The sequence below is a fragment of the Erinaceus europaeus genome, chromosome 2, assembly GCF_950295315.1.
Source record: "Erinaceus europaeus chromosome 2, mEriEur2.1, whole genome shotgun sequence".
NCBI classification, from domain to species: Eukaryota; Metazoa; Chordata; class Mammalia; order Eulipotyphla; family Erinaceidae; genus Erinaceus; species Erinaceus europaeus.
The window spans coordinates 117,697,587-117,767,603 of record NC_080163.1 but is presented as its reverse complement, the minus strand read 5'-3'; the positions used below and the strand labels follow the sequence as shown (position 1 = coordinate 117,767,603).

Genomic DNA, 70,017 nt, shown 5'->3' with positions numbered 1-70,017 from the left:
CCATTGTGTTAATAAGTCCATAAGAGAGGGATAGAGGAGGTCAGGCAGTAGCGCAGTAGGTTAAGTGCACATGGCGCGAAGCGCAAGGACCAGCATAAGGATCCTGGTTCAAGCCCCCGGCTCCCCACTTGTAGGGGAGTCACTTCACAAGTGGTGAAACAGGTCTACAGGTGTCTATCTTTCTCTCCCCCTCTCTGTCTTCCCCTCCTCTCTCCATTTCTCTCTGTCTTATCTAACAACGATGACATCAATAACAACAACAATAAAAAACAACAAGAGCAACAAAAGGGAAAATAAATAAATATAAAAAAAATAAAAAGAGAGGGACAGAGAGCCCAAATTCTTGCCTACAAGACTGAGTCACATCTGCACTGTTAACTACACATCTTAACTACAAGACTGAGTCACATCTGCACTGTTAAGTGTTGCACGCACTGTCATAGAACTGGTCAAATGCACACTTGGTAAAAGTACTGAATTAGTTCCTTAGTTGTATGAGGCACATTATCAGAGCTCAAGACCCACACGAGGTTGGTGGCCTCCAGTGTGCACAGGGCAAAGAGAATATTTGATTATTACAGAAAATGTGCCATTCTGGATGACAGATCAAATAAGGATGTGACCCAATACATGAAACAATAGGTACTGTGAAGAGAAAAGGAATATGAATAACAGAAGTCAGGAGTGGGGTGGGAGGACTTGGAGTGGATAAAAATGTAACATTTAAGCAGATACTTGGAGGTCAAAAAGAAACAAAGCAGAAGCATGTTTGGAGGCAATGTTCCTGTGGGGAACTGTCTATGCAAAGGCCCTGTGATCTGATCTATGTGTTAAGTATCTTTTTAACGTTTTTTTTTTAAATGGAGAATCAAGTGTCCACAGCCAATCAATCTTTAGGCAACTTTTTTTTTTTTTTAAGATTTTTATTTTATTTATAAGAAAGATAGGAGGAGAGAGGAAGAACCAGACATTACTCTGGCACATGTTCTTCCGGGAATCGAACTCAGGACCTCATGCTTGAGAGAGTCCAAAGCCTTATCACTGCACCACCTGCCGGACCACTGTGTTAAGTATCTTTTTCCTCCCTTGGGGAATCATGATTATTGGTGTTACTCTATAAGAGAGAAAAATACACAACAAAAAAGATTTGAATATAAAAGGTAAAATGTTTTCTACAAAAAAAAATTGCATAGATATGAAAAGTAAATATATCCTGGCATTTCTACAGAAATAAGGGGCATGGGATTTGGGTGGTAGCACAGCGGGTTAAGCCCACATGGTGCAAAGCACAGGGACTGGCATAAGGATCCTGGTTCAAGACCCCAGCTCCCCACCTGCAGGGGAGTCACTTCAAAAGCCGTGAAGCAAGTCTGTAGATGTCTCTCTTTCTCTCCCCCTCTCTGTCTTCCCCTTCTCTCTCCATTTCTCTCTGTCCTGTCCAACAACAACATCAATAACGGCAACAATAATAACTGCAACAAGGGCAACAAAAGGGAATGAATAAATAAATATTAGAAAAAGAAAAGAAAGAAGGGGCAAGTATATGGACACAGATATATTGTATGTTATATCTTGGGGAGGAACAGAGAGCCTTTGTCTGAGAGAAGGCAAGTCTTGTGTGATCTTGGAGGTGATGGGGGCAGCTCCCAGACTGTAATGGAATGACTGAAAGCTGGGGAGAGGTAGGGGAGAGAGTCAGAGGTGGGAGAGATAAGGGGTCAAGTTCACAGCACCTGAGGGACTAGAATCATGGTAAGACAGGCATCAGAGTGACGCCATGATTTTCATTTTTTAAAAAATATTTTATTCATTATTTTTCTTTGTTTTTTAACATTTTATTTATTTATTTTTATCCAGAGCACTGCTCAGTTCTGGCTTATTGTGGTGCAGGGGACTGAATCTGGGACTTTGGGGCTTCAGGCATGAGAGTCTGTTTGCATAACCATTATGCTATCTGCCTCCACTCTGATATTATTATTATCTGTTGGGAAATTGTGAGGATGTGGTAGAGACTGGCAGGGCTTGACCTGAGGAGTGCATCTATCCTGTCAGTCTCTCTCTCTACCGAGAGGTTGAGCAAGGAGAGATAGGAGTAACCCCAAAGGTTTTCCCCGTCTTATCAGACTCCCTGCCTCACAAAGCACCCTGCATTCCTGATACTATGGCCATTAGATAAAAAGAAAGGGGGAGATGTCGGGAAATTGTGAGGATGTGGTTGAGCTTGGCAGGGCTTGACATGAGGGGACATCCATCTTCTCATTTTATCAGACTTATTATCTACATAATCATTGTTTTGCCTGAAAGATCCCCACCCATTCCATTCCTTTGATCTATCTTCTTTCTACCCTCAAGACCCTCCCTGCCTGCAGGGTATTATTAATCCTACCAGTTAAAACCCTCACAACAGTTGTTAAGGAAGTTCCTACCTTTCCAGCCACCTTTTGCTTTTCTTCGCCCCTTTCCTAGCCATTTCTGTTTCCAACTTGCCACTTCCAGGTCCGACCTTTAAAAGCCTTGGCTTTCTGATCAACAAAGAATTGAATTGTCTCTCCACCACGAGTCTGTTCCTGGGTCATCTCCCTCATATCGCTGAATGAGTAGCAGCCCAGTCTGGCTCCGGTCGAGTTCTCTCCAACCCAGAGAATACGCACCAGGAAGAGGCACCCCCACGCTAGCCTGACAATTATCATTATTTTTTTTTTTTTTCCTCCTCCAGGGTTATTGCTGGGCTCGGTGCCTGCACCATGAATCCACCCCTCCTGGAGGCCATTTTTTCCCCCCTTTTGTTGCCCTTGTTGTAGCTTCATTGTGGTTATTATTATTATTATTGCCCTTGTTGATGCAATTCGTTGTTGGATAGGACAGAGAGAAATGGAGAGAGGAGGGGAAGACAGAGAAGGGGAGAGAAAGATAGACACCTGCAGACCTGCTTCACCACCTGTGAAGCGACTCCCCTGCAGGTGGGGAGCCGGGATCCTTACGCTCGAACCGGGATCCTTACGCCGGTCCCTGCGCTTTGCGCCACATGCGCTTAACCCACTGCGCCACTGCCCGACCCCCATCATTATTATTTTTTGTCTCCAGGGTTATCACTGGGGTTCAGTGCCTGCACTACAAATCCACTGCTCCTGGAGGGCACTTTTCCCTTTTTGTTGTCCTTGTTGTTGTTATTGTTGCTATTGCTGTTGTTATTGTTGGATAGGACAGAGAGAAATCGAGAGAGGAGGGGAAGATGGGGGGGGAGAAAGATAGACACCTGCAGGCCTGCTTCACCACTTGTGAAGCGACCCCTCTGCAGGTGGGGAGCTGGGAGCTGGAACTGGGATCCTTACGTGTGTCCATGTGCTTCGCGCCATGTGTGCTTAACCGCTGCACTCCTGCCCAGCTCCCAATTTTATAATTTTAAAAATTTTATTTCATGAGAGAGAAAACAGAGCACCACTCATATGGTGCCAGGATCTAACCCAGGTTCCCACACATACGAGTTCCATGCTCTAATGCTGAGCCACCCCTCTATTTCTATTTTTATTTCATGTTTCTATTTATTTCATTTCATTTTATCTGTTTTATTATGAGAGAGAGATACCCATATCAGATAGAGAGGAGAGATTGGCTAACCAGAGCACCACTCCAGTACAATCTGATGCTCTACCTACCAGTTGAGCTATTTCCCCAGCCATACATCAGCAGGTAGAAAAACAAAGGCGTGGAGGAGATAGCATGGCAAAGAGACTCTCAAGTCTGAGGCTCCAAAATCCCATGTTCCCAGGGATTAGTCCCTCGTACCACCACAAGCCAGAGCTGAGGGTGGAAAACAGATGGGCAGACTGTGTATGTGTATGTATGTGTGTGTGGTTGGGGTGGTGGTTTTAGTTGAAGAGGAGAAACCATAATTACACTTGAGTAATTTGGGTTTGGAGAACTTCGGTGTCCACATAGGACTGACAGGCCTCTGGACTTTGAGGTCTGGGACTAGGGGGACAAGGTCTGCATGTGCCTTTAAGTCAAAGGAACAGCTGAGAGGATTCCTGAGGTTTTGGGACCTGCAGGAGTACCAGAGATGTTCCCAGGGTGATCTAGGGTGATTGGTGCAGGCCTTCTGTTGTTCCCAACTGTTGATTTCCCCTCCCCACCTCTGAGAGGCTGCCATTGGTCTCCTCCCACTGCAGGATGCTATTATCGCTGCCACAGCAAATGCTTGAACCTCGTTTCCAAGCCCTGCGTGCGCTCCAAGGTCAGCCACCAAGCCGAGTACGAGCTGAACATCTGCCCCGAGATGGGGCTGGACAGTCAGGACTACCGCTGTGCCGAGTGCCGGGCGCCCATCTCCTTACGTGAGTCCTCTGGGAAGAACAGGCTGTGGGGCTGCTCCTGTGCGGTTCACAACCACTATAGATAGGGCCCAGGAAGTCTCACAGTGATGTCTTTCTGGAGAGTTACTACTGTTAGCTCATAGAGTTCTATTTATGTTCCATATACTGGTGAGAGATGAAGGGCAGTGACCCCCCCCCCCCCCCCGTCCTCTTGAGGTCCTCTGACTGAGAAGAGGATGAGATGTGTGTGCATGTGTGATATGTGAATGTTTTTGTGTGTGTTAGTGGTGTGTATGAATTTGTATGTTGTGTAGATGGGATGCGGATATGGATGGAAAGGTATGCAGCATGTGGTGGATGTGGTATGCATGGTGTGTGTGTTGGGGGCCCCCATGGGAGCCCCAACTTTGTACCCCTTTGCAGGGGGCGTGCCTAGCGAGGCACGGCAATGTGACTACACAGGTCAGTACTACTGCAGCCACTGCCACTGGAACGACCTGGCCATCATCCCTGCCCGAGTTGTGCACAACTGGGACTTCGAGCCACGCAAGGTGGGGTGCAAGCTGGGAGTGGAGATGGAGGGCTTGGTTCTCCTGAGGCTTCTCTCCTGAGGACCTGCAGGCATGTCTTCACTGTGTCCCCAGGTATCCCGCTGTAGCATGCGCTACTTGGCACTGATGGTGTCTCGACCAGTGCTCAAACTCCGGGAGATCAACCCACTGCTGTTCAACTATGTGGAAGAGCTGGTGGAGATCAGGGTGAGGTTGGGGGCTAGGGTGGGGTGTATGCATGGGGGGTGCTGTGTGAGGCTGGGGGGTGGCAGGTGAGCTGTCCAGGAAGGCATGGAATCCATTTTATTTGGAGAAGACCGAGGCAAATCATGCTGAGTTACCAAGGCCACTTTGGCAAACGAAGGAAGAGGATTTACACTGGGAAGCCTGGATTCTATTCCAACATGGCCCCATGTTGATGCTCACTGCCCAGTATGATCCAGTATGGTGCCTGTGGGGCTGGGCTGGGATAGAGCAACTGAGGATGAATGAACCTCAGGGTCTTGCTCAGCCAGAAGCAGTGGTGTGAACTCAAGCTTGGCCAGAGCACTCAGATCTGAGCACCTCTAGTGACCTGGAGTGTAGGGTGAGACAGTATGGGGTGACTCCTTGGCCATGCACACCTACCTGTTGTAGCCTCTGCTCCACTGGAGTCTTCCCACCTGCTCTTTGTCCACAGAAACTGCGCCAGGACATCCTGCTCATGAAACCCTACTTCATCACATGTAAAGAGGCCATGGAAGCACGCCTGCTCTTGCAGGTGAGTCCAGGTTGGGGTCAGGGGAGGTGACCTGGCCATGAGCACATCATGTTCTGGTCTCTCTTAGATCACACATAGCTCCTCTGTGTGGTACTTGTGCAGATCACCTCCCCTGCCATCCCTGGGGGTGGGGAGGGTTAGGTCAATGCTGAGTAATCTATGCTCCATGCGCAAAAGCACCCTACTGACATGGGTGTGAGGACACCAAGAGACGGGAAACTTTCTCATGAGTCCCCATGAAGTGGACCCAAGCATGACTGACAACCAAACATGATTCTTGAGCGCCTCACCTCTTCCTTCCTTCCTTCCTTCCTTCCTTCCTTCCTTCCTTCCTTCCTTCCTCCTTCCTTCCTTCCTTCCTTCCTTTCTCTTTTTCTTTTTCTTTTTCTTTCTTTTTTTTTTTTTTGTCTCTAGGGTTATTTCTGGGGCTCAGTGCCTGCACTACAAATCCACTGCTTCTGGAGATTAATTTTTCCCTTTCGTTGCCCTTGTTGTTTATTGTTGTTGTTATTGCTGTTTTGTTGTTGGATAGGACAGAGAGAAATGGAGGGAGGAGGGGAAGACAGAGAGGGGGAGAGAAAGACAAACACCTGCAAACCTGTTTCACCATCTGTGAGGTGACGGCCCTGCAGGTGGGGAGTCGGGGGGGGGCTTGAAATAGAATCCTTACACCAGTCCTTGTGCTTTGTGCCATGTGTGCTTAACCCACTGTGCCCAACTCACCTCTTTTCTTTATCTACTGTATGGGGCAGGCATTCTTTTAGGTTCTAGGGAGAAGCAGACATAGCAGGCAGGAATTCTTTCCCTTACCTAGAGAGTACTCTCATAGTGAGGAAGGCAAAAGAAGCAGTGGTTTGTCAGTGGACAAGCAGGACAGTGGGTGGGAATGCTGAACTTAAGAGCTTAAGCTGGGGGCCAGGTAGTGGCGCACCCAGTTGAGCACATATATTACCATGTTCATGGACACTGGTTCAAGCCCGCATTCCCCACCTGCAGGGAGGATGCTTCATGAGCAGGGAAGCAGGTCTACGGGTATCTATTTTTCTCTCTCCTTCTCTACCTTCTCCTCTCCTCTCAATTTCTGTCCTATTAAATTAAAAAAAGAAAGAAAGAAAAAAGAAGAGGAAATAATGGAAATACTAATAGGCAGATTTGTAGTGCTGTCACTATGAATACACCCAAGCAATGACCCTGGTGGAAAGAAAAGAAAGGAAGATAGAAAGGAGGGAAAAAGAGAGAGGGAGGGTAATATTGCTTTAGGACTGGAAGGAATGAGGCTGGAGAGCTGGGGTGTGCCTGGTGAGTAAGAGCAGCAAAGTGGCCTGTGTAGCTGGCAGGCTTTACCATCTGAAGCCTCTTCCATCAGTACCTCGAGTTCCATCAAGGGGGGCTTCCAGGGGTGGACAATGACAGGGCTCTCCTTGGGGCTGGGGCATCACAGCCACTGTACCCTGCAGCTCCAGGACCGGCAGCACTTTGTAGAGAATGATGAGATGTACTCAGTGCAGGACCTGCTGGATGCACACACCGGCCGCCTGGGCTGCTCACTCACTGAGACCCACACGCTGTTTGCCAAGCACATCAAGTTGGACTGTGAGGTGCACCCTCCCTGTGCCCCACCCCCAGATGGGAGGAGGGAGGCAGCTGGGCCAGTTGTCCCAGCCTGAGGTTCCCTTTGGAGCAGGCACTCACTGTCCCCCTTTGTCCTCAGCGGTGTCAGGCCAAGGGCTTTGTGTGTGAGCTCTGCAGAGAGGGCGACGTGCTGTTTCCCTTCGACAGCCACACGTCAGTGTGCACGGACTGCTCTGCTGTCTTCCACAGGTTTGTGCTGCCTGGTCCCCACCTGCAGGCATGTGATTTGGGGCTCCCTCCACTTGGGAGACTACACTACTGCCCTGGTGTGGGGGAGAGAAGACAGGAAGGAAGACTTTACCTGACATCCTAAACCCTTGGCTTTCATCCTAAGAAATAGGGAGTCAGACTTATGTGATAGAATGGAAAGTTCCACAGGGAGCAAACATCAGTGTGGTTGGGGACTGTGGCAACAGTCTGGGTGTGCAAGGGTGCCACCTGATCCACCAAGGTCTTCACCAAGACCTGTGATGTTCTCTTGGGTTTAGTGTTGGTGAGAGATTCCTATACTCATTTTATTATTGTTATTATTATTTTTTCCCCAGAGCACTGCTTAGCTCTGGTTTATGGTGGGGGTTGAACCTAGGACTTTGGAGCCTCAGGCTTAAGAGCCTCTTTGCATAACCATATGCTATCTGCCCCTGTCCAACTTATTTTATTTTTAGATTTATTTGTTATTTATTTAAATAGAGACAGAGAAATTGAGCGAGAAGAGGGAGATAGAGAAGGAGAGGGAGAGAGACACCTGCAACACTGCTTTACTATTCATGAAGCTTCCCCATACTGGTAGGGGTTGAGGGTTTGAACTCAAGTCCTTGCACATTGTAACATGTGTGCTTTACCAGATGTGCCACTACCCAGTCTCTTGTTATTAAATAAATAAATAAATAAAATTGTAATTGCCACCAGGGTTATTGCTGGGGCTCAGTGCCAGAACTACAAATCCACCACTCCCAGTGGCTATTTTTTTCTATCTAGTTTATTATTTTATTTTTTAAATTTATATTTATTTATTTTCCCTTTTGTTGCCCTTGTTGTGTTTCATTGTTGTAGTTATTGACGTCGTCGTTGTTGGCTAGGACAGAGAGAAATGGAGAGGAGGGGAAGACAGAGAGGGGGAGACAGAGAGGGGGAGAGAAAGACAGACACCTGCAGACCTGCTTCACCACTTGTGAAGCGACCCCCCTGCAGGTGGGGAGCCGGGGGTGTTAACCGGGATCCTTAGACCAGTCCTTGAGCTTTGCGCCACCTGCGCTTAACCTGCTGCGCTACCGCCCAACTCCCTCTATCTAGTTTTTTTATAGGATAGAGAAAAACTGAGAGGGGAGGGAGACATAGAGGTAGAAAGAGAGAAAGAGAGAGGGAGAGAGAGAGAGAGAGAGGCCTTCAGAGTTTCACCACTTACAAAGCATCCCTCCTGCAGGCAGGAATGGGTGCTCCAATCCAGGTGTGCCTCCATCTGGCTTCCTATTTTTTTTAAATTTTATTTTGTTTTGTTTTGTTTTATTTTATTTTATTTCATTTTTACCAGAGCACTGCTCAGCTCTGGCTTATGGCAGTGCAGGGGATTGAACCTGGGACTTGAGAGCCTCAGGCATGAAAGTCTCTTTGCATAACCATTATGCTATACCCCTACCCCCTATTATTTATTTTTAACCAGAGCACTGCTCAGTTCTGGCTTTTGGTGGTGCTGGGGATTGATCTTGCTATCTTGAAGCCTCAGGCATGAAAATTTTTTGGATAATAGTTATGCTGTTTCCCGAGCCCTCTTTCTTCCTTTCTTTCCTTATGTATTATATGTATAATAAACATAATATATATGTGTAAAAATATATGTGTATATTACAGAGAGGAGGAGATAGAACCAGAACATCAATCTGGTACATGTGATGCCAGGGATCAAACTTGTAATTTCATATTTGAGAGTCCTTTACTCACTGTGCTACCACCACCCCCTCGCGGCTTCTTTATTTGAAGCTTTATTTATTTATTTTTTAAATTTTTAAAAAAAATATTTTCCCTTTTGTTGCCCTTGTTTATTGTTGTTGTTATTGATGTCGTCGTTGTTAGATAGGACAGAGAGAAATGGAGAGAGGAGGAGAAGACCAAGAGGGGGAGAAAGAGAGACACCTGCAGACCTGCTTCATTGCCTGTGAAGCGACTCCCCTGCAGGTGGGGAGCCGGGGGCTTGAACCGGGATCCTTCTGCCAGTTCTTGTGCTTGGTACCACACGGCACTTAACCCACTGCGCTACCGCCTGACTCGCTGAAGCTTTATTTATTATGAAGGTGGTGGGGAGAGAGAATGAACTAGGGCATCACTTTGGAACATGTGATGCTAAAGATTAAATCCAGGACATCATGGTTGAAAGTCCAGTGCTTTAACTACCTGCCAGGCCTTCCTCACCTGTCTATATTCTGCTACCAGTGAGTTTTCTCAAACATTCCTAGGCCAAAAGGGGATGCCTAACACTTCTATATTAAAAAAAAAATGTATTAGTGATTTAATATTGATTTACAAAATTACAAGATAACAGAGGTATAACTCTGCACCATTCCCACCACTGGAGTTCTGTATCACCATCCCTGCCATTGGGAGACATTTCTATGTTTGGGGGTGGAAACAGCCCAAGTATTTATGTTCTGGAGAGTTGGGGGCCATTTGGAAAAATCATGCACATAGAATGGAAGAAAACCATTTTGGTTTAATTCTGCAACAAGCACAGTTACTAATAATACATGACAGTATGCCCAGCCACCAGTCTGCACATTGGTCTCAGCTGGGGCACCTGCATATCTATCCATACTTATTCTTGCTATGTGTCATAGTTCTGAAGGCTAGGATGTGTCAGAAAGTTTGATAGCAAAAACACATGTTGAAACTGAGAACTCCCTTTGAACAGCCTTTGCAGTGTCTGGGAGATGTTAAATATGGTTGTGCCTCTTTCAAAAGTGCAAACCAGCCACCAGGACCCTGAAGTCCATGGACCCTGGGGAGAGGGTCTGCTCTAAGAGCAGGATGGGAAGACCAGCCCTTAGGAACTCTGAGTAAAGCTGTCCTTGTCAGGCACTAGTGAGAGGATAAATGTGGAGCTCTTAGGAGGCCCACGCTATGTCACAGGCCTGGGTGCAAACCCTGCTCTGCTCTTTAGGAGAAGCTGTGCCTTGGTTGCCCTAACTGCAGAGGGATTACTGAACCTGACTCAGGTAGAGCCTGTTTCATCCCACTCCATGCCAGGGCTGACCCTGTCTCCCTGCCCTCAGGGATTGCTACTATGACAACTCTACCACGTGCCCCAAGTGTGCTCGGCTCACTCTGCGGAAGCAGTCACTCTTCCGGGACACTGGACCAGACGTGGATGCCTAGAAGAGTGGGCACCCTCCTGGACCGCTGTGCACCTGCTCTGTGGTCATTACCAAAATCAAGGTGTATCTCATGCTTTGGAGACTCCTTGGATGCAGCCCCAGGACCTCCCCTCTGTTGTGCTGTGAGGCAGGAGGAACGTCAGCCCTGGGCACCTACCAGGACTCAGAGCTGTGTCTGGCTATCTCCCAGGGATGCTGCTTTGAGGGTTGTTGGTGTGATATCCTTCCACTGCAGGGGCCCAGTGATGGGGGCTGGGAAGGGCTTCTTACTCCCTCTGCAATGAAGAGCCTCCCATGACCCTGATGCCTAATAGCTGGGCCCTGGCTGAGGGCCCCCAAAAGGCAGCTGCTTTTAGCCAATCTTGACCTGAGTTTGGTCTCTGGTGGGTGGTTTGAGATACACCTGGAGGCTCCCATTACCTCAGCCTCTTGTCTCCTCGGGGACCTCTGGCTGTACCTAGTTGTGCCGAATCTCCACAGCTCGCCGCCTGGGTCTTCCTCTGGCGGGACCAGTCCAAGGACTATCGTTCTTTCTATACAGCATGGAGGGAAGGGGCTGTGAACTCGTCCTGCTGATTGGACTGGCCCAACTTGCCCTGGTGCTCCGAGCTAAGGGGCCTGTCTTGCTCGACATATAGAGCAGAGCCTGTGCCTGCGGGAGGTTCCAGGTTAGGCAGGAGTGGTGGTTATGGGAGGTCTGTGTGCAATTTCTTGGACCAAGTGTGCCTCAGGAGCCCCATTCTGCTGCCAGAGTACTTCTGTAAAACCCTGGAAGGAAAATGTGGAGACCACTAACCTGAGGGCTTTTCTTTGGGGCCTAAAGTCAGGTGCTGGAAATACTTGTTCAGGGGAGAGCTCATTGGAGAAGTCTGGGGAGTGGGGTGTTAGTAGTGGGGTGTGGGAGGGCCTGCACTATAGCTGACAAAGGTACCTGGATGGAGATGAGGCCATAGCTTTTCCAGGGGGAGCCTCAGTGGATCTCAGTATCTGCTTTTCGCTTTAGAGACCCTGCTGCTGAAGGGAAGGCCTGTGACAAGGACCTTCAGGCTATGGCTTCTCAGTCTTTCCTGCTCTGTCTCTGTGCTCGTAGCCCTGGCCTGGGCTTGGCTGTGAGTACATATGGCTTGCACTCAGGTAGCAGGTGATGGCAAGGACTCAGTTGCTCCAAGAGCCACCATCTTTGACTGAGAAGCTCAAGAGGAGAAATGTCAAGTTTGTTGGCCAGTGTGCGAGTAGGAACAGCATCACCTCCTTGTCCTTTTATGTCACCAGGAAGGCCTCACATGGAAGCTTTGGGTAGCACACTGTCCTGACTACCTCAGCAGGAAACAGTGGAAAGCAAACATTGTCACGTGACATAGGGTCACATAAGGCCAGCAGGGGCCCCCTGCCCTACAACACCCTCTTTTGGACTGAGGGGTGGGGTAGTGATTAAATGCCCTTTTTCTACACCCTCAAATCAGCACATTTCTCACTGCTGCATCATGTTTCTGTCATATGGATACCGGCCATTCCTGAATTACTGTGCAGTCAACATAACATGTTATTCCAGTTACAATCGGTGTGTCCATGGAAAACATTAGCACGATGACATCTGTGTTGGACAGAGTTGGCTTCCTTCCCCTAACCTGGCCTCCATTACCTCCTTTCCAACATCTCTCCCCACCTACCACTTCTAGATGAGTCTTTACGTCAAACTATATGTGGGACCCTAAGGCCATAGCACAGTAGCAAAACCCCCCAATAAACCACCTTGGCCAGCACCTCAGAAGAAAATGAGGGACACCCCATTGTAATACTGCTGTAGCCATGCTAATTAAATCCATGTTTCACAGACTCGTGTATATTCCTTCCCCTTTCCACCAGAGCACTCACTGCTCAGCTCTGGTTTATGGTAGTACTAGGGTTTGAACCTGGGGCCTTTGCTGCCTTAGGCATGCGAGGTTTTTTTTAAATATTTACTTATTTATTCCCTTTTGTCACCCTTCTTGTTTTATTGTAGTTGTTATTGATGTTGTCATTGCTGGGTAGGATAGAGAGAAATGGAGAGAGGAGGGGAAGACAGAGAGGGGGAGAGAAAGACACCTACAGACCTACTTCACTGCCTGTGAAGCGACATTCCTGTAGGTGGGGTGCAGGGGCTCAAACTGGGATCCTTATGCCGGTCCTTGTGCTTTGCGCCACGTGCGCTTAACCCGCTGTGCTACCGCCCGACTCCAAGGCATGAGAGTCTTTATGTAACCATCATGCTATCTTTCCAATTCTGTTGACAGGCAAAATTAATTGTAGGCAAACCAATTGCTGACAGACTTCCCATTTAAGTGGGGTCCAGTGTAATCTGGTTAGGGGTGAAGATACATATTTTGTTATGAGGCCAAGGCACTGCTCTTGTCATTTATATTTTATTTTTGTGTTTATCTTTAATGTGGTGCTGGGGGAGTGAACCCAGACTTACGGGCATGCAAGGCAATGTGCTCCATGACTGAGCCATATCCCAGTCCTAAGCAAGCATTCTTGATGGGTGGAGGTCTGCCTATGCTGTTTGTCTCTAGTCCATATTAGATGGATGAAAACACATTATCATCCATATTAGATGGATGAAAACACATTATCTTTTCAGGTTGAGTCCAGGAAGCACTGAGCACAACCTGTCATGGGAGAATGCTTAGTAAACAGAAGCTTTGTCTTCTGGAGTCCTCAGTGGTAAGGATTATCTCACTGATGTTTGGGGGGAAAAGCAAGCTGGTATGAATCACAGCTCCAGCTTTTAGGAGCCTCTCTCATCTTCACAAACTAGACCATCAATACAACTAAAAGCTACTCCATTATTCTTGAACACAAAAATCATAATCCCTTGTCAAATTACACCAAACTCTATATGTATATTTTCCTTTTTTTTTCTTTTAAGATTTTATTTATTTATTAATGAGAAACATAAGAGGAGAGAGAAAGAGTCAGATATCACTCTGGTACATGTGCTGCTGGGGATTGAACTCAGGACCTCATGCTTGAGAGTCCAATGCTCCCATCTACTGTGCCACCTCCGGGACCACATATATGTACATTTTTCTGCAGAGATAAGATCCAAAGTTTTTGGCTAGGATCTTAAAAAAAAAAAAAAAAAGGATTTACTGCTTTAGTAGCAATTTAAAAAATATATTTTTATTTATTTTATTTTTGAGAGAGAAACACCAGAGCACTGCTCAGCTCTGACTTATGGTGGTGCGGGGGATTGAACCTGGGACTTAGGAGCCTCAGGCATGAGAGTCTGTTTGCATAACCACTATGCTATCTCCCCCACCCTTAGTAGCAATTTTTATATTTTACCTACATCTAGCTATAGTCCCAGTAAGCTGATAGACCACAATCCTGTCCCTGAGAAATGAGAGCTCTCTCAGGTAATGGCAGAAGGGTGTGTGCAAGGCTTGTGGGAGCTATCTGTGGGCCCAGTGCCAGCATATGAGAGTACATGTCTCCAGCAAACAACTAAAGCTACATTTGGGTATTAGGATGCAACCTTCCCCTTTTAAATTAGAAACTTATTTTATTTATTGGATAGAGACAGGGAGATGGAGAGAAGTTTACCTGAAGCACTACTTCACTAGTTGTGAAGCTTCCCTGCTCCTCTGCAGGTGGGGAATGGGGGTTTGAACCTAGGTCCTTGAACATTGTAACCTGTGCTCAACCAGGTGCACCACCATCTGCCCCCTATAAACTGTTTAGATTTAGAAAAATGTCAAAACCCCCCCCCCCCCCGCCATTTGCTTTTTATGTCTCTGAACCATTTGGCAGTAAATTGCTGAGATGATGCTCCTTTGTCTGTAAATAGGTGCGTGTATTTCTTTTAAACAAGGATATCACCTCACAAAAGCCATGGGGCAATCATCAAATCAGGAAATCAACATTAATTCATTATCATCAAACCCATAACAAACTTTGTTCAGACTTCATCTTCAGTTGTAATATTCCTTTAGACTTCTTTAATCTGGAAGGACAGATGACATCAACAATTCCCAAAAGCACAAGTACGCTCAAATTGCACCAAATTTGGCCACTGAAAGCTTCTGTTTTTTTCCAACTCCAGTTATCACTGTTGAAGAAATGTTGGCTAACAGGGTTGTTGTCCCAGGAGTATATTTCTCCATTTTCCTAGGATATGTAATTTGTACATTTTCATCTCAACCAAATTCTATCCTGTCCCACCATAGGAACCTAGGTCCTCAACCTCTCTTTAGTGCTTTGTCTCTTCCCCCAAGTCTCCTGTGGTAGACTACAGCCCATTGAGGATTCACCCTGTATTCTTTTTTCTCTTCTTTTCTTCCTGATAGACAACATTGAAGCCTCCTTCAATGTGATGGAGACTGGGGTTTAAGCTGTTAAGGGACAGCAAGACCACCCAGAAATGGGAGTGGTTGCAGGTGTAGGTGGGGCCTTTGGCTTTAAAGACTTGACCTTTGGGGGCACACTTTTTTCTTTTCTGGACCACCATGTGACTATCAAGCCTGTGAGCCTCCTTTCTTTTTCCGCTTATCTCTTTCCTAAATGTTTTTTTTTTTAATGTCCAATAAAGTTTAATTTACCAGGATAATCATGCTTTCCATCAATTCTTTGTTGGGAAAAGGCATGGAAAACTCTCAGCATGGGTGTCATCCCTCTAACAGTGCCTTGGTAAGCACATTGCTAAGCAGCACACATTGAAGTAAGCCACTTCACTGGCTCTGGTTCTTTTTTTTCTTTTTTTTTTTATATATTTATTTATTTCCCCTTTTTTGTTGCCCTTGTTCTTTATTGTTATTGTAGTTATTATTGTTGTTGTTATTGATGTCGTCATTCTTAGATAGGACAGAGAGAAATGGAGAGAGAAGGGGAAGACTGGGGGGGAGAGAAAGATAGACACCTGCAGACTTGCTTCACCGCCTGTGAAGCGACTCCCCTGCAGGTGGGGAGCCGGGGGATGGAACCGGGATCATTACACCGGCTCTTGCGCTTCACGCCACGTGCCCTTAACCCGCTGCGCTACTGCCCGACTCCCTGTTCTTTTTTTTCTTTCTCCCCTACCTATGGCAGTGCTATGGGTTGAAAATGGCACCTTTGGTGCTTCAGCTATCCAAGTCTTTTTTCAGAACTTCTATACTATCTTTCTTTGCCTATTCTTTGCTTTTCATGTGTGAGAAATGATAATAGTCTATTCTGTCAAAGGGTAGTTTTAGAAACCAATCTTCTCTGGGTGCCTGTGAGTGGTCACATAGTCTTGTATAAGTTAAATGGTCCATTTTCCAAGTATGGAAGGGTAGAGAAAAGGCACGGACTAAGTCTTTTATCCCCACCACCTCCCTCCATGCCTAGGCTAGGATGTGAACTCAGCAAACTTGCACAAAGCACCTGAAAAACAGCAATTGTAGGTCCAGCTTATCTCAGACCACCAGCTGTTAAAAACTCTCTGAGAGTGGTCTGGAAGGTGGCATAGTGGATCAAGCATGGACTCTCAAGCATGAGGTCCTGAGTTCAATCCCCAGCAGTATATGTACCAGAGTGATGTTGGGTTATTTCCTTCTTTCTGCCTATCTTTCTCACTAATAAATAAAATCTTAAAAAAAAAAAAAAAAAAGAACTCTCTGAGAACTATGTGAGTAGTCACATCTGCATAAGAATACATGCTGCAAAGCACAGGTCCCTAACCAGAAAAGGGGTTTTCCTCATGTGCCACCCCTCTCTCTGCCATTTACAGTAAGATCATGAATCTGTGTATCCAATCAAGGGAGAACAGGGCAGTTTCAAATCTGCATTAGGGAAATAAAACTAAATGGATTGCTCATCAAAGTGTGCTGGCCTATTGGATTTCTGGTAGGTTTGCATCCTTTTGTGCAAAATAAGTAAATTGCCTTACTAATTCATAACTTGCAGATGTGCTTATTTTTTCATAAAATCTCTTCTTTTAAAAATATTTTCCCTTTTGTTGCCCTTGCTTTTTATTGTTGTTGTAGTTATTACTGTTGTTGTTATTGATGTCATTGTTGTTGGACAGGACAGAGAGAAATGGAGAGGAGGAGGAGAGAAAGATAGACACCTGCAGACCTGCTTCACCACCTGTGAAGCGATTCCCCTGCAGGTGGGGAGCTGAGGGCTCGAACTGGGATCCTTACACCGGTCCTTGCACTTCATGCCACCTGCGCTTAACCCGCTGAGCTACCGCCTGACTCCCAGATGTGCTTCTTCTTCTAGCGTTTGCCAGATGTGCTTATTTTGGTGGATCACCCATTTCAAACAAATGGGAGCACTTTTAACCAGTTTTCTATTTTTTTTTTTTGACATTTTTTGTTACATTGATTTATGTTATGGGGGGGAGGGTTTGAGAGAGCTATGCCAGAGCACAGCTCAGCTTTCGTTTATGGTGGCACCAGGGCTTGAACCTGGGACCTTGGAGCCTCAGGAATATTAACACTGTGCTCTAACAAGTTGAGCTATTTTTCCTGGCCCACCTCTACCTTTCTTTTTCTTATTTTATATTTTTGCCTCTAGGGTTATTGCTGGGGCTCAGTGCCTGCATCATGAATCCACTGCTCCTGGAGGCCTTTTTTCTTCCCCCCCTTTTGTTGCCCTTGTTGTTGTAGCTTTATTGTGGTTATTATTGTTGCTGTTGATGTAATCGTTGCCGGATAGGACACAGAGAAATGGAGAGAGGAGGGGAAGACAGAGGGGGAGAGAAAGACAGACACCTGCAGACCTGCTTCACCGCCTGTGAAGCGACTCCCCTGCAGGTGGGGACCTGGGGGCTCAAACTGGAATCCTTACACCGGTCCTTGGTGCTTTGGGCCATGTGTGCTTAACTCACTGCGCTACCGCCCGACCCCCTTTTTTAAATTTTTGAAATCTTTATTTGTTGGATAGACAGTCAGAAATTGAGGGGGGCGGGGGTGATAGAGAGGGAGACAGAGATACCTGCAGCACTGCTTCACCACTTGTGAAGCTTTCCCCCATAGGTGGGGATCAGGAGCTCGAACCTGGGTCCTTGTGCACTGTAACATGTATGCTCAACCAGGTGCACCACCACCTGGCCCCACACCTCTACCTTTCTTTTTAAAAAAATTATCTTTATTTATTGGATAGAGACAGGTAGAAATTCAGAGGGAATGTGGTGATAGATAGGGAAAGAGATAGATACCTGCAGCCCTGCTTCACCACTTGTGAAGCTTTCCCCCTGCAGATGGGGACCAGGGGATCGAACCTAGGTCCTTGCACATTGTAATCCTTGCACATTGTAACATGTGTGCTCACCCAGATGCGCCACCACCTAGCCCCCCCTTTTTTTAAATTTTCTCTTTTTCTTTAATATTTATTTTATTTACTTATTCCCTTTTGTTGCCCTTGTTGTTTTATTGTTGTAGTTATTATTGTTGTTGTCGTTGTTGGATAGGACAGAGAGAAATGGAGAGAGGAGGGGAAGACAGAGAAGAGGAAAGATAGACACCTGCAGACCTGCTTCACCACCTGTGAAGCGACTCCCCTGCAGGTGGGGAGCCGGGGTTCGAACCGGGATCCTTATGCCGGTCCTTGTGCTTTGCACCACCTGCGCTTAACCCGCTGTGCTACAGCCCGACTCCCACCACCTAGCCCCTTCTACCTTTCTATAAACATTAAAAATGTGGTCCAGGAGGTAGTGCAATGGATAAAGCACTGGACACTCAAGCACGAGGTCCTGAGTTCAATCTGTGGAAGCACATTAACCAGAGTGATGTCTGGTTCTTTTTCTCTCCTTTATTAATAAGTAAAATCTTTAAAAGTAACAAACATTGAGGAGTCGGGTGGTAGCACAGTGGGTTAAGCGCATGTGGCGCACAGTGCAAGGACCGATACAAGGATTCCGGCTCGAGTCCCTGGCTCCCCACCTTCAGGGGAGTCACTTCACAAGTGGTGAAGCAGGTCTGCAGGTGTCTATCTTTCTCTCCTCCTCTCTGTCTTCCCCTCCTCTCTCCATTTCTCTCTGTCCTATCCAATAACAACAATAAAACAAGGGCAACAAAAGGGAATAAATAAAAAAATAACAAGCATTAAAAGCCTGGAGTTTGCACTAAAACTTCAAATTTCACAACACAAGATCCATTCTTTTTCCTTTATTCACATCTTCACATCTTAAGTAATGCAAACCTTCACCAGTATCTAAAAGCTTTCACAGGGAGCTTAATCATATGTGAAATATGTTGCAAATGTTTTCTTCCAGTTTGTCAAGTGCTTTTAACCTTGTGTTTATTTTTCTGCTATTCCCCCAACCTATGAACAAGTTTTATTTACATTTTTATTTGGCCCATTTAAAAAAATATTTTATTCCCTTTTGTCCCCCTTGTTGTTTTATTATTGTCATTGATATCGTTGTTGTTGGATAGGACAAAGAGAAATGGATAGAGGAGGGGAAGACAGAGGGGAAAAGATACCTGCAGTCCTACTTCATTGCTTGTAAAGCGACTCTCCTGCAGGTGGGAAGCCAGGGGCTCGAATCGGGATCCTTGCTCTGGTCCTTGCGTTTTGCACCATGTGCACTTAACCCACTGTGCTACCACCCGACTCCCTATTTGGCCCATTTGACATTTTATCTGGATTTTGAGAGGCTAAACATAACTGAAAAATCACAAGATAATTGTTCAGAGCTCTGCCTTTTCTACTCGTACAATTCTCTCTTAATTTTTTAAATTTTTGCTTCCAGGGTTATCGCTGGGGGTCAGTGCCTGCACTACGAATCCACCGCTCCTGGTGGCCATTTTTTCCACTTATTTTTCATTGATAGGACAGAGAGAAATTGAGAGGTATGGGGGAGATAGAAAGGGGACAGAAAGGCAGACATCTGCAGACCTGCTTCACTGCTTGTGAAGCAACCCCCCTGTAGGTGGGGAGCCAGGGGCTTGAACTGAGATCCTTGCATGGGTCCTTCTGCTGTGTACTATGTGTACTTAACCTGGTGCACCACTGCTCGGCTCTCTACAATTCTCTAGAACAGTTTATTGCGTCACTGATTGCTCCTGAAACTTCAGGTTTCCATTCCTCATTAATGCTGTTATGGTAAGGACCCGTAAGCCAGCCTCAAAATGTGAAAAGGCTGCTGACAGCTCTACTGTGGTTAGTTGCCACAGGGCAGGTGGAGCATCTTCACTTCCTTCCTCTCCTGCTGGCTGCTGCTCCAGCTGCATCAACTCCCATTTGAGAGACCTTCCTCATGGGACTGGAACAACAAGTCCACTTCAGCTTCTCAACCTTTCAAAGTCAGATTCTTGGCAAGGGACAGAATGGTTTATTGAAGATAATAATCTTTTTGGTAAACACTCCGGAACTGAACGCATTCAGGACAAATCTTCTTCCACACACTATTCATTTTTATTGTTGCTAGGCTAAGCTCCTCTAAAGCTATTGTAATGTTGTCTGTAGCAAACATAATATTGTTTTCCCAAAAGTTCTTGACCATAGCGGTGTCTCCTGCATCTAAATCTTCTAAGTCCTTTTCAGGTAATGAGCTTATTTATTTATTCATTCCCTTTTTTTTTTGTTGCCCTTGTTTTTTTGTTTGTTTTTAAATATTTACTTTCCCTTTTGTTGCCCTTGTTTTATTGTTGTAGTTATTGTTGTTGTTGTTGATGTCGTCATTGTTGGATAGGACAGAGAAATGGAAAGAGGGAAGACAGAGGGGGGAGAGACCTGCTTCAAGGGCCCCCAGAAGTAGCATCAAGCAGTCTTTGGATGACTTAAACCCTAGTTCAGCTTTCTTTTCAACAGAAAGGTACATCTGGGGGTCGGCCAGTGGCAAACCCGGTTATGCACACAGAGTAGGAAGTGCGAGAACGCTCACAAGAGTCTGGGTTCGAGCCCCAACTCCCCTCCTGCAGGGGGGAAGCTTCACAAGCGGCGAAGCAGGGATGCAGGTGTCTCTCTCCCTATCTCCCCCTCTCAATTTCTCTGTCTCTATCCAGTAAAAAGGAAAAATGGCCTCCAGGAGCAGTGGAGTCATAGAGCGGGTAAAAAGAAAAAAGGAAGGAATGCGGATTTCTTCAGCCATTATCTTCCAGAACAGCCCTGGAGCTGTGCTGTTCGTTGTCAAGTGGGGCAAACGATGGGGCTCCTTGAACTTTCTTTACTTGCACTAAACCTGTCCTCGAGTTTTCCCTTGTTTCCGTTCTAAGTCCTCGAACAGGCTCCTCACCTTCTCCTCAATAGTGGGAACCCTTCTGGGGCTCGCTCCGTGGGTTCTGGTCCCGGAGCCACTCGAACAGCAGCCGCTCCCGGGCATCCCAGGCAGCGCAGCGGTGGCGCGTCAGCCTCTTCGCTCTTGATGGCGTGTGGCTGCGAGCTCGCTCGCTCTGGCTTCGTCCTTATTGTCGCGAATGGTGGCGACTGTGGAGACGGCCAGGCCCAGAGACTTTGCTGCCCGCCTGAGCTTGCCGCCGCCCTCGCATCTCTGCTGCGGTCTGACGTCCAGGGCGATGGCTTCCTGCTCCCTGGGGGCGCTGGGGCGGCATCTCTGCCACACAATACAAAAGGGAGAGGCCGCTCCCTTCGCGGGAAACGGGAACCGAGGATGCGGCGGAGGATAAGCCTCCCGACTGCGGGAAATCGTCCCGGGCTCCTCGTGCTCAGCGCGATGTAACACAACCGGGACCAGGGAGCACACTGGACGCTCCGCCAAGGACCCCGGAAGTAACCCTTTGATATGCTTGACTTGAAATAAAACTAATGGCGCTGGAAAGTTTTTTTTTTTTTTAAATTTACTTCTTTATTGGGGAATTAATGTTTTACATTCAATAGTAAATACAATAGTTTGTACATGCATAACATTCCCCAGTTTCCCATTTAACAATACAACCCCCACTATGTCATTTATCATCCTTCATGGACCTGTATTCTCCCCACCCACCCACCCCAGAGTCTTTTACTTGGGTGCGATACGCCAATTCCATTTCAGGTTCTACTTGTGTTTTCGTTTCTGATCTTGTTTTTCAACTTCTGCCTGAGAGTGAGATCATCCCATATTCATCCTTCTGTTTCTGACTTATTTCACTCAACATGATTTTTTCAAGGTCCATCCAAGATCGGCTGAAAACGGTGAAGTCACCATTTTTTACAGCTGAGTAGTATTCCATTGTGTATATATACACCACAACTTGCTCAGCCACTCATCTATTGTTGGACACCTGGGTTGCTTCCAGGTTTTGGCTATTACAAATTGTGCTGCCATGAACATATGTGTACACAGATCTTTTTGGATGGGTGTGATGGGTTCCTTAGGATATATCTCCAGGAGACGAATTGCAGGGTCATAGGGCAGATCCATTTCTAGCCTTCTGAGAGTTCTCCAGACTGTACTCCACAGAGGTTGGACCAATTGACATTCCCACCAGCAGTGCAGGAGGGTTCCTTTGACCCCACGCTGGAAAGTTTCTTAGCACTCTGGGCCAGGCAGCTGCTGGGACTTGTGCACTCAAAAGAGGCTAGCGCTCTAGGAAAGGAGTCAGGCAGTAGCTTAGACACCTAAAGAGCTAAAGCGAGGTCTCCGGACAGGCGCCTATGACCTTACTACGCACGCGCGAACCCTACCAAGGTGGGTGTGGCGCCACTATGACTAGTTCATCGCGGTAGTGCGCGTGCGCGCGCCCCAGCGGCGCCAAGCAGGGGCTAGGGGATGTTGCATCGGCTGGTGGCGGCGGCCGGTAGTCGGGCGGTGGCCCGGCCGCACACCGTGCTGTGGCGATGCGGCGGCGGCCCTAGAAGCGGGGTGTCCGAGATCGGCGTGAGAACCCTCGGAACCGCTCAGCAGGTGAATGGCGAGGCGAAGCCCTTGGTTTTAGCCGACGGAGGCGGTGACTGCGCTGGTACCGAGATGACGCCATCGGGGCGCGCCAGACAGCAGTGGGCGGGAACTCCTGGGAAATCTGATGGCGCGGAGAGCAAGGGGCGAGGTTCGGACTCAGCTGATGGATGAGACGGGGGGCGGGGCCGACGGGGGTCAAAGGGCAGCTACAGTGGCGACCACATCCTGGCCGCGTCCCGGAGGAAGCCCGTGGAGTTCCGCTTCTCCAAATCTGCCTCATCTTGGTTCTGCTGCGAGCCTGAAGTCTCCTGGGCTCAGCTCTCTCCGAATCAGGACCCGGAAAGTTCTGTGGACATTTCCTGTTGTCTGTCCCCCAACTTTTAGGAGCCTGTCCCCAGTGATTCTAGCTAGGGCTGCTGGGGGGTTTTCCAACTACTGTCCTGTGCTGTGCCCTGTAGGCAGATGCTACCTGTTCCTCTGCATTGTAGAAGAAACCTAGTCCCATTACTGGCCAGCTGCTCCCATTCCTCGGTGTTCAACAGGTTTAGATACTTTGAAATGTGAATATATATATATTAGAGACAACAGCTCAACAGTTGAGGGGGAGAGAGGCACCTGCCCCGCTGCTTCACCGCTCTTGAAGCTTTCCTCCTGCAGGTGGTGACGGACTGCTTGAACCTGGGTTCTTGCGCGTTGTAACGTGTGTTCTACCAGGTGTGCCAACACCCAGCCTGTGATTCAGTATTGTCATAAACAATTTTTATTACATATGAGAGAAATTCATATGAGATAGAGAAAAAAAAAAACACCACCAGAGTACAACTCTGATACATGCAGCAACGGGAATCAAACAACCTTCCTCATGCAAGTAGAGAGAAAGATTGAAAGTGCCCATAACACTGAAGCTTCCTTCAGTGATGTGAGAGCCAATCTCCAACACATAGCAAAAAGCAGCACACTATCCAGTGAACTATTTTGCTGGCCCTCCATTTTCCTGAGATTGTTTTATTTCCATATCGATATATTCCAGGGGAATAGTGATCGTATTGGTTTTTTGTTTATTTCCTCTAAATCTAGTGTGGGGTTTAAAAAAATTTTTTTTTTTTTTTTGCCTCTAGGATTATTGCTGGGGCTTGGTGCCTGTACTATGAATCCACTGCTCCTGGAGTCCATTATTTCCCTTTTGTTTATCATTATTATTTTTGTTGTTGTTACTGCTATCGTCGTTGGATAGAACAGAGAGGAGTGGAGAGAGGGGTAAAGAAAGACACTTGCAGACCTGCTTCACCACTTGTGAAGCGACCCCACTGCAGGTGGGGAGCTGGAGGCTTGAACTGGGATCCTTACGCTGGTCCTTGAGCTTTGCGCCATGGGTGCTTAACCCACTGCGTTACTGCCCCCCTTAAAATTTTTTTAAACAACTTATTTTATTGTTTTAACAACATACTTTAGGAGACTGAGATTAAGTAGAACACCAGCTCATATATATGCAGTGCTGGGGAATGATTCTGGGAACCTCAGGTATGCAAGTTCAATGCTCTACCACTGAGAAGTTTCCCCTGCTTTTGAATTTTGACCCAAGAAAGGTATCTTGATTTTCAGATAACAGTGAAAGAGAAAAGTGATTTGTAGGTTTATTTATTTACTTATTTGGTTTGTAGGTTTATTTTATGCCTTGTCTTCAGTAAACTTTTCCCTCTCATCTTTATTTTGTAGATGGTTCGGGTCAGTTTTAAGTTGTTTCTAACATATCAGTGAAAACTCATGTGACATCTCAGCCTTGCAGAGGGCTGTTGTGGTGTCAGCATGTTATGAAATCTTAGATACAACATAGATGTGTAATGAGTGACAACTTCTAAGAAGCTCAATAGAGTTAGTTTTGAAGGTAGAAGTCAGGTGACCTGTTGATTCTGCTAGCCAGGGGATATCACAGCAGACGGACAAGCCAGAGCTCAGTTTCCGGGTCTGCTCTCTTTTGAGGGCTGGTGACTTGTAGCTTATAGGATCTTTGCAAAGGCAGCATTAATCTGCTTTAGGTGCATGTAGTCAGCATTCACCAAGGGGTGCTTTTGTTCAGTAGGCTTCTGTACTGTCATTTCTCATTGTTGTGTGTCATGCAATGAGGAGACCACACAACATGATGGAGTGCTACTATGGTCTCTGTCCCTCATAAAAATATACTGAGGTGATCCCTGAGGTAGTGCAGTAGATAAAGAGTTGGACTCTCAGGTATGAAGTTCTGAGTTTAATCCCTGGCATTAAATGTGCCAGAGAGCTGCTCTGGTGTGTGTGTTCTCTCTCAGTAATTAATCTTAAAAAAAAAATTAAAGTTTGGGAGTCGGGTAGTAGCGCAGTGGGTTAAGCCCAGGTGGCGCAAAGCACAAGGACCGGTGTAAGGATCCTGGTTCAAGCCCCCAGCTCCCCACCTTCAGGGGAGTCGCTTCACAAGCGATGAAGCAGGTGTCTTATCTTTCCCCTTTCTGTCTCCCCCTCCTCTCTCCATTTCTCTCTGTCCTAGCCAACAACGATGACATCAATAACAACAACTACAACAATATCATAAAAAAGTCTAGTATGGAATATATATATATTCAGTTAAAAAAAATTTTTTATGTTTTTAACCAGAACACTGCTCAGCTCTGACTTATGGTGGTGTAAGGGGATTGAATTTGGGACTTTGGTGCCTCAGGCATGAGAGTCACTTTGCATAAGCATTATGCTATCTATCCCCGCCCTTAAACAATTTTTATTATCCGTAATTTTTATTGGATAGAGACAGCCAGAAATTAAAAGGAGATAGGGAGAGAGATAGAGAGTCCCCACCTGCAAGGGAAAGCTTTGAGATTGGTGAAGCATTATTGCAGGTGTCTTTCTTGTTTGTCTCTCTATCTCCCCCTTCCTATCAATTTCTGGCTATCTTTTACCCAATAAATAAAGATAAAAATAAATATTAAAAAAATGTTAAAAAACAAAGATGTTTAAAAAAATTTCTCAGACAAGGAACAGTTAATATTGACATCAAAAAAAACCCAAAAACTGACAACTATCTAGAAAAATTCTTTCCACATTTATGTAGTTAACTCCTGTTTGGGCTGTATTAGGTTATCTGAAAAGTCATGATGCATTTTTTTAATAGAAAAATTTCATGACTTTTTCAACTATCCAATATTTTAATGGGACATTTAAACAGATATATAAAAGCAGCAAGCTAACACCTATAATTGCCACTGTATATGAACACCCCAGGGAACTGCAGAAGCTAATTCTCCCCTTTCAGTGCCTCCAGGGAATCCGCCTTCAGCAACTGACTCTGCGAGGGAGACTGACCTTTTCCCAGTGGCTGTGCTCAAAACCACCCAAAGGTACTTGTCTTTCTTCTTCCGTCATTAGCAGCATAAAGCTCACAGGAATCAGTGTTGCTTTTTCAGCGTCTTCCCCCATACTGGGAGAGCCAGGGGATGGAGTCCATGTGACTGAGATGTCACATGCCTCCCTGCTTTCTTAGCCCCACTTAGCTTTTCCTGTTTCTAGGTCACTACAGCATTTTCTCCATGTCTTAATGGTTTTGATATCTCTGAAGATGATGAAAGAAACATTTTCAGAAGATAGTTGCTAGGTGGAAGGCATGGGGGCCAGCTTTTGTATCTGTACATGTGAGGAAGCCAAGCTGAGGCTCATCTTTGGAAACCAGAACAGTGTCTAAGTACAGATTACAGTGAGCTTGGAGCACATCTTCCCTCAGAGCACAGTGCTGTGACTTGGGGGGTGTGTGTGTGTGTGTGTGTGTGTGTGTGTGTGTGTGTGTGTGTGTGTGTGTGTGTTGGGAAGGGTGGGGGTTGGAAGTGCCTGATTATTCCCAACAAGAAGATAGCCAGGAAAGAGAGCTGCTCCTCCCTCAGTCCTTGTTTGACACTATGGTGCTTTTAAAGTTCTAGAATCCCATTGTTTTTGTCTCTGATGGCCTTAGAATTTCTCTAAAAGGAATAGGAGAAATACATATTCAGAAAAATCAACCACTCCAAAAAAGAAGTAGGGGGGACTGGAGGCAGTAGCACCACACTTGGGTAGTGTGCTGCTTTGCTGTGTGCACAACCCAGGCTAGAGCCTGGCTGGCCCTCTGACATTGAAGGGTGCAGTGCTATAGTCTCTCAGTCTTTCTGTCTTTCTGCCTCTGTTTAGAGAAACACACACACAAATACAGGCCAGCTAATTTGACAGAACAGGCTGTCATAAATTTTCCATGTGGGATTTTTTTGGGAATTTTTTTTTTTTTTAATATTTATTTTCCCTTTTGTTGCCCTTGTTTTAGTGTTGTAGTTATTATTGTTGTTGCTATTGATGCCGTCTTAGTTGGATATGACAGAGAGAAATGGAGAGAGGAGAATGAAGAGGAAGATAGACACCTGCAGACCTGCTTCACTACCTGTGAAGCAACTCCCCTGCAGGTGGGGAGCTGGGGGCTCGAACCGGGATCCTTACGCCAGTCCTTGTGCTTTGTGCCACGTGCACTTAACCTGCTGCGCTACCACCTGACTCTCCCCCCTTTTTTTTTTTTCTAAAGCCTTTGCTAGTTTAGGTTACTCTCCTTGGGTGGGCTCTGTGTTGATGTTGGCTCTCTTTCCTGGGTATGCTTCTGCCATTGGTTGCTTCCTTGAGGGGTGGGAGTAGATCTTCAGTGCTGCTTCAGAATAGCTTTATATATATACATTGAGCAGCACAGCCCTCTTATCTTCCCCATGTGTACAGCTGACCTGCCTCCATACTGGTTTATTACAAAGAATGTAAGTCAACAATGCCTGAAATCAGAAGTCTTAGTGGAAAGTTAGACAGAGTTTACTAGATAACAAAGTAAAGGAAGTAAAGATTATGGCTAGAACAGTGTGACAGATATTACCCTGATGTAACTGCGTGTCTGGAAATACCTAGTGGTACATTCTGTAGTCTTCACCATGACCTGAAAAGAAACCAGAGGCTTGTCTCCTGCCCTTCAGAACACAATGTTGTCATGTTCTAACTCCACCTTTTATGCCCTAGCATCTGTCTTTCCTTTTCCACCGATTTCCTCCAGAGATGCTGAAGTTAAAAAATTGCACATTGGACAGTACTTTGATTTCTGAATCTGCTTTCTCTGAATGTTGATTGTTTCCTGAGATTAGCCTTTTTTTCTCTTAGAAACTGGTGAACCAAAGGATGCTGGACCAGGAGCGGATAGAGGCAAAAGAGGAGAGAAACATGATTTTACTTGGTGGAAGCGACTGCAGAAGGTGTGTGTGTGTGTGTGTGTGTGTGTGTGTGTGTATGGTGGTGGTGGTGGTGGGAGGCCCAGAGAACCTATCACTTTCCCAAGGAAGTAGTCACTGCAGTTGAGACATTGTAGTCTACTTGCTTTGGAATGAGGGGTTTAAAGATGATAAGAAGTGAACTTATTTTGTAAAATACGTGGAGATTTCTATCTGAATTTCTTTATTTTACTATTTTGTGGAGCCAGAGCCTTGCACATGCATGATTTCATCACTTGCGCCATTTTTTTTTTCCGTCCAGACAGAAAAAGAGAGGAGAGACAGTACAGCACTGGGCCTTCTCTTCCCTTTGCTGCCCCTGAGCCTCCCATGTAGTACTGGGTCTCAAAATGGGCCTTTATACATGGCCAAGCAGTTAGTATACCTAGTCAATTGTCCCTCTAGCCCCAAGTGAGTTTTAAAAACTCTAGGTAACAGATAACCCCAGAAAAGATGACCCAAAGACTGAACTTTTGGGGAGAGTCAGCTTTTCCTGGGTGATGTGGTAAGCAGTTCTTGGTGTGCTCACAGACCTGCTGAGCGAAGAAGGCTCTGGCACCATCAGGCAACAAGCCACTTGGTGGAATGTGGAGGAAAAGTGTGGGTAACTTCACTCATAACTGCCTATGAAAAAGGAAATTGCCACTGTAGGGGTGCAAAAACCTATTATCTTACAAATACCTTCAGCAAAAGTCTGTTTGATGGGAGGGGCCCAGAAGGCAGAATGGAACTAGTCTTTGAGTGTGCTAGATATTTAATCTCCCCAGTATGCCACACCCCTATTTTCTCTTTTGATAGAGGGTGGAGGGAGAGGCAGAGAGAGATCTGCAGTACTGTACCCCTTTAATCACTCCTGAAATTTAAACCTTACAGGTGGGAATTGGGGGGCTTAAACTGGGTTCTCAAATATGATAACATGTATACTCTATTGGGTGGTGGGGGTGCCACCATTCAGGCCCACCTCTGCCTCTACCACCCCACCACCCACCCTACCCTCCATACCCATTAAAAAAAAAAAAAAAAAAGACTTGTTGATTGAGAAAGAGAGGGAGACCAGAGCATTATGCAGTGTTGAAGACTGAACTCAAAACTTTTTGTGTATATGTTTGAGTTCTCCTTCTGAACTACTTCCCAGGCTATGAGAGGACATTTGAAGTAAGAGCAAATCCTAGGAGAATCTAACCTGTACAGCCCCCCTGCTTTTGTTTTCTTGTCTTTTTTGTAATGCTCCTAACTGACCTTCCCAGTGTTCTTCAAACTCCTTTATGTTTGTTAAGCTATTTAAAGGTTATACATCAGACCCTGTGATGTGTTTCTCAGCTTTGCTGGGTCTCTCCTGTGTATACAGGAGGAAGGTGTACGTGTCTTTAATAAATTTTTCTTTACTTTTCCTCTTGCCAGTCTGCCTCATTCTTATTTGATCATTTGCCTAATTCTGAAGAACACAGATACAGGATGATTTTTTTCATTTACTGACACCACTCTTGTTTAACTGCAAAACATATCCTTTTCTTCCACAGGGGGAGTTTCCCTGGGATGACAAGGATTTCCGCAGCCTAGCCATTTTGGGGGCAGGTGTCGCTGCGGGATTCTTCTACTTCTATTTTCGAGATCCCGGAAAAGAAATCACCTGGAAACACTTTGTGCAGTATTACCTGTCAAGAGGTCTGGTGAGGAGAATTTACCTTCTGTTTTCCCAGGAAGGAGGTCACCTGTGTACTGGATTTATGAACTGAGCAGTTCCAGCCTCGGATAAATAGGACAGTGTGACTGTTCAGCTACGATTACACATGCTAGCTGAGTGGAGGTCCCCAAGCCATCTAGAAATGCCTGGCTTTATCTTTTGTTAACTTTTTACTTGTAAGCCTTTTTCTGTTTGTCTTTAGATTTCAGTCACATGTCAGAGCTTTTTTTAGTTTATTATTTAATTTTATTTTTATTTATTTGTTAGAAACAAGTTGAGAGGGAAGGGGTTGATAGGGAGAGAGAAAGAGAAACACCTGCAACACTGCTTCTGACCACTCTGAAACATCCCACCCTGCAAGTGGGGGCTGGAGACTTGAATCCAGGTCCTTGTGCACCTTACTCAGAGCTTTTCTTCTCAGTATGCACCTGCCTGCATCTACTTGGACAGGATGCATCAGTGAAGTCTCAGGCTTCACTGTAAACTTATACTGGAGTCTTTGCTCCTCCCCTGCCCCAAATAGCAGTGTGAATATCTACACTTCTTTTGTTGAGGGTATCCGTAGATACCCATTGCTTTCCACTTGGGCCCCTGATGACTCTCTGCAGAGTGAGGAAGGGCTGTGTAGCTGTGGCTGTGCCAGAGTGAGCATTTGTGCTCTGCACGCATTCTAGATAGATTCTGGACTCCATGTCTGACAGTGTGCTGCTGCTGCTTCTGCTTTTGTAAAGATTTATTCTTCTTATTATTTTGTTAATGGGGAAGAACCAAAGCATCACTCTGGCATATAGGGTGCTGGATGTTGAACTTTGAGCCCAACACTTGAAAATCTAAGACTTTATCCACTGGGCCCCAATAAGCTTGTTCTAAAATGCAGCCTGGAGTTCCTCTGGGCCACATCTCCCAGATCACCTTGTGTGCTTTATCATAACTTAAAGTATCATAGGAATAAAACTTTTGCTTAGTTACCCTGAACCCCAGATACACTTCCAGCCCCATGACCTAAACAGATGCTTTTTTAAAAATTTATTTAAAAATTATTTTTTTATCAGAGCACTGCTCAGCTCTGGTTTATGGTGGTGCTGGGGATTGAACCTGGGACCTCAGAGCCTCAGGCAGAGTTTTTTTGTTTGTTTTTTGGTGCCTCCAGGGTTATTACTGGGGCTTCATGCCTGCACTATGAATCCATTGTTCCTGAAGGCCACTCTTTTCCTATTTTTGTTGCCCTTATTGTTATTATTGTTATTGCTATTATTGTTGGATAGGACAGAGATAAATTGAGGGAGGGGAAGACAGAGAGGGGGAGAGAAAGATAGACACCTGCAGACCTGCTTCACTACTTGTGAAACACACCCTCCACACACCCCACAGGTGGGGATCCATTGTGCTTCATGCCATGTGCGCTTAACCCACTGCACTACTACCCAACCCCCAAGCATGAGTCTTTTTGCATAACCATTATGCTGTCTCTCCTACCCTGCAGACATTCTTTTATGAAGTATATTTCTTCTTTAAGAATTAAAAAAAAAACCCAAACAATAGCAATCTCTGTTTTCTTTCTTTTTTGTTTAATATTTTAAATAAATATTTTATTTATTTATTGTTGGATAGAGACAGAGAAATTGAGAGGGGAGGAGAGGTAGAGAGGGACAGAGACAGACCTACAGCCCTTCTTAACCACTTGTAAAGCTTTCCCCCTGCAGAACTCAGGCCTTTGGGCTTGAACTCAGGCCTTTGGGCACTGTAATGTGTGCACTTAACCAGATGCACCACCACCTGGCCCCTAATATTTTGCTTTTAAAAATTATGTATTGGGATAAGGCAGTAGTGCAGTGGGTTAAGCACACATGGTGAGAAGCGCAAGGATAGGCACAAGGATCCTGGTTCGTGACCCTGGCTCCCCACCTGCAGGAGGGTTGCTTCACAAGTGTTGAAGCAGGTCTGCAGTTGTCTATCTTTCTCTCCCTCTCCTCTCTCCATTTCTCTCTGTCCTATCTAACAACAGTGACATCAATAACAACAATAATAATCACAACAACAATAAAACAAGGACAACAAAAAGGAAGGGGGAGGATAGACTTCAGGAGCAGTGGATTCATGGTGCAGGCACTGAGCCCCAGCAATAACCCTGGAGGCAAAAAAAAATATATATATATATATAATAATTATATATTAATAAGAGAGAAAGAGAAGGAGTTGTGTGGTAGCGCAGCAGGTTAAGCTCACATGATACGAAGTGAAAGGACCGGCATAAGGATCCCAGTTTGAGCCCCCAGCTCCCCACCTGCAGGGGAGTCGCTTCACAAGCGGTGAAGCAGGTCTGCAGGTGTCTATCTCTCCCCCTCTCTGTCTTCCCCTCCTCTCTCCATTTCTCTCTGTCCTATCCAACAACGACATCAATAACAACAGTAATAACTGCAACAATAAAACAACAAAAGGGAATAAATAAATATTTTTTTAAAAAAAGGAGAGAAAGAGAGTGTCACTCTGGCACATGAAATGCTAGGAATCAAACTTGGGACCTCATGTTTGACAGCTCAGTACTTTATCTACTGTGCAACCTCCTGGGTTGCCCCCTGCTTCCTTTTAGGGGAGGGAGGAGAGCCAGGAGTTGAACCCAGGGCCTCATACATGTGAATCACCATTAATCTATTCCTTGTGCTTGAAATCTGTTTTAAACCCACTTTGATGTTTTTCGTGTTTATAAAGGAGATGCTTTATTTTTTGCATAGTTATTGCAAAAATTGTTGGGAAGCAGGGTAGCTTGAAGCGCAAGGACCGGCGTAAGGATCCTGGTTCCAGCTCCTGGCTCCCCACTTGCAGGGGAGTCGCTTCACAGGTCTGCAGGTGTCTGTTTTTCTCTCCTCCTCTTTGTCTTTCCCTCTTCTCTCCATTTCTCTCTGTCCTATCCATCAACGACGACACCAGTAACAACAGCAATTAACAACAACAAAAAACAACAAGGGCAACAAAAGGGAAGATAAATAATTATTAAAAAAATTAAAAAAACAAAAAATTGTTGGGGAAATAAAACATAAAGAAGGAAATCATCTGCAGGCTGGGCGATGATGCACCTGTTTAAGTGCACGTAATACTAAACTTAAGGACCTGTGCAAGAATCCAGGTTCAAGTCTCCACTCCCTACCTGTAGGGAGGAAGCTTCACAAGTGGCAAAGCAGGTCTGCAATTGTCTACCTTTCTCTCTCCCTTTCTATCTCCCCCTCCTCTCTCAATTTCTGTCTGTCCTATCTAATAAAGTTAAAAAAAAAATAATGGCCACCAGGAACAGTGTATTTGTAGTGCCAGCAAGGATGACCTTACTAGTATTATTCATTTAGTATTTTATTTTAATGAGAGGGATATGGAGAGAAAGAGACACAGAGAGCAGAGTACTGCTCAACTGTGGCTCAGGCTGGTGCTGAGGACTGAACCTGAGAGCTCAGAGCCTCAAGCATGAAAAGTCTCTTTGCATAACCATATGCTATTTCTTAAGCCCCAGGATGACCTGGTATTGAGATCCTCCTGACCTGTGTTAATACAGAGATGCACGCTATTGTATTTGTTTGTGTTCAATGCAGTGTTGATGCTTTAACCCAAGGCCTCATGTACTGTAAGGCGTACATTCTACCCACTTTACTATTTCCCAGCCCCTGATTGCTATTTATTAAAATGGAGGCAGACTTGTGCCCTAGTCTAAAGGTGTTCACTTTAGTAAGGAAACAAAACAGATCTATTATACATTGTGAGCTTTGACTCACAGCCAAAGTGAGCTTGTAACGAGTTTGGAGAGGGAAGACCACATTGTCAGCTGCATGTTGCTCTGACTGGTTCTCTTTTTCTTAGGTGGACCGGCTGGAAGTTGTAAACAAACAGTTTGTGCGTGTGATTCCTATCCCAGGGTCATCGTCTGAGGTGAGGCGTGGGTTTAAGACTGTGTGTTCCATTGTGAGGTGTGATTTTCTGTTTTCTCAGTAAAATACCTTTGCTGATTTCACTACTCAGCAGCAATTCTTGTTTTTATTTATTTATTTTTAAACTTAAAAAAAAAATTTATTTATTTTATTTATTTATTCCCTTTTGTTGCCCTTGTTGTTTTATTGTTGTAGTTATTATTGGTGTTGTCATTGTTGGATAGGACAGAGAGAAATGGAGAGAGGAGGGGAAGACAGAGAGGAGGAGAGAAAGATAGACACCTGCAGACCTGCTTCACCGCCTGTGAAGCGACTCCCCTGCAGGTGGGGAGCTGGGGTTCAAACCGGGATCCTTATGCCGGTCCTTGTGCTTTGCGCCACCTGCGCTTAACCTGCTGCGCTACAGCCCGACTCCCTTTATTTATTTTTTTAAGATTTAATTAATTTATGAGAGAAAGGAGGAAAGAAAATCATAGTGTCACTCTGGCATATTTTATGCTGAGGAATGAACTGAGGACCTTATGCTTGAGAGGCCAACACTTTATCCACTGAGCCACCCCCCGGGCTGCAGCAATCCTTGTTAATGTGCTTTATATAGTCGACATGCATATGCTGTCTTACTGGTAGAATAGGACCTCTTAGAAGACTCTGATTGTACTAACCCTTTGTCAGAAATTTGGGAGCAGTGTTGCAGCAAGCAGCCTATGATTCTGTTAGGCCAGCACAAAAGACCCTTCTGCTCTGTCAGTCATCCTCAGGGTTGGCACATGTTGACTCTCCATCTTGGTCTCCACAGAAATATGTATGGTTTAACATTGGGAGTGTTGACACCTTTGAGCGCAACCTGGAGACAGCCCACTGGGAGCTGGGTATCGAGGCCCCCCACCAGACATCTGTGGTCTACACCACCGAGAGTGATGGGTAAGCATAGACCCAGTCTGCACTTACGGCTCCACACACAAAATTCAGTGTTAACTTATTTTGGAGTGTGCTTCCTTCAAGCATGTTCTAGGCATCTGCTATGTTTACGTTGGTAGTAAAACAGTTCGGTAACTGTTTTTATTGAGAATATCGATTTGATATTTAGCAAGGCAGGCTTTAAAAAGTGGTGCAATGGTCTGGAAAGCTCAGCTGTGAGAAGGGGTCTGTTGGGAGCACTTCCTGAGGAAGAACAACTCCCCAGTCCCCAGGCCAACTTCAGGTTTAAATCAGGCATGGGTGAAGTGGCACATTTTTAAAATCAGCTGCTCCTTTTTATATAGCAAAACCAAGTCTGGAGCAGCTTGCTGTTTAGGGCCTGGAGGTGATTTTTGGCCTTTCTCCTGTGAGAACATGACAGATGGCTTTCTTGGATTTTTCTAGCTCCTTCTTACGAAGCCTGATGCCCACCCTCCTCCTGGTTGGCATCCTCCTCTACGCTGTGAGGAGGGGCCCCATGGGGGCAGGGCGTGGTGGGCGAGGAGGGGGCCTCTTCAGTGTTGGTGAGACCACGGCCAAGATCTTAAAGAACAACATCAACGTGCGGTTTGCAGATGTAGCTGGTTGTGAAGAAGCCAAATTGGAAATTATGGAGTTTGTGAATTTCCTGAAGAACCCCAAGCAGTATCAGGACTTAGGTGCCAAAATTCCAAAGGTATTGATGTTGGGAAGCATGATGTACTGAGCTCCAAGTCAAAGTCCAAGATCATGTGGTATAGTGTTGACAACTGGCTGGCTTTTGGGATTTTGTACTTCATTAATCACATAGAAAGTGGAAGTTGAATTTGCAGAATAGAACCTTCATGTGTGGTGAACTTGGGGCTATAGTGAGGTTTATTTATTTTTATTTATTTATTTATTTATTTTTGGTTGGTGGGGCATCACCACTCTGGGCTAAGACACCACAATATTGAAACTTCCTCCAGTTGTTGGGGGCTGGTGGGAACTCAAACCTGGTTGTTTACATGACAAAGCATGTACATTCTCAGCTGAGGTAATGTTTATAACTCATGCTGGCCCACGGGTTAGTGTTTTTAAACTATGAGAGTTGGATCTTAGGAGCAATGTGTATTGAAGAGTGTGTTTTTCTTTTAAAGCTTTACTTATTAATGAGAGGTGGGAGAGAGAGAACTAGAGCATCACTCTGACACGTGATGCTGGGGATTGAACTTAGGGTCTCATTCTTTTTTTAAAAAAATTATTTATTTGATACAGAGAGAAACCGAGGTGGGAAGGAAACATAAAGAGGGAGAAAGAGAGACACAATACCACTTCACCATTTGCAAAGCTTCCCCTCTGCAGGTGAGGACCAGGGGGCATGAACCTGGGTCCTTGTGCGTGCTAACATGTGCACTCAACCTGGCACATCATCACCCAGTGCCCATCATTCTTAGAGTCCAATGTTTAGTCCACTGTGCCACTTCCTGGGCCATGAAATGTATTTAAAAAAATTTTTTTTTAATATTTATTCATTTTCCTTTTGTTTTTGCCCTTCATGTTTTATTGTTGTAGTTATTATTGTTGTTATTGATATCTTTGTTGTTGGATAGGACAGAGAGAAATGGAGAGAGGAGGGGGAGACTGAGAGGGGGAGAGAAAAATAGACACCTGCAGACCTGCTTCACCGCTTGTGAAGTGACTCCCCTGCAGGTGGGGAGCCAGGGGCTCAAACCGGGATCCTTATGCCAGTCCTTGCGCTTTGTGCCACCTGCACTTAACCAATGCGCTACTGCCCGATTCCCAAAATGTATTTTTAAAAAATATTTATTTATTTTCCCTTTTGTTGTTCTTGTTGTTTTATTGTTGTAGTTATTGTTGTTATTGATGTTGTTGTTGGATAGGACAGAGAGAAATGGAGAGAGGAGGAGAAGACAGAGACGGGGAGAAAAAGATAGACAGACACCTGCAGACCTGCTTCACTGCCTGTGAAGCGACTCCCCTGCAGGTGGGGAGCCAGGGGCTCAAACTGGGGTCCTTACACTGGTCCTTGCGCTTAGCACCACGTGTGCTTAACCCGCTGCGCTACTGCCCGACTCCCATGTATTTGTTTTTTATCTGTCTCCTTTATGGATCTGCTAACTGGAAAACAAGCACACACACTTAGATTTGTGTGTGTGTGTGTGTTTGTGGGGCTATTAAAGTGTCAAACTGAGGATGTAGGTTCAGGAGGGATTGAAACCTGGGTGTGTTACTAAGACCTGAATTAGTGAGTTTATTATTTATTTGTTTGTATTGGTATTGTTATTGTTGTCGCTGGGATATCACTCTGATAAGGCTCCCCCCCCCCCCAGAGAGACAGGAAGGGTGTGGTTACCACAGCACCAAAGCTTCCTCTGATGCAGCTGGAAGTTTTGAATATGGGTCTAATGCATGGCCAAGCAGTGCACTACTTAGATGAGCTATTTTACCAACCCTTAGTTTTTGTATTATATAAATTGTGTATTTGTACAGTAGAATACAGTATGATAGCAAAGATTAAGTACAGAAATTAATGGACATAAGTTTTTTTTAAAAGCATGGTAAAATCACATTTTAGTCCATCACTGTGATGTTACTAACTCCCTCTCCAAATTCCTCAATGATTGTGACTACTGTGAAGAATCAGGTGATGAATGTTTACTCAGAATCTAGGGAGAAGCCCTGATGTGGATTCCAGATGTATTCAGGAAGGAAAAGACAGGTGATAGATGGGAAGACACAGACTAGTGGCCTTAAACCAGTGTGGCCTTCCTTGCTAAAAGCATGCACATGAAGGTGGGATGGCACCTCAGAGCAGGACGGACATCATATGGTGAAGGGAACCCCTTTGTTCTTCCGGGAGGGAATGATGAGTGGTAGCTGGCTGTTTTTAAGAGTAGTCTGATGGGGATAGGCATTCAGGCCCTTCCTGAAGAAATAACCTGGTCAGCTGTGTGGGAGATACTGAGGACTTTTATTTTCTGTATTTTAGTGTATAATGTTTGAATTTTTAAAAATATTTATTCCCTTTTGTTGCCCTTGTTTTTTTTTTTTATTGTTGTAGTTATTGTTGTTGTTATTGATGTCTTCATTGTTGGATAGGACAGAGAGAAATGGAGAGAGGGGGAGAGAAAGATTAAACACCTGCTTCACCACCTGTGGGGAGCTGGGGGCTCAAACTGGCATCCTTATGCCAGCCCTTGTGCTTTGCGCCACCTGCGCTTAACCTGCTGCATTACCACCTGACTCCCATGTTTGAACTTTTTATGTTGACCATGCATCATTAATTCTATTCATCTTAAGATTGAGGGTGAGAGGCAGAGGGAGAGACAGGAGGAACTCTGTTCCAGTGCATGCTAAGCTCCCACTGTGCACATGTTTCATGTGACCAAGGGCTTGAGCCTGGATCCTTGAGCATGGCAAAGAGTATACTGTACCAGGAGAGCTTTCTTTTATATACATGTGTGTATATATATATATATATATATATATATATATATATATATATATATTTTTTTTTTTTTAATATTTATTCCTTTTTGTTGCCCTTGTTTTTTTAATTGTTGTGATTATTATTATTGTTGTTGTTGATGATGTCGTCGTTGTTGGATAGGACAGATAGAAATTGAAAGAGGAGGGGAAGACAGAGGGGGCGAGAAAGATAGACACCTGCAGACCTGCTTCACCGCCTGTGAAGCAACTCCCCTGCAGGTGGGGAGCTGGGGGCTCGAACCAGGATCCTTATGCCGGTCCTTGCACTTTGCGCCACATGCACTTAACTCGCTGTGCTACCACCCAACTCCCCCAGGAGAGCTTTCTTTTTTTTTTTTTTTTTTAATTATTCCCTGTTGTTGCCCTTGGGTTTTTTTTATTATTATTGTTGTTGTAGTTATTCTTCTTGTCGTTCTTGGATAGGACAGAGAGAATTGGAGAGAGGAGGGGAAGACAGAGATGGGGAGAGAAACATAGACACCTGCAGATCTGCTTCACCGCCTATCGAGCAACTCCCCTGCAGGTGGGGAGCCAGGAGCTCGAACCGGGATCCTTACCCAGTCGTTGTGCTTTGCACCACCTGTGCTTAACTTGCTGTGCTACCTCCTGACTCCCCCAGGAAAGCTTTCTTCTGGCTCCTGACTATACATTAATTTTATAACCAGGGAATATGTGAAAGAAAACAAGTGACAGGGAGGGGGAAGATAACATAATGGTGGTTTGTTATGCAAAAAGACTTTATTTTATGCCTGAGGCTCTGAAGTTCCAGGTTCAGTTTCCTGCACTAATGTAAACCAGAGCTGATTTGTGCTCTGGTTAAAAAAAAAAAAAAAAAAAGAAAACAAGGTACCTTGGCTGTGGTGCATTGTGTAAAGCATTGAACTCTCAAGCATGAAGTCCCTAGTTTGATTCCCAGCATTGCATGTTCCAGAGTGATCCTCTAGTTCTTTCTCTGTCCTCTTCCTCCCTCTCATTAATAAATAAATCTTATGAAAGAAGACAAATCTTGGGCAACAGGTATTGTGCATTTTCTGACAGGGAGTCCTGTCAGTGTTCCCCTAATGTTTCCATTTATGTAGTGCCTTCCCATTAAGTGCCAGTGTTTTCTTTTCATTTCAGGGAGCCATGCTGACTGGCCCTCCTGGTACTGGCAAAACACTTCTTGCCAAAGCGACAGCTGGAGAGGCCAATGTGCCTTTCATCACTGTGAATGGGTCAGAGTTTCTAGAAATGTTTGTTGGCGTTGGGCCAGCAAGGGTAAGTGGGTTCTTGCTTGCTGATGAGAGGAATAATTCTGGGCTCTGTGTGGGGCCTAGTGATGAACACAGAGTGAGCTACAGGTGTGCAAGGGGATGCAGGTGGCCTGGACTGTACCACCGAGGTGGGGCTGGGTCCTGCAGAGAGGGCTGACATTGATAAGTTGTGTCAGTCTTCTGCCAGTAACAGAATAGATTCTTGACTCCTGTTTCAGGTTCGAGACATGTTTGCAATGGCCCGAAAAAATGCACCCTGTATCTTATTCATTGATGAGATCGATGCAATTGGCAGAAAGCGAGGGCGTGGACACTTTGGAGGCCAGAGTGAGCAGGAGAACACTCTGAACCAGATGCTGGTGGAGATGGACGGTGAGTGGACGTGGGCAGGAGCCTGTACCAGACCTCACAAGACCCTCCTCCAGCCTCTCATTCCTATAAAGAACTTTCTTGGGGGAATTCTTGGTTATCTGTTCTAAAGGAAGGATGCTCTGTGGTTAATATTCTATGCTCATCAGTAATTTGAGGGGAGAGGTACCCAAACACAGGAGACTGGGGGTGAGGAGTCACCTGCCTCTCTGGGGAAATGGGCAAGGTGCATGAGGCACAGCGTTGGTCCCATAGGACAGTGTGGGTGCAGCCCTGTTACTTCCACTTTGAGGCTGCTGCCCTTCTTTATGCAGATCTGCGTCCCTCACTTTCTACTTCCTCCCAGCCAAGAGTTAATGCACACTGATTCTGGCTCAATGTGTTTAATAGCCTGTCAGGAAGTGTCTGGGTATTGATGCCAATTTCTGAATTTGGTGAAGCTCTTTTGGGACCTTAATAACTTTTATCTTCATTCTGACTTTGGGCCTATGATCTTTATGTGTGATTACTCACAGAACAGGAAGCAGCAGAATCAGCACAGGAAGGAAATACTTGGGAGGAGGCAAGGGAAGGGTCTGCAGCCTCAGAAGCCCCTCTGCAGGGACCAGGTGTGAGTGCAGCCAGCCCCCAGGGTTCTCACTGGAGCTGGTTATGTCAGTGCCCTCTGCTCAGCATGTCCCAAATCCCAGCCTCTCAGGAGGAAGGCTAGTGCTCTGCACAGTATAGGGACAGGGAACCCCTCTTATCAGAGAATAGTTCTAGGGTCCAGTTCTAGATGCAGCCAAAGACTTGTCAACAGGCATTGCTGAGAGAGATCGTCAGGCTTATTGTGTTCTACACAGAGCATTTGAAATGAAAAAATTACTTTAAAGCTATTAGATTATGTTTAGTCTCTCGCAGTAAATCTGGGTTTCCTCCCTGTTTGGAGATCTGGAGGGGCTGACTAGGAAACTAAATAGGTGGAGAGGGAATCAGGGTCCTTACTTCCTACCCCCACTCCCCTACTTGCCAGATACTTGTTTATTTCCCGGTAAGGCCACCAAGATCTGGGTGGATGTATACAATACAGTGATGCTGCCATGTTGGGAGGTCCCCCTCCCCTTCCAGGAGAAGGGCAGGGGAAGGGAGGACTCCATGTGATATCCAAGGCTTGTAGGAGCCAGTTAGTGAATCTGACTAGGGCCCATGCTCTAGAACCTGCTGTGGGTTCCCAGCTAGAAGAATATCTGGTCACCCCAGTGAAAATGCCTGTCGGCTTAGCCACATGTCTGGGAGTCTCAATACTATTAGTTTGGCACTGCTTGGTTTCCGCCTGTGAAGAGTCAAAGCAGTCGTGGGCATGCGCATCTGTGCAGTGAGGTGTGAAGCTCAGGTATGTGTTTAGGGTGGGCAGTGGCCTCAGAAAATGATGGGCGTGCAGGAGGGAGCTAGTTGGCAGTGTTTCTAGGACCCTAGGAAGAGGGAGGACATGAAGAGTGTGCTGCTGACTGGGAGTCACCTTCTCTCCTGGGCAGGCTTCAACACCACCACCAATGTGGTGGTGCTGGCTGGCACCAACCGTCCTGACATCCTTGACCCTGCCCTGATGCGGCCTGGCCGGTTTGACCGTCAGATTTATATCGGTGAGTACTGGTTGGGCACCTGGATCTTCTCCCTTTGAGATTAAAAGTTGGATTGTAATTTATTATTATTATTATTATTATCATTATCATTATCATTATTATTATTTTTTTTTACCAGAGCACTAGTTAGCTCTGGTTTATGGTTGCATAGGGATTGAACCTGGGACTATGGAGCCTTCAGCATGATAGTGTGTTTGCATAACCATTATGCTCTCTACCCCTGCCCTGGGTTGTATCTTTGGCTGTGTGTTAGGGGTAGATTTTGTTGTAGAGCTGGGGGACTAACATTTTGAAGGAGCCCTAGGTTCTGTCTTCAAGCTTTGGGAGACAAAAAATGCTGCTTTGAGGGTTAACATGTCACCACAGTCACATGGGGAATAACATGGCAGGTATATTTTCTCCAGCTTTTATCTCTGTGCAGTACTCTAGACACTTAAACAAGTTGAAGAGAATGTTTACAACTTCCTTCACACTGATGACCAGTGGTCTTCATGTCCCTGACCCTCTGCATGTGAGAAATCGTTGGTCCTGCTGGGACTTGGTGCCTGGCAGCTGTCTTTGATTATCACTGGGTCAGGATTGTAGGAGTTGGATTGGTGTTAACCAGAAGCAGCACGGTTAGGAAGGTGTTCAAATGTTTGAGAACCAAGTAGTGGCGAGGTTCAGGTGATCTCCAGTTTGCTCCTGGGATCCATGGGAAGTATACAGAAAGCATGGCTTCTAGAACCCAGAGCTATACTTACGGTTTTTGTCAGGTGGCTACCAGTAACCTACTTGCTCAGTGTCTTCTTTCATTGTTAGGCCCCCCTGACATCAAAGGCAGGTCCTCCATCTTCAAAGTCCACCTGCGTCCTCTGAAGTTGGATGAAAGACTCAGCAAGGATGCTCTAGCGAGGAAGCTGGCAGCACTCACTCCTGGCTTCACAGGTGAAGGAGGGTTGGCCAGGCTGCACTGCCTGCCGCATGTGGGCATGGAAGGCGGATCCCGGGGTGCCCAGCAGCCTTGTAGAACTTTCAGTCAGCTTACAGCTCAAGGACCCATTTGAATTTCTTGTACTGATCACAAGTATGTCAATAGGTATGCAGTGTAAAAGGTCAGTCTGTGACAATAAAAATGAGGAAAAAACTAATAGTCAAATAATCTTGTCAAAGAACGATTGGCAGATTTACAGTACCTGTTTGAAAACATACTGCAAAGATTTCAGTAGTGGGGCTGGCCAGTGGCACATCTGGTAGAGCACACATGTTGTTTTAGGCAAGGACATGGGTCCAAGTCCCCTCTCCCCCACCTGCAGGAGAAAAGCTTGATGAGCAGTTAAGCAGGGCTGCAGGTGTCTCTCCCTGTCGTCCCCTTCCTTCTCATTTTCTCTCTGTCTCCATCCAGTAAATAGAAGCTTCAGTAACAAGCAGGACAGACATAGAACAGTAGAACAGAATAAGGTCCAGGTAAATGCTCGAACAGTTGTGAAGACTAGAATTAATCTATAAAGCTCTTAAAAGAAACCATGGAAAAATAAATAAATAAATAAATAAATAAAAGAAACCATGAGAGAAATCTTCATTACCTTGGATTTGATAGTGGTTTCTTGAAGTTGATAAAATTATACCAAATGCTTAAACAACAAATGAAAAAGAAGTTGAATTTCATCAGAATTAAAATTGATTATTCCAGGAGAGCAGAGTGAAAAGACAACTCACAGAAAGGAAGAAAATACTTGAAAACCACTCAGTGCATCTCTCTTTCTCTCTGCCTCTAGGGCTATCATAGGGGCTCAGAGCCTGCACTATGAATCCACTGCTCCTAGCAAACCCCCCCCTTTTTTTTATTTCTTTATTTGATAGGACAGAGAAATTGAGTTGGGAGGGAAAGATAAAAAGGGAGCTAGGGGGTCAGGTGGTTGTGCACCTGGTTAAGCACATTTACAATGTGCAAGGACCCAGGTTTGAGCCCCTGGTCCCCACCTACAGGGGGAAAGCTTTACAAGTGGTGAAGCAGGGCTGCAGGTATCTCTCTGTCTCTCTGTTTTCCCTTCACAATTTCTGGCTGTATCTATCTAATAAATAAATATTATAACAAATTCTTATTAAAAAAAAAAAAAGAGAGAGCCAGAAAGATACCTGCAGTACGAAGTTTGTGAAGTGACTCCCTGTAGTTGGCGAGCAGGGGCTCAAACCCAGGTCCTTGTGCATGGTAACATGTATGCTGCCTGGCCCTCCCAATAAGGTTTTAGAATCTGGAATATATCAAAATATTTTACAACTCATCAACAGAAATAATACAAATTAAAAAATGGCAAATGGACTGGGGGAAGTAGCTCAGCATGTAGAGCACAGTATTAGTATGCCTGAGGCCCTACGGCCCAGGGTTAGTCCTTGGCACAATCATAAGTCAGAGCTGAGTATGATCTGAAGTATACACTTGAGATAGCTGGGTTTAAAGTGGGTAGGTAAATTATACCTCAGTAAGCTGTGTAAGAAAAGAACTGAGCAAATGGCTGACAGGCAGTGCCTATTCCTTACATCCTGTTTGGCTCTGGTCTCTGCTGAAGACTTTCTGTGACAGACTCTCTGAGGCTTGCCAACAGTGGGCTGTTTCTTCTTTCCCCTGTCAGGTGCTGATGTTTCTAATGTTTGCAATGAAGCAGCCCTGATTGCTGCCCGCCACCTAAGCCCTTCCGTTGAGGAGAAGCACTTTGAACAAGCTATTGAGAGGGTCATTGGAGGTGAGTGGGGAGGACTGTGTGTTTGTAGTTCATCTATGGTGAGTGCATCCAGGGGCCCCCAACTCCAGTGGGGTGCACAGGGACTGTGGCTTGCTTTCCAAACTAAAATTTGGGACTTGGAATCTGCCCAACAGCTTTTGTGTTCCTTCTAGTGTGACTTGACACTGATTTCTGCTAGGATTGGGTGGTGATCCAGTGTTTCCTTGGGAGCTTCCTGTGAAACTGTTGGAACTGTCTGTGTTTTTGGCAGGGAGGAATGTTTGTTTATGTGTGAACTTCAGCTTGGGGGCAGTTTTCTGGTGTCCCATCCTCAGCTTAGCAGCTCAGGGACTAGTCAGTGGTCAAATGAAGCTCACTGGTCCAGGATGACCAGTTGTCATCCAGCACCATGCTGCCTTGCCTTTTCATTGGAATATAATCAGAGAAGTGTCCCCCAGAGCTTCTTGCAGGTTATCCTGGTGACCCCAGTAAACTGAGCAGTCATGAAGTCATAGTAAGCCCATCACCTTCTCTATACAGTCCCCCCCCCCCCATTTTCTGGGTTGTAGGAAGACGGCCAGACTGTCTTCATGCCTCTGTATTAAGCTACATTGCGTGGCGGAACACTCTTCTGCAGAACAGCAGCAGAGTGGCATCTGGTGGGGGCTGTCCTGACTAAAGAAACAGGCTCTTTGCAGCTCTCACATACCTGCTTCCCAGCTCTGCTTCCTCCTTTGCCTCTCACTTGCCAGGGAATTTGATTTGTAGGCCTCGAGAAGAAGACACAGGTCTTGCAGCTCAATGAGAAGACGACCGTGGCCTATCATGAGGCTGGCCATGCAGTGGTGGGCTGGTTCCTGGAGCATGCAGACCCTCTGCTGAAGGTCAGTCTCATCCTGAGCTTTCGGGAGAGGGGGGAGGCTTGGGGCTGCCGCCACCCCACCCCCAGCTTATTGCTCAACCTCTGGATCTGGGGCATCAGAAAATTGTCCATGTATACCCCGTGGTTATGTGGGCAAACAGCTGAGGTATCAGTCCTTCTGCTTGTCAATATCTTTGATAATTGGGAATTTATCAGGGGGGTGGGTATGTATAGATAGGAGACCGTGGTCCCACTTGATATTCTAGAGCTTTGAAGTCAGACGTGTTGTTTCTCAGTATAGATGGGTGGGTGGGAGATACCTTCCACAATGACCTTCAGGGAACCTGGTCCATTGGTAATGGGACCTAGGAGTCCCCTTGCTCCCATGTTCTTGTAGACAGACTGGGCTGGTAAGGTTGGTCCAGGGTGTTCCTGCTGTGGTGGTGGCAGGGGGCTCCACTTGGGGAATGATGAGGGCATTACCACCTATCTTGCAGGTTTCCATCATCCCCCGTGGCCGGGGCCTGGGCTATGCACAGTGCCTGCCCCGGGAGCAGTACCTGTATACTCGAGAGCAGCTGTTTGACCGCATGTGCACCATGCTGGGAGGCAGAGTGGCTGAGCAACTCTTCTTTGGGCAAATCACCACAGGGGCCCAGGACGACCTGAGGAAGGTCACCCAGAGTGCCTATGCTCAGGTAACAAATGGGCAGTCCCTCCTACGCCAGCTCCAGGAGCCAAGTCAACCAGGCTCACTCTTGCTGTCTCACTTCCAGATTGTGCAGTTTGGGATGAGTGAGAAGCTGGGCCAGGTATCTTTTGACCTTCCCCGGCAAGGTGAGGTTCTGGTGGAGAAGCCATACAGCGAGGCCACGGCACAGCTCATCGATGAGGAAGTGAGGCATCTCATCAGCTCTGCCTATGAGCGGACCCTGGACCTGCTGACGCGCTGCCGGGAGCAGGTGGACAAGGCAAGTGGCCATGTGCTGTCAGCATATCTGTTGCCAAGGCCATCCGGTTGGGGCTCACTCATGGTGCTTGTCCTGGAGAGGCCAAGCTGACTCCTTCAGAGCCTGACAGGTTGCTGTGATTTCCAGGTGGGCAAACGACTGCTGGAGAAGGAGGTGCTAGAGAAGGCTGACATGGTGGAGCTGCTTGGCCCCCGGCCTTTCGCCGAGATGTCTACCTACGAGGCCTTTGTGGAGGGCACAGGCAGTCTGGATGAGGACACATCCCTTCCTGAGGGGCTGAAGGACTGGAACCGGGGGCCAGAGGAGGGAGGCTCCGAGCGCCATGTGCAAGAGAGCCCAGCTTAGTGGCCTCAGCAACACACAATTAAAACATGTGAAACTACAAATAGTGTTTTAGATGAGGGCACCATGAACCCATAGGGTTCCCTGCATAGAGGGAACTGATAAGGTAGGTAGTGGGCACCCTTAGTGGGGTAGCCAGTATGTGGGTTCTGGGTGCCTCTGTTGCTCTTTGAAAAGTTCTTTTGGCTCGGTTGAGAGATTGGCAGTGTTTGATGAAGGGGCAGAATTAAGAAAAGGAGATAAAAGCCAGTTACCTAGAGAAAGTAATTTTTATGGAAAACATTTAAAAACTTTTCCTTCTTTTATTTATTATTGGATAGAGACAGAGAGAAATTAGAAATTGAGAGGGTAGGGGGAGATAGAGGAAGAAAGAGACAGAGAAACACCCGCAGCCCTGCTTCACCACTTATAAGGCTTTCCCCCTGCAGGTGGGGGCCAGGGGCTTGACCCCCCAGTCCATGCACACTGTATGTAATACGTGCGCTTAACCAGGTGCACCACCACCTGGCCCTGAAATATTAGGCTGTTTGTTTGGTTTTTGCCTCTAGCTTTGGCTGCTTCCTGTTGTGTGAAGACTTGCAAAGGCCCTGGACTGGACTTGGAGTCCCTATTAATTACCTTTTGTTCCTGGTGTCATGGGAGCTGCCAAATATGGGAGACATTAAAAAAAAAAGAAATTCAGTTCTAGGTGGTGAGCACTAACTAGATCGCTGACACTTTAGGTTTGATCTTGGGTCTTGAGAATGTCAGTCAGGAATTGTAGGGTTAATGGGTTCCTACCTCTACTTCTCTAGGTGCTGCAGTTAAAACAAACAGGTGTCAGTCACTGCCTTGGGATGGTGGGTATCTGGGTCACTGGGACAACTCAAGACCCTTGGTGACAACTCTTTCTTTGGTGATGAACTGGTGTCGGGAGGGTGGTAACCCTATTCACTGCCCCACACACCCACATCACACCTTGGAATTTGGTCTTAAAACCATATATTTTGGGGGTCGGGCGGTGGCGCAGTGGGTTAAGCACATGTGGCGCAAAGCGCAGAGACCAGCGTAAGGATCCTGGTTCAAGCCCCCGGCTCCCCACCTGCAGGGGAGTCGCTTCACAGGCGTGGTGAAGCAGGTATGCAGGTGTCTATCTTTCTCTCCCCTTCTCTGTCTTCCCCTCCTCTCTCCATTTCTCTCTATCCTATCCAACAACGAATTGCGTCAACAAGGGCAATAATAATAACCACAACGAAGCTACAACAAGGGCAACAAAAGGGGGGGAAAAAAAGGCCTCCAGGAGCAGTGGATTCATGGTGCAGGCACCGAGCCCAGCAATAACCCTGGAGGAGGAAAAAAACAAACAAACATATATTTTATATATGTATGTGTGTATACACACACATACATTTTGTTTGTTTGTTTTATTTAATTATTTAATGAGAGAGATACCTGTGCACTACTCGGCTCTGGCTTATGGTGGTACTGGGAATTCAACCTGGTACCTCAGAGCCTCAGGCATGAGAGTTTTTTTGCATAACCGTTATGCTATCTCCCCAGCTCTGGTCTTAAATTTTCCAAAATGTGCCACCACGGAAATGACATAGTTTGATTCTGGCACTCATTTGCCAGAGTGATGCTTTGGTTCTCAGTCAAACAAACAAACAAACAAAAAAACCTCAAAATCATTTGCTGTGGGAGCGGAGGGAGGGCAGTGGCAGTGGTGCACCTGATTAAAGGCACACATCAGATGCATAAGGACCTTGGTTCTAGGCCCTGGTCCCCACCTATAGGGGGAAACTTCACGAGGTGAAAACAGTGCTGTAGGTGTCTCTCCCTTCATTCCCCTCTCAGTTTCTCCCTCTATCCGAAATAAATTTTAAAAATATTTTTAAAAAAATCATATGCTGTGTTTGCTTTAAATAGAATTTATATGTTGGTGACTAGGCACATCTAGTGGAGCACACATTTTACCATGTGTGAGAACCTGAGTTTAAGCCTCAGGACCACTTGAGAGTACTGTGGACAGCACCAGGGGAAGCTCCATGGATGGCGAAGCACCACTTGATGTCCCTTTGTCTCACTTCCTGTCTCTCTTTCTGAAATGGAGCAAAAACTTCAGCGTTGGAGCTGTAGAATCACACCTGCACAAACCCCCAGCACTGCAACAAAATAAAGGATTCTTAAAAAATGAACAACTTGGGTTTCCTTTTCTCCTTTTGCAAAGTCCCCAGCCACTTTTTCATTGAGAGGAGACAGGAGACAGGTAAAACAGCATCAGGGCTTTCTCTGGTACCATAGCACCTCTCATGTGGAGTTTGAACCTGGGCCAGGTACACACACTAACCAGTGAGCACTCTGGCCTGTAAAGAATTTGCAACTAGGAGGCCAGACAGCACATGGGCTAAGTGTACATAGTAGGAAGCACAAGGACTGGCACAAAGATCCTGGTTCAAGCCCTGACTCCCTGCCTGCAGGGGGGTGGCTTCACAAGTTGTGAAGCAGTTTTGCTGGTCTCTCTTTCTCCCTATCTTCCCCACCCCTCTCAATTTCTCTTTATCCAATTAAAACAAACAAAAAAGAATTTGTGGGGGTGGGGGGGTAGATAACATAATGGTTATGCAAAGAGACTCGTGCCTGAGGCTCTGAAGTCCCAGATTCAGTTCCCCTGCACCACCAAAAAAGCCAGAGCTGATCAGTGCTCTGGTAAAAAAAAAAAAAAAAAGAATTTGCAAATTGACAAGCAACTTTCAGTTTGTAATATTCATGGTTGAATTTTGTTTTTAATCAGAGCGCTTGCTCAGCTCTGGCTAACAGTGGTGCAGGTGATTGAACCTGGGACCTCGAAGCCTTAGGCATGAGAGTCTGCATAACCAACTTTTTTTTTTGCCCTCAGGGTTATTGCTGGGGCTCGAATTCACTGCTCTTGGAGGCTATTTTTTCAAACCTTTTGTTGCCCTTGTTTATCATTGTTACTGCTGCTGCTCTTGTGTTTTGTTGTTGTTGTTGGATAGGACAGAGAAATCGAGAGAGGACAGGAAGACGGGGAGAGAAAGATAGACACCTGCTAATCTGGTTCATCGCTTGTGTAGCGACCTTCCCTGCAGGTCAGGTGGGGAGTGGGGGGGGGGGGGTTGAACCTGGGTCCTTACACCAGTCCTTGAGCTTTGCACCATGAGTGCTTAACCTACTGTGCAACCACCTACCCCCCATAACCAGCTTTTTACCATATTTCAGAGTCTCTACCAAACCCAGCAATTTAGAATCCTTCCTTCTTTGCTCCCTCAAATGGATATGGGGGTACCCCTCTTGAAAGGCCCTATAATGATGAGCACCTGGGGTTAATTGCCTCTCCTGAGACTGGCAAACATTTTGACCTGGGCCTCTGAGTACCTGCCATTGGGTGCATCCCCTCCCATGTTCCCTTCTACACCTGGTCATCTCCTACCTTAGGTAACAGCACCCTAAGTCCTCAGTTTCTCACCCCTTACACTATTGGGGTAACTACCATGTGCATGTCTGTGAACTCACAGACCAGGCTGATAGTCCCAGGCTTCCTTCCTCAGAGCCTAGTATGGGGGACCACCTGGCACCCTGGGCTCCTTGTTTTATGGGTGATTAGGGTGAGTAGTCCTGGAGAGCCTGCCCTGGGCTGAGAAGACTCCAGGGATGGCCAGGGCTTGCTTGAGCACAGAACATCACTTCCTGGTAATGCCTGTAACTGCTTAGGGACAAGAAATCAGGACATTCATCCCTGAGATGTGACCCAAATAAGCAGCGTGAGTGTGGCTGGCAGAGCCCCCCAGTGACTTTAGTTGGAGAAAGACAAAAGTATCTGGCCTGTCACTCCCACCCCCCAGCATGCACCCCAGAACTTGTGCCAGATAGAAGAGACTGCTCCTTGGCTTTGCAGTGGGGTAAAAGCTCCAAGAAGCTGCAGCAGGAAGAATGGAAATAGGGGAGGGAGAGTCCTGTGTTGGATACACGATTGCCTTCTTGTATCTGTTGCTCCATGTGTGTGTGTAAAAGATAGTGCTGTTAATTCTGCCATGCTCCCACTGCCCCCCAGGTCCCAGTACAAAGCACAGCTTCTACATTGCCGAGATTTTTTTTTTCCCCAGAAGAGTCCAATTTCCCTACCCCAGAAACATTTCAGTAGGAATGGCTCAGGGCGGGTGCGTTTGGGAACAGAAAGCAAGCTTATCCTTTTATTTCAAAAATTGTCCTACTTGCTGTCAGAGCAGAAGCCTGTTTTGTTCCATAGCACATCAAAAGCAGCATTGGGGGTAGCAGAGTTTGGTGGCCCTGAACTGAGGACTGTCAAGGTCCTCTCAGGCCTCCCAGCCCCCTCAGACTGCTCCATCCCAGGCCAGGAAACCACTGGGGACACAGGCTAAGTGGCTGTGTCACAGGTGAGGTGGGACAATCTCCTTTGCCCAGTAGGCTGAGTCACACTAGAAGTTGCGAGCCAGGAGGGCCATCTAGCTTTTAAAAGGACCAGGATAAGCAGGCTCTTAAGGCCTCCTGCTGACCCTTCCCCTTAGTAGCAGGAAGGGGACAGAATTGAAATCAAGGTGGCAATTTTCAAGACTGACCCCACCCATGTTCTTGGCTGGACAGCAGAGCATACTATGGGCTAAAGCTCAGCATGGCCACTGGTTTGTAGGGTGGCTCAGGCCCATCATCCTGTGCTTATTCAGGAACTTGATGACAGCACCAGTCCATCAGACAGAAGGCTCAGACCACTCCCACCATCCCTGGATATTGTCCCTGATCCAGGGCCCAGGAAGCAGCTGGACATAAGGCTGCTGGGCTGTGCTTATGTTGGGGTCCCCAAGACCCTGATGCAGAGCCGCTGGGGTGGGCAGAGTATCCATGGAGCCACAATAGTCTGGATTTGCTCACTGATGTCCAGGGACCTCTGGCCTAGTCCTCCTCCTTGGGTCTCTCCACAGTGAGAAAAGTGTCTACAATCACTGGCTGCCGTTCCGGATCGCCGAGGGCCTGTTTCTCCCGGTTCTGCTCGGCCCTGGTACGTGTCCAGGATGGGGAGCGCAGACAGCCCGCCCGGGGCAGCGGGTGCAGGCCTAACAGACATGGGATGGGGTCAGATCTGGGGCCCTAGGAGCTCCTATGGATACTGAACTAGAACTTCCCTGTGTTCTTAGGAAATGGGGATGCTGGGCCATTGTTGGATATGGGTGCATGGTCTTGAGTTAGCCTGGCCAGGGGCTTTGCTGATGCCCCCCTCCAGATCCCTGTACCTAGGCCCCAGGTCTGCCTGCATGAGATGGGACCCATATCCCACAGGCCACCTTGCTTCTGGGGTCTTAGGCCAATGACAATACTTCCATAGATGAGAAACCAAAATCTAGGCTAAGCAGGGGGTGAGGAGTAGAGGGACCAGGCTGATGAGTGAGCATTTCCTAACCCACCACCCAACCCCAGCTTCTGTGCCTGGCCTACCTCTTGTCTAAGTGTACGCCCACTTAGGACTTAGAACCCACTGGGATTCTGACCTGTTGCTGGTGTCAAAAGTGAAACTGAGGAAGGGGGGCTATAATAGGAGGTACAGCCCTTCCATAAAAATACAGAAATGATGTATGAAATAGTAAAGGAGTGCAAATACTTTCCCATCAGATGAACTGATTTTTTAAGCATAGGGGTTTGTGGGGAGCGGTGTTTGGTGTATGCCCTACCCCATGCCTGTCATGCTTACCTGCTGGTGACTCACTAGTGTCGTCATCTGAGTCAGCAAAGACCTCTGCCAGCTCCTGGTCGGACATGTCTGTCAGCTCAGTGAGGTCCAGGAGGTCAAAGTGCACCTCCAGGGAGGAGACACTGCTCAGGGGCTCTGCAGGAGGGGGGCTTGCATCAACTCAGCCCCTCCCCAAGGGAACCCCACTTGTACTTGGCCCAGGGGAGAACCCCAGCTCTGGATAAGGCATGGTGTGGTTGACCATGCTAGGGCAGACCCCCAAGTCTGCAGTCCACACTGACCAATAAAGGTCCCTGGGTCCCCCATTTCACAGGTGGCCAAGCAAGGTCTAGAGAAACAAAGCTGTAAGAGAATGACCGCCCCTGCTCCCGTACCTCCCAACCCCAGAGTCATTGCTCCTAGGGTCTCAGGGGACCCATACAGGGGCTGGGCAGCTCAGTCACACTTACGTCTCCTCTCCGTAACCTGCAGGAGCCCTGGTGCTGGGATGGGAATGCTCCCTTCCTCCTCGGTCACGGGCGAGTTGCAGTTGTCCTCTGACCCATGGGCTGGGGTTCCCAGGACAGCCTGTGGCACTGTGACTTCTTTAACTACTTCTGCAACAAAGACAGGGTGGGACGAGGGCCCACCTAAGGGGACAGGGCATAGTCCACCGGAACATGGGCAAGAGGATTTGAACTTGGTTCAGTGAAGCTCCTCTGAAACTCTGTGCTGGTACCAGGGCTGGGGGTGGGGTAGGGGGAATGGTTGAGAGGGACAGGATCCCAGGTGGGGTGTAGAGCTTCTCTGAGGAGGTGGCTACTTGGAAAGGTGGGGGGGGGGGGCATGTGTGTTGTCTCCTTACTGAGGAAAAAGGAGCCTCTGAAAGAGATAGGGAAGCAAATGAAGAGGAAATGCATGATCTCTAGGCCCAAAGCAGAGACAGCTGACTGAGCACTGGGGCTCCTGGGTGTAGAGTCCCAGTGCTCAGTCAGCTGTCTCTGCTTTTGTCTCATGCATTTCCTCTTCCTTTGCTTCCCTTGAATCCAGAATACCCCCCCCACACACACACACACACACACACACTGCTGTCCTCTGGGGTCTGACTGCTTTAAAACCCTATGTTATATCCAAATCCAAAATAGCACATCTTCTGTAAAAGTTACATCACAGGGAGAATAGGTCCCTCTTGCCACCAAGCCACACCTCATGACTGGGGAATGTTCCAGGGTTTCTGTACAGTTTTGAAAAGTAACACTGCTCTTTTGTCAGATGAGAGTGGGAGGCCCTATGGGGTGCTGTTTGGTGGAGACTCAAAGACAGTGCCACTGCTCTGTAGAAGGGCTGGAAGGGCCTTGTCCTCTGCTCACCTGGCACCCACCCCCAGGAGTCCCAGAGCTACCACAGCTACCCCAAGTGTAGCCAGAGCATCCTTTGAGGCAACTGGATCCCTTGGCTCTGTGTCCCCACAACTGCCTCATCTGGGAGGCCTCCCCAACCCCCCTGCCACTCCACCCAGCTTTCTGCTACAAGCCTAAATGAGAATGCTATCTGGGCGCCTGGGATGGTCAATCTCCAGGGTGAGGGCTGAACAGGTGTGGGCCCTGCAGCTGCCTTGAGCGTGGCGCCCGCAGGCCCAGCACTAACAGCTGTGGGTCCTCCTGGCGTCTGAAGACTTGGTAGGACTGGGGTCTGAAGCTGAAGGGGAAGGGGGTGTCTTGAGCTCCCTTATTCATCCCTGGCTGACTCAGACAATGACAGGGGTTCACTCAGCCTCCGTGGAGGGAGTACAGCTGAAGGAAGGTGGCCCTGTGTCACTGCAGGCTAGTCAGACTGGCAGGGGGCTGGGGATCTGGTTTCCACCTCTGCTGCATTTGGAGCATGGCTTTTGAGTACTCGTGGAGGGTTGAGTTACACCCACCGGTGTCCTCACCAGCCCAGTAAGGACACTGTTCTGCCCAGAGGGCACAGGAGATGCAACTGGAACCTGCCCTGAGCTGGAATGAGGGGACCTCAGGGCCACTGGTGACTCCTGTCCAGGCTGCACCAAGCACTGGAGGGAATATTTTGCTTCCTTAAAGGGAGACAACACACAACAAGCCCACACCTCTCCCTTCCCGTGTGTGTAGCCATAGCCACAAATCTAATAAGCATTCACCAGTGACCTTCAGCATTCACCCTCCTGGCTGGAAGTCTCTGTCTGAGCCAATGGGGCAGGGGTTCAGGATGAAGTGAGCACTGTGCTGGCAGTCACACCAGCTACGAGGGAGGGATGATGGGGAAATGGGTTCAGCAGCCCCAGGAGCACAGTACCGCAGCTTATGAAGTCCAAGATCTCCCAGCCACCAGCTGTTAGCTTCTGTCTCCAGTGACAGCATGGGGCTGGTGCAAGGGTCATCACAGGAGGAGACCCTTGATCCCATGGCCCTAAATCACTAGGAAGCTGGTGTGTGACATGTGGGCCCTGACCTGGAAGTGGAATCTGAAAGAGGCATCCCCACTCACCCCCACCTATCCTGGAGGGCAAGGTCTCATTTAAACAAGAAAGCACCTAGCCCATCAATCCATCCATCCATCCACCCACCCACCCACTCATCCACCCATTCAACAGAGATTTCCTGAGCTCTCACTTTGCACTGAGGACAGGGCATGAACAAAATGGAATACTGCATCTTCTGAGGGTAGGCAGCGTTGGGGAGCTGTGAGGAGTTATGCTCCCATTTGGAGAGGGGTCTGAAGGTGGTGAGAGAAGTGTGCTCCCTGCATAAGACAGTAGCAGTGGAGGTCCCAGGGAAGCACGGCCTTCACCTGAGGAGTGGTGGGGTTGGTGAGGTGGAGAGGTGGGTGGAATAGCAGGGTGTCCTTCATGAAGGTGATTGCAGCTAGGAGAAGCCGCAGAGGGTCTGAAGTTAAGTAGTACAGTGGCATCCACATTTTTGTGTTGGGCTCCAAGTGGGAGGGCAGAAGTTCACTGGTTCTGGGCTGGACACTGGCCTACATGGCAGAGTGCACATGTTAACATGCCCAAGGACCCTGGTTCAAGTTTCTATTCCCTACTGGCAGAGAGGAAGCTTCATGAGCAGTGAAGCAGTGCTACAAGTGTCTCCCTTTCTTCCTCTGTCCCTCCCTTCCCTCTATTTCTCTGTCAAAAAGAAAAAAAGGGGGGAGGGAGCAGTAGATTTGTGCAGGCACCAAACCCCAGCAATAACCCTGATGGCAACAATAATAATAATAATAATAAATATAATTTCACAGATTCTGAGAAGGATGGAGAGAAAGTTAAGAGAGTATAAGCAGGCCCTTGGTCAAACATGTCTTCCACTTTTTCCCAAGGGGGAGGATTGGTAGATTCATGCCCTCTTGAAGATCTGGGTATCTAGGGCTCTGGGACAGACCACTAGTCCCCACAGACACAGTTGCCTATTGTATTGACTGTGAGAATACGTTTTATCAATTTTCTTCCCCCCACTTTTTTTACTGGTTAGGACAGAGAGAAATTGAGAGAGGAGGGAGGGAGAAAGAGACACCTGCAGACCTGCTTCACTGCTTATGAAGCGTCCCCTGTAGCTATGGAGTGGAGGCTCAAAAGGAGTTCTTTGTGCAAGGTCACAAGTGCATTCAACTGTGAGCCACCACCGCACCTCACATTTTATCAGATTTCAACATCCTCAAAATAGCAAAGCACTGCAGTGAATGGTGTCAGAGTCAAGTACCCCTGAACCTTTTGATGTTCCCAAGTGTCTAGCTTTTCATTTCTTTTTTTGCATTCCTCTTTGGCAATAGCTTCTGGACTTTATTCTGCAAATCTTGGCAGCCTGGCCTGTGTCAAAGTTTTAGGGGAGGATAAAGAAGATTTTGCAAGGAGCCAGGTGCTGGTGCACCTGGTTGATTGCATATGTTACAATGAGCAAGGACCCAGGTTTAAGCAGCCAGTTCCCACCTGCTGGAGGAAAGCTTCACAAATGGTGAAGCAATGTTGCAGGTGTCTCTGTCTCTCATCCTCTCTATATTCCCCTTCCTCTTGATTTCTGGCTGTCTCTATCATATAAAGATAATAAAAAAATTAAAAGAAGATAATGCAACTTCCAACTGAGAGAATATAATGGAAATGGAAGGTTAGCAGCCAAAATGCCAGGGCAGAGGTCAGGGACAAGCACAGTCCTCAGGTCCCAGGGAGGGCAGGGTTTATTTTAGCATATAAAGTGGTGAAGCCACCGGAAACCTAGCCATTTCTCCAATGATTAGTCAGTGCAGGACAACAATTCCAGTTCTGTGCTTATACCTGAGAGAGATGAAAGCACATGGTTGAAGAAACACTTGCACATAAATGTTCACTGTGGTCAAAAGTGGCATCAAAATTAGATACCCCTGTATGAGTAGTGAGTAAACAAAATGTGGCCCCTCCACACAGTGCAGTACTACTCTGCCATAAAAAGGGATGGGGTGGGGGCAATAGCATAATAGCTGTGTAAAGAAACTTCAAGGCTGCAAAGTCTCAGGTTCAATCCCTTGTACACCTATAAGCCAAAGCTAAGCAATGCTCTGGGGATTAAAAAAAAAAAAAAGGAATAGAGTTCTGACATATCACAATGTAGGTAGTAAACCTTGAAAACATGATCTGGGCAAGAAGTCAGACATCAAAGGTCCCACATTATGAAATATCCAGAACAGACAAACTCATCCGGTGTAGAAAAGCAAATTAGAAAAGACACAGAAAATAGACTGATGGAACTTGGGTGGTGTTTGTGCTATAGAATTATACCCCTGTAATTTTCTAATATTATAAATCACTAATAGTTAAAAAAAAAAAAAGGAAAAGTAAAGAGTGATTGTTGTCAGCAATAGGAGTGTGTGGAGCAAGAATGAACGTTCATGGATGCAGGGTTTCTTTTAGACGTGATAAAACTATGTGAAAATTAAGTCATGATGATGGCTGTGAACTCTGTGAATATACTAAAGGCACTGAATTACATACTTTAAATGAATGGATTTTATGACACATGAATTACGGCTCAGATTTTTTATAGTTCAGGTGTGAGTGTGTGTGTCCAGTGTATGAACCCAGGTTCTCCTGCATGATGCCACCTCTGAGCAGCCTCCTCAGTTTGGTTTTTAATTTCTCTGTTTTAGGGAGAAAGAAGAAGGGGAGAGGAAGAGAGTGGACAGAAGGAAAGAGGAAAAGGAGAAATTATAGCACCACTCCACCATCCTGGTGCTGTCCTAGTGCTCCAATGTGATGTCAAGGTTTGAACCCAGAACCTTGTGCATGGTAAGGTACACACTCTACTTGGTGAGTTATCTCCCAGTCCCTAGAGTTCAATTTCAAAAAGTCCTTAGTGGAGGGGCTGGTGAGGCAGCTCAGTAGAAGTGTTTTGCAGGCACACATGAGGCCCTGGGTTTCATCTCTGGTACCACATAAGATAGACTAGTGCTCATTTCTCTTTCTCAATGAGAATAAATTTTTAGGGAGTTGGGTGGTGCTGCACCCAGTTAAGCGGGCACGTTACTATATGCAAAGACCCAGGTTTGAGCCTCTGCTTCTTGCCTGCAGGGAGAATGCTTCATGAGTGGTAAAGCAAGCACTGCAGGTGTCTGTCTCTCTGTCTCTTTCCCCCTCTATCACCCCCCCCCTCAATTTCTCTGCCCTATCCAATGAAAGAGAAAGAAAAAAAAAAGGAAAACACATTTTAAAAAATCTCAATGGAAACAGAGGTTGATTCTAGCTGTCATTAAGGGTAAGGCCAGGGGGACTTATGGAATGCACTAATATGAGCTGTGTAACCACTATGTACCAGACACCAGATTCAGAGGCTGGAACTTGCCCCAAGAACCTATAGGCATGGGAACCTTTAACCCCAGGATTATTGCTGGGGTTTAGTGAGGGCACTGTGATCCGCTGCTCCAGTGGCTATATATATATATATATATATATATATATATATATATATATTCCTTTCTATTTTATTTGATAGGATAGAGAGAAATTGAGAGGGAAGACAGAGGAGAAACAAAGACACATGCAGGCCTGCTTCACTGTTTATGATAATTTCCCCCACCCTGCAGGTAGGAACGAGGGGTTTGAACTCAGGTCTTTGTATATGGTTCAGTCCCCAATTAACAAACCCTTGGAAAAAGAAGGGACAACTTCTCATGAATAAGAGTTACTTATTGTTAAATGTATTGTTAAATGGGAATCTGGGGAATGTTATGCATGTAAAAAAAAAAAAGAAGAAGTAGAAACGCAAAGCAGAAATTGACTGAGTTTGGAGTATGGCACCAAAGTAAGAAAGCAGAAGTACACTAGAGTTTGCAGTGAGTACCTCCCTAATGTATGTATGTTAACTCTCTTTTCAGTCACCAGGTTCCAGGTGTCATCAGGATGCCGGCCAGACTTCCCTGGATTGAAGACACCACCAATATGTCCTGGAGCTCAGCTTCCCCAGAGACCCACCCTACTAGGGAAAGAGAGAGGCAGACTGGGAGTATGGACCGACCAGTCAACGCCCATGTTCAGCGGGGAAGCAATTACAGAAGCCAGACCTTCTACCTTCTGCAACCCACAATGACCCTGGGTCCATGCTTCCAGAGGGATAGAGAATGGGAAAGCTATCGGGGGAGGGGGTGGGATATGGAGATTGGGCGGTGGGAATTGTGTGGAGTTGTACCCCTCCTACCCTATAAAAAAATAAATAAATAAAAAGAAAAAAAAAGAGTTACTATACTTTTTTTTTTTTTTAAGATTCTATTAATTTATTAATTAGAAACATAGGAGGAGAGAGAGAAAGAACCAGACATCACTCTGGTAAATGTGCTGCCAGGGACTGAACTCAGGACCTCATGCTTGAGAATCCAGTGCACTGTGCCACCTCCTGGACTACTAAGAGTTACTATCCTCTTAAGTGCCAGAGCAGTGGTGCCCCACATAGGAAAGGGTTGGCTCAGCAACTCTAGAGGTGCCCTAGGGGTGAGTCCCTAGGGCCAGGGCAGAGGCAAGCAGATGTCCTTATAGTATAGAATGCACTCCCTGACCATGGGAGCAACACCTCCTTGAGCTGAGGCACCTCAAGGTGCCCAGTCCTGCCCCTTAGGGCTGATTACTGATAGGAGTGGTTGTGATAGGGTTACCTTGTGCTATTCTGTTGACCTATTTTCCATCACATTTGTGCTGAGAGCTTGGCCCAAATCTCAAGTTCTCTGCTGTGTGCCCAGGGCCCTGCCTTGAGCACCAAGGAGGCACTCTGCACACACCTACATCCCAATGAAGCAACACTGAGTAGATGAATGGATAAGAAAACCAAATGGTGGCAGGAAGGAGAGAGTACCCCTCCCCTGAGCACTTCAAGGATGGTTGGTCCCTCTGTGGCAAGTTGGACAAAATTAGGAGTAAGAGGAAGCTAGAATCCTGGTTTTCAAAAGGTACCAGTTGGAACCTTCCAAAAATTCACTCAGTTCCCACTCCCATGTCTGCACACTCTGGTTTTAAGAAATTATTATTGGAAAAGAAAAATAAAAAAACAACAAAAAAGAAATTATTATTGATTTTTTAGGTACAAAAGTTACATTTTAATCATAATCTGTAAAATCCTTCAGGACTGGGGAGATGGCTCAGCAGGTAGAGCCCACTCCTTGTAAGCACAGAGAACCAGGCTTTGATCCTTGGTGCTCAGTATACCAGATCTGAGGGTGGGGGATAGATAGCACAATGGTTATGTAAAGAACTTTTTGTGCCTGGGGCTCCATAGTCCCAGCTTCAATCCCCTGCAGCACCATAAACCAGAGCTGAACAGTGCTCTGGTAAAACAAAACAAAAACCAAACAAACAAGACAAAAATGCCCAGATCTGAGTGATGCTCTGGTTTCTTTCTCTGATAAAATAGACAAATCTTTAAAAACCTTATTTGCAGTCCAGGACATAGTACAGTGGATAAAATGCTGGACCCTCCACATGAGGTCCCAAGTTTGATCCATGGCATGGCATAAGCTAGAATGATGATCTTGTTGTCTCTTCCTAATAAATAAACAAATCTTTAAATATCCTTATCTTTTGGAAATAATTTTAGAAATGTATGCAGATTTGCTTCATTTACTCCTGAAGGAAAATTGGTGGTGGTTTGGCGGTCCAGAGGTGAAAGAGGCAGGGGGCTTTATTAATCTACTTTCTTTTTAAAGATTTATTTATTTATTTTCCCTTGGTTTTTTATTGTTATTGTAGTTATTATTGTTGTTGTTGATGTCGTTGTTGTTAGATAGGACAGAGAGAAATGGAGAGAGGAGGGGAAGACAGAGAAGGGGAGAGAAAGATAGACACCTGCAGACCCGCTTCACCGCCTATGAAGTGACTCCCCAGCAGGTGGGGAGCCAGGGGCTTGAACCGGGATCCTTATGCCAGTGCACTTAATCCGCTGCACTACCGCCTGACTCCCTATTAATCTACTTTCTATATCCTGTGGATTCATTTGTCCTGGACATTTCATAGAAATGGAATCACAATCTGGGTCCTTTTTTGTGTTTGACTCACTGCACTGTTCATGTCCTGGTTTTGGGAGCTTCCACTCCCAAATAAAGTTTTCAAATATCACAGCCACCCACGTATGACCTCAGGAGACCCCACAGAGTGGAAGTCACCTGTCCACTGTGCAGGCAGAAAAGGGTTTAGACCCGTGATAAACATTCATCTGCACGGAAAGAGTGTAGACTCAGCTGGCAGGCCAAAAGAGGGGTTTCAGCTTCCCTCCAAAGGGCTTCCCTTGGCTTGGCCACACACCTCCTACAGCCCTGAATGAAAGGGGCCCTCTCTACTGATGGAAGTGGGCATGGAGGTCCAAAGGGGCCTTTGCTTTCCTCATCTCACAAGCTCTGTACACCCAGCGCTTGCTCTCCAAGCCTTCCCCTTCAAATCCTAGCAAAGCCTCCACAGGAAGCCTAGGGGTCCCCAGGCTGTCAATGAAGAAAGCTAGATCCTCCCACAAGGATAAAACAAAGAAAACCCACACCCCATAGCCCCTGGGTGTGTCTGGTGGAGCTAGCCGGAAGGATGACAAGGGCCCCCTGACAGCCACCTGCCGCCTCAGAATGCAGACACAGCCTTGGTGGTGCTGGTGCTGGTGGTGGTGGAGGTGTTGCACTGCTTCCAGACGCCTTCCCGAGCCAGGCTGAAGGCTCCAGAGGAGGCCGTGGCGTGGCAGGGGGCCGCCCAGCGGGTCTCTGGTCTGCCAGTGCATCACCAGGATGGAACCTTCATGCACCCGGGACCAGGCAGTAGCGGGGGAGCCCCTCAGTTTGCACCCAAGTTCTTAGGTCAATGGCATTAGTAGCATCGCAAACCTTTCCTGAAAGGGCTCTAAGAAGGGTTTTTTTCCGAGTTTTCCTCCCAACACCATGGTCACCCGATCTGGGGCCAGACTCCAAGATCTGTGTCCCTGACAGCTCACTGGGGCTGCGAGGAAGGGTCCCTCCTCCATGCGTACCTGCTGTCCCAGATATGTGCGCTGCTGGGCCTTACCCAGGGTGGCAATCTCTGCAGGTTTTGGAGCAATCCAGCCGTGCTCAGAGCACCTCCACTCCCCCCCCCCCCCCAAAGACCCTTGGGGCCGGATGCCCTGCAGAATTCCGAGCTCGGCCTCCCGGCTCTCGCCTCGGGAGTTGCGGCTGGGCAAACAAAGCAGACACAGAACCCCCGCTCCCACCTGGCACGCCCCTGCTCGAAACCCTGGACCCTGTATCCTGGGCTCAGCCAGGAGGGGGCTCAGGATCCAACTCTGGGCCACCCACCCAGGAGCGCACCCTGCGCTGCAGCCGCGGCCCCAGAGCGCAGAGAACAGGGGGCGGGGACGCGGTTTGTGCGCCCCCCGCCCAGCGCGGGGCGGTTCCCGGAGGAGCCCCGGCCCGATGTACCCCCTCTCCACCCCGCGCAACTGGGACTGGGGCTGCTGGGGTCTCCGTGGCCCCGGGCGGGGCGGAACAGTGGATCTAGCCGGGCCCGGGTTGCAGGAAAGGCGCACTCACCTCCCGGACCAGCGCCCTCCAGGGCCTCCATTCGGCCGGTGGGTTTGGGGGAGCGCGGGCGGCGGCGTCACCAGCCCGGGCGCCCCTGCAGCGGCAGCGGCGGCTCGGTCCAGGCTGGGCTCGCAGCGCATCGGGGCGCAGCCGGGGGGGGGGGGGGGGGGGGGCAGAGGGGCGGGGAGGAGCCCGCGGGGCGGGGTGGGCGGTGCAGCTGCTGGGGGGCAGGAGGGGGGGGCCCAAACCCCTCCCTGGCCCGCAGCACAGGTGCGGCTCCGCCCCGCCCCGCGAGCGCCCCCTGCCGGCGCCAAGCTCCCCTCCCCTGCCCTCTCCTCCCCTGCGGAGTCTGGGCTGGTCCGCGGCCCCCTAGTCCCAGCACGCACCCGTCCCGCCGCTGCGTCAGTTTCCCTTTGCTCATCTCAGATTCTGCAGGGGTACCAGCTATGTTCCAGAGTTTCGCAGGAGGGCTGAGCAGGAGAGAGCAAAATGGAGTGGACACCGCAGACTGCAGATTGTGCTTAAGGCTGTGAAGGAATGTGAGAATAAGGGGGAGGCAAGAGCGGTTAAAGAGGTTAGAGGAGGGCTTGGGCAGAGGAGACAGGAGATGAGCGGGCTGTGGGGCTCCCCAGGAAGGAAGTCAGGGTCTACAGCTTTACACCTGCACACAAACCCTGTCCCCTTGGTACACAATTTCTTTTTTTTTAATTAAAAATTAAAAATATTTATTCATCTTTCCTTTTGTTGCCCTTGTTGTTTTTCATTATTGTTGTAGTTATTATTGTTGCTGTTGTTATTGATGTCGTTGTTGGATAGGACAGAGAGAAATGGAGAGAGGAGGGGAAGACAGAGAGAGGGAGAGAAAGATAGACACCCGCAGACCTGTTTCATCGCCTATGAAGCGACTCGCCTGCAGGTGGGGAGCCGGGCTGGAACCCGGGTCCTTACATCGATCTTTGTGCTTCGTGCCACCTGCACTTCTTCTTCTTCTAGCGTTTGCCGCCACCTGCACTTAACCGCTGTGCTACCGCCCAACTCTCGGTGCACAATTTCTAATTACTTCACACACTTACATTATGAGGATGATTTTCCTGTGAAGAAACTCAGCACTGAGGGTAGCTAGCCTGACCACAGTGGGAACTGGAATACCGAACACAAATCCAAATTGTTCGCATTTTGCATTTTCACAGACACAACACAATCCAAGAAAAAGCATCTGAGGGACCGTTTGTACCCAGCTAGGAGTGGAAAAAGACACAGAGGAATGAGGCGAGCATGAACTTGGTGTTTGCAGAAAAGGCCAGTTCTTGCTTTTGGTTTTTTTATTTTACAAATCAAATGACATTAAGAACCTGTTGTTTGCAGCTGTCTTAAGTGGTTTCATAACCCGCTAGACTAAGAAGACTCTGCAGTTGCCTTGGTGCTGCCCCAGGAGGCTGAAAGTTTGGCTTCTCAAGGAGGAGGCTGAGCTAGAGTGGGAGGTGGAGATGCGTCTGACAGGTCAGCCTGAGGCAGTGGGGACAGTGGGTGGGCACTGGCTGCTGGAGAAAGCTGGGATAACATTACATTTTCTCAAAATGGTCAGAGAAGTATTGCTGGTTCTACATCTTCCAGAACCTTCCACTCCCATCAAGACACTCTCCATAAATACTCCTACTTGATTCTGGACAAGGTTTGAGAGAGTTCTGGCCAAGAGTGTGGCAGTGACGCCTGTGATTTCCTCGGATGAGTCATTCCATAAGAGAAATCCTCTGTCTAGGAAGGCTCCTCTGGAAGTTGGCCACTGTCCAGGCCACCTGTATGGGTTTGGCCAGCAATAAGTCAATAAGTCAGTACAAAAGGGCCCTGTCAATAGCTAGATATGAGCCCCTGCACTAGTGCATCTCCTGGGGGGGGGGGGTGATAGGTGGAGCTGAGGTGAGCTTTTCTCACAGAGTACTGACCAAGTTGCAGATTCATGAACAAGACAGATCTTGTTATTGTATTAAATCACTGTGTTTTGGGGTTGACCAGCTATACAGCCTTAGAAACTGTATCACTGGGAGTTGGGTGGTAGCTTAGCGGGTTACTTGCACGTGGCACAAAGTGCAAGGATCGGTGTAAAGATCCCAGTGAGAGCCCCCTGCTCCCCACCTGCAGGCAGGGGAGTCGCTTCACGGGCAGTGAAGCAGGTCTGCAGGAGTCAATCTTTCTCTCTGTCTTCCCCTCCCGTCTCCATTTCTCTCTGTCTTATCCAACAACAGTGACATCAATAACAACAACAATAATAACTACAAGGGCAACAAAAGGGGAAATAAATAAATCAATATCTTAAAAAAGAAAGAAACTGTATCACTGGCTGTTGGTTAATAATTGCCCACATTAGTGGTCCAGGAGGTGGCGCAGTAGATAAAGCACTGGACTCTCAAGCATGAGGTCCTGAGTTCAATCCCTGGCAGCACATGTACCAGAATGATGTCTGATTCTTTCTATCTCTCCTTCTATCTTCCTCATTAATAAATAAATAAAGTAATTAAAAAATTGCCCACATTTGAGAGATGATTGAATAAATGGGTACAGAGGGAATTTTTTTCCCCAGGGCCTCAGACAGATGTAATGCCACTGTCAATGCCTCGCTGGTGCAGTTTGCTATTCTTACTATGTGCGCTTAACCAGGTGTACCACTGCCAGAACCCTTGCTATTCTTTTTGGACAATGAGAGTGAGAGAGATAGAGAACAGAAGAAGGAAGAGAGAGAGAGAAAGAAGGGGGAAACATCACAGCATCGATCTACCACCCATGGTGTTTCTCTAGTTGCAGGACTCAAACACAGGGCCTGACACACATCAAGGTGTGTGCTTTTCAGAGTGAACTATTTACCAGCTTCTGGGGGGGGTGCTGGTCAAAGCCTCCCTCCTTAGATGGTAAGCAGCAGGCCATCTGATGCCAGAGATCAGTTTTTTTTATTTCTTTATTGGAGGATTAATATATATATTTTTAACATGTTTTTAAAAATATTTATTTATTTATTTTCCCTTTTGTTGCCCTGGTTTTATTGTTGTAGTTATTATTATTATTATTGTTGTTGTAGTTATTATTATTGTTGTTATTGATGTCGCCATTGTTGGATAGGACAGAGAGAAATGGAAAGAGGAGGGGAAGACAGACAGGGGGAGAGAAAGAGAGACACCTGCAGACCTGCTTCACTGCCTGTGAAGCGACTCCCCTGCAGGTGGGGATCCAGGGACTCAAACTGGTCCTTGTGCTTTGTGCCACGTGCGCTTAACCTGCTGAGCTACCGTCCGACTCCCAATATATATATTTTTAATTTCTCTATTGAAGGATTAATGGTTTACAGTCAACAGTAAAATACAGTAGTTTGTACATGCATAACTATTCCACATAACAATACAACTTTCATTAGGTCCTCCTCTGCCATCATGTTTCAGGACCTGAGCCCTCCCTCCAACCCCAGAGTCTTTTATTTTGGTGCAATATACCAACACCAGTCCAAGTTCTGCTTAGAGTTTTCCCTTCTGATTTTTGTTTTTCAGTCAACAGTAAATACAGTAGTTTGTACATGCATAACATTTCCCAGTTTTCCACATAATAATACAACCTCCACTAGGTCCTCTGCCATCATGCTCCAGGGCCTGAACCCTTCCCACCCACCCCCAGGCACCTCAGAGCCTTTTACTTTGGTGCTTTTTTTTTTTTTTTTTTTGCCTCTAGGATTATTGCTGGGGCTCAGTGCCCGCACCATGAATCCACTGCTTCTGGAGGCCATTCCCCGCCCCCTTTTGTTGCCCTTGTTGTAGCCTTGTTGTTATTATTGTTGTTGTTGACGTCATTCGTTGTTGGATAGGACAAAGAGAAATAGAGAGAGGAGGGGAAGACAGAGAGAGGGAGAGAAAGATAGACATCTGCAGACCTGCTTCACTGCCTGTGAAACGACTCCCCTGCAGGTGGGGAGCTGGGGGCTCGAACTGGGATCTTGCGCTTTGCACCATGTGTGCTTAACCTGCTGCGTTACTGCCCGACCCCCGGTGAAATTTAAAAAAATAATTATTAATGACTTAATACTGATTTACAAAATTACATGTCAACAAGGGTATAATTGCACACCATTCCTGCCACAAAAGTTCTAAATCCCAAGTCCCTCCATTACAAGCCACAGTCGTTCTCCCAAGGTTGCAGATAAGGGTTAACTGTCATCTCTACAACCATCTGCCTACATTTGTACACAATTGCCTCCTTTTTCTTCCAGGTCTCATTCACTCTTCCCCTCCAAGCCACACATAAACCTATTATTACAGCCAAATGTTCCTCCCTTTTTCCTCTTCTCTCTCCAGGTCCTGAAGGAGCTGGAGTTCAGAGTCTTTTTTTTTTTTTGATTAATTTTTTATTTATAAAAAGGAAACACTGACAAAACTATAGGATAAGAGGGGTACAACTCTGCACAGTTCCCACCACCAGAACTCTGTATCCCATCCCATCCCCTGATAGCTTTCCTATTTTTTAACCCTCTGGGAGTATGGACCCAGGGTCATTGTGGGATGCAGAAGGTTGAAGGTCTGGCTTCTGTAACTGTTTCCCCGCTGAACATGGGCATTGACAGGTTGACTCATACCCCCAGCCTGCCTCTCATTCAGTCTTTTTATACTCTTAATCCTGTCACTTCTCCCCCACTGGGAGTATGGATCAAAATTGTTTTTGGGGTGCAAAAAAGTAGGAGTTACAGGTTCTATAATGAGTTCTCTGCTGAGCATTGGCATTGGTAGGTCCATCCATACTCCTAACCTGCTTCTATATTTCCCTAGTGGGGTAGGGCTCTGGAAAGGTGAGGTTCCAGGACACATTGGTGAGGTTGTCTGCTCAGTGAAGTCAGGATAGAATCATGATAGTGTCTGCAACTTAGTGTCTGGAAGGTGGCAGGATATAAAGTGAGACAAAATGGTTAATAAATAGGAACCAAAAAGTAGGAACAAAGCAGATGAGATTAGGGATTTAGGGTGAAAGGAAGCTAGGAAGTCCATTTTAGGCATGTTTCTATGCCGGGATAGCCTGAGGGTGCTTCTTCCCGAGCAAGTGCTCTCTGGGTTGGAGAGAACTCAACTAGAGCCAACCTAGGCTGCTGTGTGGGAGAGGGATCAGGAGCTCGTGCCGAGCTAAGGTCGCAGGAGATACACTCTGGAGATACACTCTGGAACTCTCCGAGCAATTCCAAGTGTTTTTACTCAGAAAATCAGCTTGTATATATACTAGACAAGTAGGCTGGAAACAGGGTGTGACGTAGAGAGGGTGGAGCGAAAAGACAATGGTGGAGATCAGGGTTACTACGAGAGGGGGCGGAGCAAAAAGACATCGTGAACCAGTGGAGATTAAACCAATGCCCTGGAGGGAGGGTGGTGCTAACCAATGCCTTGGAGGAAGGGTGGTGCTTAGTTAACAGTGGTTTATGTAAATAGACCGCAGCTTTAAGTGGGATCAAACCAATGCCCTGCAGGCATGCAGGTGCTTAGTTAAGCAGGAATAGAGACAGAAGCTTTAAGCCGGGGGAGTTGGCATACTACCCAACATTTCTAGGCACCCACGACTATGGTAATTTTTGCTTGAGTTGGATAAAGATATTGTCTGAGAAAATGGTGTCAGAATAGAGAATAGGGCTAGAAAGTTGACTTAGGGCAGAGAGTAGCTCCCATTCTTGAAAAAAATTCTATGAATAAAATTAACTGTTAACCTCCATTCACCCAACCCAGGGCCCATAGTCATAGCTGGGAACATTACAGGCTGCACTCATTTCAGGACTGGTCTTTCTCGAGTGGCAGGGCAGGATACCCCAGCCTCCCTTTGGAGACTGGGGCAGTTCCTACCATCCCTGCTTTACAGTAAGGACAAGGTCCTAGGAAATCCTGCAAGAGGGCTTATGATGATGTTCCTGAGGAGACTGAGACTGAGACTGGTGGAGAGAGGAATCCACTAGAGGTCTAAGCCCATCATCAAATTTTACTTTGTGTTTAACCTTTCTGCCATTTCTTAAGTTCCAACTATGAATAAGATCATCCACTATTCACACTTCTCTTTTTGGTTTATTTCACTTAACATGATTCTTTCAAATTCCATCTGAAATGAGATGAAAGAAATGACTTCATTATTTTTTTAAATTTATTTTTTCTTTATTGGAGAATTAATGTTTTACATTCAACAGTAAATACAATAGTTTGTACATGCATAACATTACCCAGTTTCCCATATAACAATACAACGCCCACTAGGTCCTCTATCATCCTTCATGGACCTATATTCTCCCCACCCAGCCCAGAGTCTTTTACTTTGGTGTGATATGCCAATTCCATTTCAGGTTTTACTTGTGTTTTCTTTTCTGATCTTGTTTTTCAACTTCTGCCTGAGAGTGAGATCATCCCATATTCATCCTTCTGTTTCTTTTTTTAAATTTTATTTATTTATTTATTTTTTTCAGTTATTTTTTTTTCATTTTTTTTTATTGGGGAATTAATGTTTTACATTCAACAATAGGTACAATAGTTTGTACATGCATAACATTTCCCAGTTTCCCATATAACAATACAACCCCCACTAGGTCCTCTTATCATCCTTCATGGACCTGTATTCTCCCCACCCACCCACCCCAGACTCTTTTACTTGGGTGCAATACGCCAATTCCATTTCAGGTTCTACTTGCGTTTTCTTTTCTGATCTTGTTTTTCAACTTCTGCCTGAGAATGAGATCATCCCATATTCATCCTTCTGTTTCTGACTTATTTCACTCAACATGATTTTTTCAAGGTCCATACAAGATCCGCTGAAAATGGTGAAGTCACCATTTTTGATAGCTGAGTAGTATTCCATTGTGTATATATATATACCACAACTTGCTCAACCATTCAGCTGTTGTTGGACACCTGGGTTGCTTCCGGGTTTTGGCTATTACAAATTGTGCTGCCAAGAACATATGTGTACACAGATCTTTTTGGATGGATGTGTTGAGTTCCTTGGGATCTATCCCCAGGAAAGGAATTGCAGGATCATAGGGTGGATCCATTTCTAGCCTTCGGAGAGTTCTCCAGACTGTTCTCCACAGAAGTTGGACCAATTGACATTCCCACCAGCAGTGTAGAAGGGTTCCTTTGACCCTACACCCTCTCCAGCATTTGCTGCGGTTACCTTTTCTGATGTATGACCTTCTCATAGGAGTGAAGTGGTATCTCATTGTTGTCTTTATTTGCATTTCTCTGACAATCAGAGACTTGGAGCATTTTTTTATGTGTTTCTTGGTTTTTTGGATCTCTTCTGTGGTGAATATTATGTCCATGTCCTTCCCTCATTTTTGGATGGGGTTATTTGTTGGCTTGTTGTTGAGTTTGGCCAGCTCTTTATATATGTCGGTTATTAAACTCTTGTCTGATGTATGGCATGTAAAGATCTTCTCCCATTCTGTGAGGGGTCTCTTGGTTTGGGTAGTGGTTTCTTTTGCTGTACAGAAGCTTTTTAATTTGATGTAGTCCCATAGGTTTATACTTGCCCTAATCTTCTTTGTAATTGGATTTGTTTCATTGAAGATGTCTTTAAAATTTATGCAGAAAAGAGTTCTGCCAATATTTTCCTCTAAGTATCTGATAGATTCTGGTCTAACATCCAAGTCCTTGATCCACTTGGAATTTACTTTTGTATTTGGTGAAATACAGTGATTCAGTTTCATTCTTCTGCTTGTTTCAACCCATTGTTTCCAACACCATTTGTTGAAGAGACTCTGCTTTCCCCATTTAATAGTCTGGGCATCTTTGTCAAAGATTAGATGTCCATAGGTGTGGGGGCTCACTTCTGGGCTCTCAATTCTATTCCACTGGTCAGTGTGTCTATTCATGTTCCAGTACCAAGCAGTTTTGATGACAATGGCCCTATAATACAGTTTGAAATCTGGGAGTGTGATGCCTCCGGTTCTATTCTTTTTTCTCAAGATTGTTTTGGCAATTCTAGGTCTTTTCTGGTTCCAGATAAACATTTGTAGCATTTGTTCTATTCTCCTAAACAATATGCTTAGGATCTTGATGGGGATAGCATTCAATTTGTAGATGGCTCTGGGTAGTATATTCATTTTGATGATGTTAATTCTTCCAACCCATGAACATGGAATATCTTTCCACTTCTTTGTGTCTTTTTCAATTTCCTTGAGTAGTAACTCATAATTTTCAGTATACAAGTCTTTCACTTCTTTGCTTAGATTTACTCCTACATATTTTATTGTTTTCATTGCTATAGTAAAAGGAATTAATTTCTGGATTTCAATTTCTTCTAACTTAGTGTTTGCATAGAGGAATGCCACTGACTTTTGAATGTTAATTTTGTAGCCTGACACCTTACTGTATTGCCTGATGATTTTCAAAAGCTTCTTGCTGGATTCCTTAGGTTTTTCTGTGTATACTATCATGTCATCTGCAAATAGGGAGAGTCTGACTTCTTCTCTTCCATTCTGTATCCCTTTAATTTCTTGCTCCTGCCTGATTGCTTTGGC

General features: G+C 46.6%; 3 protein-coding genes across 7 annotated transcripts in view; 2 read left to right on the top strand and 1 right to left on the bottom strand.

Moving 5' to 3' along the window:
• The window catches only part of DEF8 (differentially expressed in FDCP 8 homolog), a 21,901-nt gene extending 9,444 nt beyond the window's left edge, over positions 1-12,457 (top strand). Inside the window, exons 6-12 of one of the 2 annotated variants that reach the window (XM_007531184.3) lie at positions 4,170-4,334; positions 4,737-4,864; positions 4,958-5,071; positions 5,544-5,624; positions 7,082-7,222; positions 7,336-7,445; positions 10,520-12,457. In XM_007531184.3, the coding sequence (XP_007531246.1) occupies positions 4,170-4,334; positions 4,737-4,864; positions 4,958-5,071; positions 5,544-5,624; positions 7,082-7,222; positions 7,336-7,445; positions 10,520-10,622 (842 nt within the window). In that variant the 3' untranslated portion in view covers positions 10,623-12,457. Of the gene's footprint in view, positions 1-4,169; positions 4,335-4,736; positions 4,865-4,957; positions 5,072-5,543; positions 5,625-7,065; positions 7,223-7,335; positions 7,446-10,519 lie in introns of those variants that run through there. The other variant, XR_009548229.1, reaches the window with a different exon arrangement.
• Positions 12,458-22,226: 9,769 nt separating this feature from the next.
• Positions 22,227-46,513, top strand: LOC103121233 (AFG3-like protein 1). 2 transcript variants are annotated; one of them, XM_016191832.2, is made up of 16 exons: positions 22,227-22,415; positions 25,687-25,771; positions 27,582-27,673; positions 29,209-29,358; positions 33,216-33,284; positions 34,080-34,204; positions 34,646-34,916; positions 38,831-38,968; positions 39,183-39,336; positions 40,848-40,955; positions 41,757-41,882; positions 43,568-43,678; positions 44,426-44,541; positions 45,017-45,217; positions 45,296-45,490; positions 45,617-46,513. In XM_016191832.2, exons 1-16 carry the CDS (start codon positions 22,281-22,283, stop codon positions 45,833-45,835), a joined length of 2,295 nt encoding a protein of 764 aa, XP_016047318.2. In that variant the 5' UTR covers positions 22,227-22,280; the 3' UTR covers positions 45,836-46,513. The 2 variants fall into 2 exon arrangements, with proteins under 2 accessions (XP_016047318.2, XP_060040951.1); XM_060184968.1 differs by lacking the exons at positions 25,687-25,771; positions 27,582-27,673.
• Positions 46,514-49,987: 3,474 nt separating this feature from the next.
• On the bottom strand, positions 49,988-61,668 carry DBNDD1 (dysbindin domain containing 1). Of its 3 annotated transcripts, none has more exons than XM_007531745.3 (4): positions 61,515-61,668; positions 51,980-52,126; positions 51,531-51,665; positions 49,988-50,898 (listed from the first exon to the last, which is right to left on the bottom strand). In XM_007531745.3, the coding sequence occupies exons 1-4, from the start codon at positions 61,543-61,545 to the stop codon at positions 50,738-50,740; spliced, it is 474 nt and encodes a 157-aa protein (XP_007531807.1). In that variant the 5' UTR covers positions 61,546-61,668; the 3' UTR covers positions 49,988-50,737. The 3 variants fall into 3 exon arrangements, with proteins under 3 accessions (XP_007531807.1, XP_060040945.1, XP_060040946.1); XM_060184962.1 differs by having other exon boundaries at positions 51,980-52,123; positions 61,515-61,665; XM_060184963.1 differs by lacking the exon at positions 61,515-61,668 and adding an exon at positions 60,977-61,174.
• Positions 61,669-70,017: the final 8,349 nt, after the last annotated feature.

Coding starts and splice junctions, on each gene's coding strand:
- DBNDD1 (XM_007531745.3), bottom strand. CDS start 61,545: ATGGAGGCCCTGGAGGGCGCTGGTCCGGGAG. Junction 51,666..51,979: donor GCAGGTTACGGAGAGGAGAC/GTAAGTGTGACT, acceptor CCCCTCCTGCAG/AGCCCCTGAGCAGTGTCTCC. Junction 50,899..51,530: donor CACTAGTGAGTCACCAGCAG/GTAAGCATGACA, acceptor CATGTCTGTTAG/GCCTGCACCCGCTGCCCCGG.
- LOC103121233 (XM_016191832.2), top strand. CDS start 22,281: ATGTTGCATCGGCTGGTGGCGGCGGCCGGTAGTCGGGCGGTGGCCCGG. Junction 40,956..41,756: donor TGACCGTCAGATTTATATCG/GTGAGTACTGGT, acceptor TTTCATTGTTAG/GCCCCCCTGACATCAAAGGC. Junction 41,883..43,567: donor ACTCACTCCTGGCTTCACAG/GTGAAGGAGGGT, acceptor TTCCCCTGTCAG/GTGCTGATGTTTCTAATGTT.